General features: G+C 35.9%; 1 non-coding gene and 1 pseudogene across 1 annotated transcript; one reads left to right on the plus strand and one right to left on the minus strand.

The window, feature by feature from the left end:
• Window positions 1–26,592: 26,592 nt before the first annotated feature.
• Window positions 26,593–26,654, plus strand: LOC111764187 (U7 small nuclear RNA). Its single transcript, XR_002796868.1, has one exon. It is a non-coding gene; the product is annotated as a U7 small nuclear RNA (small nuclear RNA).
• Window positions 26,655–44,089: 17,435 nt separating this feature from the next.
• On the minus strand, window positions 44,090–45,105 carry LOC101415538 (eukaryotic peptide chain release factor subunit 1-like; annotated as a pseudogene).
• Window positions 45,106–72,089: the final 26,984 nt, after the last annotated feature.

Here is a 72,089-nt window from a genome sequence, read left to right on the forward strand (position 1 = left end):
TTGAAACCCTTCTGTAATACAAAACCTCTTCAAAAACAAACCCCCAAAATGAATAAAAATAAAATAATACTAAAAAACAAATAAAATACAAAATACAGAATAAATTAAAAAATAAAAATTTTTTCATTGTATCTTTCATCACCATAAGAAAAGTTATCCTTTATGTACAGTGACAATTTCCTCTCTATGTTCCTGCAGTGTCTTTTTTTTTTTTTTTTGCTTTATTTTCAAGGAAGTCTAAGTTACAGAAAAGTCACATAGAAAATAGAGGGAATTGTCCTATATCCCAACACCTCCTCTTCTCCTCTATTGATAACATCTTACTTGAGTATGGTACATTTGTTACAGTTGGTGAACAAATATTGAACAATTGCTATAACCATGATCAATGGTTTACATTATGGATTACATTTTGTACCACACATTTTTATAGGTTTTGACAAAATTTATAAGTGCTTATATTCATCATTGCATGTTAATGTAGAACAATTTCAATGACCAAAAAATGCCCTTTGTTCCATCTATTCTATTCTTCCTTCCCCCTCTCCTTGGAACCTGCTGTAACCACTAAGTTTCAGTTTTTGAAACTGAAGGTTCATAGTTACATGCATTAATTAATTGAGGGTTTGACATATTGATCTGTTTTCTTTTATTAGGTACTGCCAATATTTTTGAGAGATTCATGTTCCTCTACTTGAGAACATAGCAGGACTCCCTAGGATGGGAGTTTAATGAACTGAGATAATGTATTATGATAAGATGAACATTTTCATATTTCACAGAAGCGTGTCCCAGATGCACCCTATTCTGCATATCCTCCCACCTCTGACGCTCTGCACTAGTAACCCTCCCCTGCCCTATTTGCTAGAACATTCTTACCATTGTAGTTTTAATCACAAACCTACAAAGCCCCAGAGTTCATTTGTTCCTTCCTCTGGTCCATGGATAGTCCAACCCAACCCCCTTCTTTCACTCACATTCCAGCACCATCGACCTCCCTCAAATCCCTGCTCCAACATCATCCCCATCTATGCCCAATCACCCGCTTCTACCTTATCATGGGTTTTGCCCATATTGAGCATTGGCCCACCATGCTCTACTCCCTTTCTGTATCCTGCTAACCTATCTTCCAGATTCTAGCTCTGTGAGTGTGCTCATTTGAATGGATAAGCAAATTGTGGTATCTACATACAATGGAATATTACTCAGTTCTAAGAATGAATGCAGTATTAACACATGGGACTACATAGATGAATCTTGAAGACCTTATGTTGAGAGAAGTTAGCCAGTCACTGATGGAAAAATATTACATGATCTCATTTACTCTTGATCATCCTCCTCCCCTTTTCCCTACCATAAGAAGAGTGTGGCTCTGGAACTTTGAAAATCTCATTGTGGTAGGATAAGAGGTGACTTTGATGTGCATCAAGGCAGCAATGCTGATAGTTTCTGTGGTTAGTAAAGAAGAGTGATGAAACATGAGCTTTAGAGAATTGTGACCAAGAAATTGTGGGACAACTCATGACAGTATGATTAAAGATAAATGACATCTTGCCACTAAGTCATCTTTCAAGAACCTTAAATTGAAATCTGGGAAAATGGAGAAGGGTGCTGTAATGGAGTGTGATTTAAGTCTGACAGTCTGGAATGTAAGCTTATGGAAATTGAATTGAATTACGGAAATTTTTCAAAATATGGCTTTCCTTTCACATAGGAAGTTGTGACCTGAAAATGTGATGTGGTAATTGAATAAATTATTAGAGCAAACATTCTGAATATGAGATTAATCTGCAAGCGTCTGGTATATTATGGATGGTGGGTAATTAAGGGAAAGGGAAAGAGACTGGTATAGTTATAGGTAAATTAGTGATAGGAGGGTTAGAGAATGATACATCCATTTCAGAGAATAAATATATTATTCTATGAATCATCACTTTATGTAAAAAATATAGAAGGTGAATTCAAATAAAAATTGTTAATCTATTTCCTTGAGAAAGGGAAAATGCACCACAATACATATCCCTGTCGTAGGTTATACTGAAACGTTCTTAGCCTCATTTGCTCCACCTATGTACCTATATCTTTTCATGGTTTTCCTTTTCAAGTACCATGCATTCAACTGTCATGAACACTAACCTTAAATGTGTCCTTTCTGGTCCCCCTTCCCAAGTTATATTATATTTCCCTAGACCTTTCCTTTCTGGAGAACTTTTTCATAACTTCTCACTTTTGACCTTACTTATTCTCAATTTCACAAAGGTAAAGAAGAAATCAGAGAGTAGCTTCTACTATCTCCCACCACATCTACTTAGTCTCCTATCATCTTTGACCATATGTACTACTTCCTTGCCTGTAACTATGGACATATTGTCCAAAATCAGGCCAATATTTATACTTTGCCTTGAATCCTTTCCCTGTTGCCTACTCAAAGACCACATCTCAGTAATTCCCCTTTCTTCCTTCTGATTTATTAATTTCCCTACTTTGTTATTGCCACCAGCCTACAAAAAGAGCTAAAATTCTTACCAATTAAAAAATAAAAGGTATTTTGATTTGCCTCCCCAATTCCCTCCATTGGAGCCTGCTCCACAACTCTACTTCCCATTAGAGCAAATTCAACAAAATGGTGGTCTGCATTTATAGTAATTAGTCTCATTCTCTTATGGACTTATTCCAATCTCATTTTCTGCTCAATCTGCTAGTTCCACAGAAATTTATGTTGTTAAAGCCATCAATAACTGTCACTTACTGAATATGTAGTTAAATCTCAGTCCTCTTCTTTGATGTCCTTGTAGCACTGGAAACTGTTTAGTCTTTCCTATTCCTTGAAAGGCTATTTGCATTTGGTCTCCAGATTCCCTCCTAACCCACTGGACAGTATTCCTCAATTAAAATTTGCAGGAATTAAAATAAAACCATTTCTGAATTCTCCATATAGCACATCCTTTAACCTTTTGATTAAGTGAAACAATTTTATTATTATTATTGGGATTTAATTGCAAGTGTTTGAACTTAAGTTACCACAGGCTTACTCAACGTTAATGGAAAGTATGTGTATTAAATTTTAGTTTGCATTTGATGAACTTTAAAAGAAGAGGTGGTGTTATTTTTATATCCTGTGTATTTTCTGATGGCTTTTTGAGTATATTGGGTTTAATAATTTTGTAAACTATTCCTTTTGACAGAGATTCATGAAATTAATCTGGTATTTTAAGTGAAAATTGAAAGGTGAACTGTACTAAATATATGACATAGATGCTACTGGTATAATAATAAACAATTAGAATATGGAAAAAATTATCAATTTATATTCTATTAAATTAGAATTCGGGTCATTTATTAGAAAGAAAGTTTGCCAAAATATTAAAGTAGGATAAAAGTTTGGGAGAAACTGCTTAGTTTCAAGAATAAAATACATTTTAAGAGCTATTAAAATGATTTATTGATACGGCAAATCCCTACAACTTTGAAGGGATGCCTGTCCATTAAGCAAGCTTTATATATATGAATATGAGCAGTTATCTAGACATTTGTTTGTGTTATTGCCAAAGAAACCTCAAGAGATGACCAGGACTTCCCTTCTAACTTTATGCTGGTAAAATCAGTAGCCTGAGGAAATAAAGAACAACTCTGATGTGTACTTAATTGCATTATTAATGTCAGCTGAAAATAATATGAACCACTAGCTCAATTTAGGGTGAAAAAGGAATTTATTCCTTGACATAATAAAATGTCTGGAGGTAAGGCAGATTCAAGGTTAGTTAGCTCTGCATTTCAATAACCTCTTCAACAGTCCAGATCTTTTTAACTGAACACTAAAAGTATTAGTTAACTTCATGGTAGCAACATGATCACAGGAGATCCAAATTTTCCCATCTTCACATTCTAATATATGGAGAGGCAGGAGGATTATTTTTTCCCTTTACCAATATTTAAGAATGACAAATAAACTTTCACAGGGTCATTTCAACAGAATTTCACAGGATCTCTCCAACAGTTCTGAGTAGGGAGTCACTGTCAAAGGAAATAGGACCATCATGCCTGACCTAAGCCAATCATTATTTACATGAATCAAATGGAAAGGGTAAAGACCAGAACAAAAATCAGGACTCCATAAACTGAGAAAATTGGGTAGACAGCCCAATGTATAATTGGTAGAAATAAACCCATGTGCCAAAGAAATCAGCCTATATTAAAATAGTAATAATGATAGCAACAGTATCAACAATAAAACCCTTATATATATAAAGCTAAAAATAAATCATTTTAAGGACAACCATTGGAATGTATTTCACATCTTTTAAATTTTTCATGAGTTAAGTGTACCTTTTAGTAATAAAAATTAATATCTATTATTTAAATACATGCTATATTTTCTCAAACATTCTTATTTCTACGGAAATCATAATATGCTGGCCAGAAGGCACTCATGGAGAAGTACAATCACCAGGTGTCTAATTTTGCCTCAATTTTTTATTTATTGAAAACTTATATTCTGTTGATATGAAAATGATTTAAGGGTCTTTCCCTTAATAAATTTACATATACAAAAATTGAAATGGCGTATCAGCTAACAAAATGATCAGGGACATGCAAGGAGTTGAAAACTGCATACAGAGAGAGGTTATACATTTCAATATTTCCTCCAGAAATAAAATGGAATATCACCCTCAACAAAGCTTGAAGACAGAGAATGTCCAAATTTATTTAAAAATAGTTGTCAATGAAATAAAACCAAATCCCAGTTAGTAGTCTAAGGCTTGGATAAGGAGCCAAGCAGTTTGGCCGAGATTAACTGTGATGAAGAAAGAAGATGGAAATTTGAGACAGGCCTAAACTTGACTTAAAAATGACCAACAGAAAGAGTAAATCCATCTTAAGTATGAAAATATTTTGAAAAGGATCCTGTTAAAATAGAGAATAAACTTTTTTTAAAAAGGACTGAAATAGCTATAATTTGAAGTGGTAACCTTGAGAGGAGTAACATTTGATGAAAAGTAAATGCAAAAAGGTAGGAAGAAGTGCTCTTTGGAAATTGGTTTGGAAGGGCAAAAGAGCAAAAGGAGAAAATACATGGTCCTGCAAGCCAAAAGAGAACCAAACAATTGGTGGAACTAACTCCCCTACATCTAACACCAAAAAAAAAAACAAAAAAAATCATTAAAAAATCTGATTGATAGAAAAGGACAACAGTCATTGAACTAGGATTCTTTAAACTATCTCAACACCAAAATAAAATGATAATTAAATCCATACAGAACTATTATTAAAAAATATTAAAAACAAAGAGTAAAACTATGAGAAAGAAGAGAAACCTGCATGACAACACTACAAACTAGATTAAAAATTTGAATAAAACTTTGTAGATATGAAAAACCTTGGATCAGAAATTTCAAAGTAATGCCAGGAATAAATTCAAACATGAAAAAAGATTACATTGATTAAATTCTGGAAAGAGATGGGGAAAAGGGGAAATTATAATGGATATGAAGACTAAGTTACAAGGTGTCCAAGGGAAAATAGACTCAGATAAAAGTTAGCAAAGGGATCTGAAGAAAATCAGGAAAAGAATGAGGAGATTGTAAGTGTGATTAAAAAAAAAAAAAAGAAAAGAAGTCAGAAAAATGTGGTGGGAATAGGAAACATGCAAAGGAAGAATATTGTTTGTAGAACTGATGTCCTAAATAAGACAACAACAAAACATGATCACAGAACGAATATTTAATGATATAACCCAAGAAAATTTTCCAGAAAGTAATTAAAACCTGTATTTACATATTTAAAAGTTATATGAAGTACCTGGGAAACAATTTTGAGTTCAATGATAACATAAAACTGAAATACTAATAAGAGTAAAGAAACTAGACTAGCATCAGAATTTTCCAAAGTATCATAAAAAAAAGATAGCAATGGAGTGACAGTTTTAAATAACTCAAAGAAATAAGATGTAAACCAAGGCTTTCATGTCCAGCCAAGTTATTCCTCAAGTATCAAGGTTATAGAAACACAGATTTTAATATGCAAAACAGTAAATTCTTCACCTGTGAAACTTTCTTTAAAAATCTACTAGGTAAGTGGATGTGGCTTCAGTGATAGAGCTTCTGCCTACCATATGAGAGCACCTGAGTTCAATCCCTGGGACCTCCTGATGAAAAAGAAGAGAAAGCATGCCTGCATGGTGAGCCGGTGCCCACACAAGTGAGTCATGCAGCAAGATGATGACACATCGAAAGAGAGACAAAGGGAGAATCAAGGTAAAGTACAGCATAAATTAGGAACTGAGGTGACACAATTGACAGGGAACATTTCTCCACATCAGGGGTCTCCAGGGTTGAATCTCAAAGAATCCTAGAGGAGAGAAAATGTGAAGAGAAGACAACATAGACAGCAAAATCAGCAGGGTGGGAGGAGGGGAAGGGGGAAACATCAATCAATCCAATCTTTTAAAAAAATCTACTAGAGAAGTTTCATTCTCGTAGAGAAGACTGGAAATCTGTAAAAGGCCTGATGGTGAGAAACATACACACACATGTGCACATAAAAGTTTAAAACAAAGTTGAGAATGAGGGTGAAATAATGTTCAAATGTTATTTGTTAGAAAGAAGAAAGAAAGTTGAGAAAAATGAAATAGAATAATTTCACTGATTACTGTACATGTAATAGGTAGTAAGCAAGGATCACATAAGAAGTTAATAAAACAGATAGTGAAATATAAAATAATGAAACAGTGGACTAAAGGCATTAGAAAATATAAGTTCAACCACCACACCAAGGAAACAAGAGAGTCTACAACTGCAAGCAAGAGAATTCCATCCATCAGCTAAGTGGGATCTAAGCCCCCTCTCAGTTTAGAGGTGGAGTGGGCATCACCGTTTCAGGGTCCTCAGGATGGAGGAATAAAATATGGATTAAAGTGGATTTACTGGTATTCTACTATAGAATTATTATGACTCTAGCAATGGAAGAGATTGTCTCCTTGGTGTGGAGACGGTGACCACAGGACTTGCTGAGGGCAGGGACAGGGAAGAAGAGGTATGATATGGGACATTTTTGAAACTTGGAGTCATCCTGAATGATATTGCAGGGATAGATACAGGACATTATATATATTGCCATAACCCACTGAATGGACTGAGAGAGTGTGTAAACTGCAATATAAACTAAAATCCATGCTGTGTAGCAGTGCTCAAAATATATCCATCAAATGCAGTGAATGTGCCATACTGATGAAAAAGGTTGTTGATGTGGGAGTATTGGGAGGATGTGGGGGTATATGGGAATCTCTTACATTTTTTAATGTATCATTGTGTGTGATCTATGTATCTTTTTTCAAAAGGAAAGATAATAAAACATTTTTTTAAAATAATGATTTAAAAAATAATAAAGAAAAAATATATAGAGAAGTTTAAAGATAACTATTAAAACAAAAAGGAAGTCTTCCTAAATGTGAAAAATAATTATTTAATTAAAGAGTAAAGAATATGCATCTTGTAGAGAAAGAAATATAGCAAACATAATGAGCATAATAATAAAATATTGTGACAGTTAAGACAAATATTCAGTCACATCAATAAATGTGAATGACTTAACTCACTTGCTAAAAGAAAAAGATTTTCAATTTGGCTTGTAAAACAATATTCCACTTTATATTTTTTATAAAAGACATACCTAAAACAAAGTGATTCAGAAAGGATGAGTAGAAAGCCATGGATAAAGAATGCCATGAAAATGGAAACAATAAGATAGCAGAGTGTGACAGTTTGGAGTTCTTTTAGGAATCCCCCAAAGAAAAAAAATCATGTTTTTGAACTAATCCATTCCTGTGGGTATAGGGCCTTTTGATTGACTATGTCAGTGAAGTACAAGCCAGCCTGTATCTATGCCCTCTTGCTGGGTCTGATATAAATGGAGAGAAAGACTGAAAAGGAAGTCACCATTTTTTATTCTACCATGTAAGAGAGTACTCCAGGTTTGCTTACAGCTTCTGAAAGCAGGGAAGAACTGAAAGATTGTGAGAGAAAGTCTGGAAAGAGACAAGCCTTATGCCTGGTTGCCCACAGCTGAGCTCTAAGAGACAGTCGATTCTGGAGGGGAGTGCAGAGACCTCAGTAGAGGTCGTCCACCATCTTGCTTCACCACCTGGCAACTCCCCAGGTTCACCAGCAGCTGATTTTGGTGAGATAGCATCTCTGATGATGCCTTGATTTGGACTTTTCATGGTCTCAGAACTGTAAGCTTTTATCCTAAACAAAATTCTCATTATAAAAACCAGCCCATTTCTGGTACTTTGCATTGGCATCCCTTTGACAAATTAAGACAGAATTGGTACCAGAAGAGTGGGATGCCATGGCTTCAATTACCAAAAATGTTGGAATGGTTTTATAAATGGGTAAGTGGTATTTTGGAGGAATTGTGAGATGACTGATAGAAAAGACCTATATTGCTTTGAAGAGACTGTTAGTAGGAATATGGGGCCTAAAGTTATTTCCAGTGATGCCTTAGGTAGAAGTGATGGCTGTGAATGTAAGGAAAGTGATCCTTGCTTTAAAGTAGCAGAGAACTTGGCAAAATTGATTCCTAATGTTTGATGGGAGTCAGAATATGAAAACGATGTAATTGAACAATTAGCTGATATTTCCAAACTAAATGTGGAAAATGCAACCTGACTTCTCCTTGCAGTTTTTATCAAAATGTGAGAAAAAAGGGATAAGCTGAAAATTAAACTGCTGGACATAAAGAAACCAGATATTGATGATCTGGGAATTTCTAAACTTCCAGAAACCAAGCCCCCAAAGGATAACTCCCCATGTAAGGACTTAAATGACCTTGAAAAATGACAGCCATTTCAGTGCAAGTCAGGATTGGTAATGCAATTATCCAGGAAGGATTTGTGGAAGATCTTACTGTTTGATGGCTTCAATGCTTGTTAACTACACAAAAACCAGACAAACTATTTGTAAGATCTGTATGAATGAAGCCACTGTCATCATGGACTAAAAGGGGCAGGGAGGGTTTGGATGAAATGTAGTTTCACGAAGAAAACTGTGAAGGTGAGGTCTGGACTTGGGATATCTTTTTGGGCAAGAGAGAGACCCCCCCAAGTGTGTGGAAAGGGTGAGTTTGCCCTGGTATTTGAAGTCTTCCAGCCTGTTGCTCAGAGAGTTTGGCCATCCCAGTCTAAAGTGAATGTGGAGCACATTTCCCAAAGATTAGAGAGAATTAGGTTGCCACCCCACTGCTCTGCGGGGGTTAGGTCTGTATGCCAGAGATTAGGGAGAATGTTGTCACCACCCTACTACACTAATGGGTTTGAGACTGTTCCCCAAAATTTGGTTAAAGTGTGGCCATCACCGAAATGTTCTTGGAGGGTGAGTTCTGGAGTTTGAGTGCCACCCAGATGCCTGGTGAGGCTGGAAACAAGATGATGGCCACCAAGAAAACCTTTGGAAGGGATAGGCTCTATGAGGCCCTGAGGAGAAGAAGACATCCTTCTATAGATGACTTCCAGACTGAAATCTAATGGGGTATGCCCTGAGGGTTTTCAGAACTGTTTGGGACCCATGACACCTGTTTTCCTCCCTGCTTCTCCCTATGGTAATGCAAAAGTTTACCTTGTGACTGTCCCTCCTTTATATATTGCAAACGAACAATTTGTTTCTAAGTTTCACGAGTCTTCAGCCAGAGGAGAACTTTGCCCCAAGACAAACTGCATGCTTATAACTGATTTTTATGAACATGTCTTTTTGAGGTTTGGAGTATGGAGTGTGATAGTTTGAAGTTCTTTTATGAATTCCAAAAAGAAAAAGATTATGCTTTTGAACTAATCCATTCCCGTGGAATTTTTTATTAGATTGTTTCAGGCAGGAGTGCTCTGCAGCCCTTTGGCAAGCTAAGAACCAGGGCTAACAATCCTGGTATAAGTCAGTGTAGAATACAAGACAAAAAGCATTAAATTTTGGTGAGAAAGAAGAGCACTTATGCTAAAAATCACAATTCACAAAGATGTAACATGCATATCTAGGCACCAAATAACACAGCATTTATTCTGTGAAACAAACTACTATAGCAGAAGCACACAGATAGTACAAGACTTTAAAACACCACTCTCGGTAAAAGACATGCCAATACCTTCCAGCTAAAGACCATCTGTAGCACAACTGTAATTGACCAAGTTGTGTATAATGCTCATTGCAGTGAAGGAGACTGCACACTGTGGGGAACCATGTCAGTAAGAGGGTGTTAGAAAGGACTTATTATAAGGCTTGAGTTTAATTAGGGATTTGAGGGTGGATTTATAGAAACAAAGGTTCCCTCTGGATTGGGTGCTGTCAGGAAGTGGAATAATTCTATGATGAATTTCTTAATAAATCTTATCTAGGAGGAGGCCAACTAGAGTAAGGTTAAAACTGTAAATGGTAGAGAAGTAGAATCCACTCACATTAACTGCGAGAGGAAAATATTTGCAATTTTGAATTGCATAGTCAATTTAAATAAAATTATGATGTGGTTTTTTTTTTTTTTTTTGACTCACTTCATCACAGACAGAGAGTAGCCTTGTCTGGTGTCATGTTGTTATATCTAGCAGAACACCTTGGCCTGGATGTGAGTGCCAGGCCAGCTACAAAAAAATGTAGGCCTAGTCCCAGAATATCAGAGACTGCTTTTATCTTAGACCAATCAAATGTACAAAACACAAATACAAAGGGAGAAGAACCAAAATCTTAATAAGGAAGGTAGATTCTATGGATATATAACAAACATTACTCTCTGATAAGAGAGAGCACATCTTCCTCTCATGTGCCTATCTAACATTCCCAAATGTACATATATAAAGCCACACTTACATACACATGCATGAACTTCAGTAAATTTCATAAAATAGGAATATTATAAAACAGTATTCTTCAATCACAAGACAATAAAACAAGATGTATTTTACAAGATAATAAGTCAAAATGGGTCTTTGGAAATTTAAAACCTTTCTTTGAAATAACTCCTAGGTGAAAGGAGAGAGAAAATTTTATTCCTGAATTTAAAAATTCTGAATATATTGGATACACTTAAAAATTTCTCAGCATGAAATGCTTTTAATAGTAAAACGAAATAGTGAAAAAAGTTAAGTAGCCAATTTAAAAAACAGTAAATTAATGCAAGCCAAAAGAAAACAAAAGAAGGGAAATAATAGAGAGAAAAGCTGAAATTGGTGAAATAAAGAGTAGAAAAAGTCTAATTATTAAATTAAAATACTGTTTTTTGAAAGAAAAAAGAGCTAACTCTTTTGAGCAAACATAAATACAGGAAGGAGAAATCAGAAACTAATGAAATCGGTTACCTTCAGGAGATGGGTTGAAACAGGTAGAAAGGATACCAATGGCCAAATCTGTAAAGATTAGAGCTAGAAAATAATCATAATAATGGCTAGTAACTCATAGAGTATAATAAAAATCTGTGAGTTCATAGTGATAAATATTTATATGTGAGTAAATTCATAAATGTGAGAAAAGTACACTTTCTTCAAAAGTGTAGCATTCCAATTAATAAATATAGAAGGAAGGATGGAAATGATAAACACTAGAGTAATAACTGTTACATTAATGAATACTCAAACTAATGGGTAAATATATGATACAGAGGATATTAGCATAAACTTAAAGTATCTATAGAAGGTATAAAAACTAACTTTACAGTGGAATAGCCTGGTAGACACCATCTCAGCTTGCCAAAGTTAGCATCATCAGTAAAAACATAGTTATATCAGCTGTCTTCTGATGTGATGCACCAAGTAGGCCACAATATCACTTATTTTTAGGTCTCACCAAAAAGGCAAAACCTGAATTTAATCAAAAGAAAACATCAGAAAACATAAAATGAGGCTCTTCTAGTAATAACTGATCAGTTCTCTTCAAAAGGTCATGTCAAGGCCACGAGTCATAAGCAAAGAAAGAAAAACTGTACCAGATTAGGAAAACTAAGGAGCGATGACATCTAAATGCAATGTGAGATCTTCAACTGGATCCTGGGTCATTAAAAAAAAAAAAAAATTAGTGGGACAAGTGGTGAAATTTAAATAAATTCTGTTGTTTATTTAATGGTATTAAATCAGTAAATAAATAACTGATTTCCTGATTCTGATAATTTACTACAGCTGCATAACATGTTACTCTTTAGGAAAGACAAGTGAAGGGTAAATGGGAACTCTTTGTATTATTTTTTCAGCTTTTGTCTCCATTAGTTTAAAGTGAAAAGTTAAAAATTTAAACAATTTTAATACATTATAGTATGCATTCCAGTAGATTACTATATATAATGAAAATTAGCATATCCATGTGAGAAATTTGGTCAAGAGCTTGACAGAGAAAGATATATGAAGGAAGTTTAAAGTTAATTGATTGAAAAAAATAAAAAAGGGTTCTCCAGCTGACCAAAGGTATTTAATATGCTATTTTGAATATTCCAGTAAAGAAATATATAATATATTCTTTCCCAAAGTTATCTTTTTCTCATGGAAGTATGAGTAATTCTATGGAATTTATGTACATAAATTCTAAGGAATGCACTTAGGTAAACAGTATTGTAAGCAATGGGTAGCCAAGGGGACATTTTTAAACATGGAATGGGTATGAAAAGATAGACCTTTGTAGAAGCTGAAACCAGTCATCTACTCCAATGGGAATATCAGTTTGTGTTCAAACTTTCATCCCATTCCTGGGTTCTAGGCATGTCTGGGTATATATGATGAACTTGTTGGAAAAGCAGTTGCAGAATTTGTCAGCGAAACAGCAACTACATGGCAAACATCACACTCCACCCCCCCTGAAAAAAAACTATTTGTAATGGAATAATTTTCCAGGCAACAGGAGTTTGAGTGGGCAGAGACCCTTAGTGTTAGATGGGAAGAGAGGCAATTAATAGAGTCTCTCTTTGACTGAGTCTATATTTAGATATCAGTGAAAGAAGGGATATTTTGAAGTAAAACCTGAGCAACACACTTCACTAGACTGGATAAAACATAGCGTTCACTAACTCTGCTCTCCCAGCAGACATTCCTGCAAAAGCTTGCAGCTTTGGATCTACATCCTTCACCATTCACAGGTAATGCCAGCTGCAGCCACGCAGCTTTTCCCTTGGTCTTTCTTGTGGAGCAATGGCAAAGATGGCCAGCAAAGCAGCAGTGGTGCCAGCTGGAGGGAACATGATCATGGGCACTTGAGGCATCTACCACCGAGTGTTCTCAAAAGTACATACAGGTTACTAAAGGTAACCTGACTTCTATCCATTTTCTGAAAATGTTTTGAAGATTTTGTATGTACTCTTTTCCCTTTTGTTCTCATAGAATCACAGAGATTGAACATGGCTATTGTCCTATCTGGTAGAGTTTCAATGAATAATAACTGATAATATGCTTTTAAGTGAGATCTGAGAAAACCAGTGAAGCCAGTGATGATATAATGAATATATCATTATTGCAAATGTGTATAAAACTAAACCTCTATAGCTAAAGAAATTTTAAGAAATTGTTAGTGTATATGCTCTCTAACATGTCACCAACACATAGTTACTGTATTCACTCATAGTTCAGTTCTGTGAACACTATATCTCTGTTTGTGTGGGGGCATGTGTAATATGTGGAATAGGGGTTAGAAAAACAGAGTAGGAAGAAAATGACCTCCCTTTAAGTATTCAACTTACCTTTTTAATTTATTTTAGTTATGTTTTATATTTAGTTATTATAGCTATATATTCTCATTATTTGATCCATGCCATTTAGTGGTAGATTTTTTCTACATTTACTTCACTAGAAACTATTTCTGTAACTCCACTGTCACAATTAGAAAGATGCCTGAGTCATAAAATTCTTTTTTTAGTCACTTTGGATGGTTGTATTTGATAACATCCTTCATTGATCCCAATATATTCTAGGGTGCCCTAAATTTTCTTATGTGCTTTTGCTAGTAGTTCTGTATATAATTATTTAGGATACACATATGTTTTCAAACACATGTCTTTTCTTTTCCAGAACAATATAATTTTGGTTGCTCAGCTACAGTGCTTTATAAACTCTCAGATCTAGGGTTTTAATTACTTTTCTTGATATTCATGTTTTATGGAACTCCAGCCCAAACTAAATACTCTATTAATTTTGCCACTGAATAGGAAATGATCCCAGCTATGGAATACTCAGCCCCTTTTCTGGTTTGCTAATGTAGTTTTATTAACATCTTTTCAGGCAATTAAGCTCCCTAACTGGTAATTCTCTTTCCAAATGCATGTTTTCCTTGCCCCTAAGAGCAATTAGACAGCTACCTTTGGACCACAGCTCTGGGCCTCGTCAACCATTTGTACATGGTCTTCTCATCCCCGAGGGAGCTCCCATTCAACTCAAGAGTTCACTGTGCATGGATGAAAAATTTACTCAGTGTCTCAGGGAAGATGAATATGAACAAAGCCCCTGACATGGCTGATAATACCGATTGCTCCAAGAACTTTCAGGTATTTGAAGAGAATAGTGAAAGGAGGAACTGGAATCTACAATATAATTTCATCCAAACCTGAGCCTCACAAAAGAACAGTAGGCATAAAGGCAGCTTTACGCTTAAAAAGAATGCTTTTTTCTTCTTCCTATACATAAATCCCAAAATGCTTTCTTCTGTCCTGATGGTTATGAGCTCTTAGGACATATTTCTGCTCCCATAATATATACCTTACCTAGCCATTCTTTAGACTTAACATATTATAATGATGGTAATAGGAAACATAACATGTTCATGTAAAGATCATAATTCATAAAACTTTCAGATGGGTCATCAGATGGATCATCTTATTTGATATTTAAAACAACTGCATGAATAAATAGGGATTGTATAATTAATACATTGCAGGTCAGGATACTGTTTCAGATAATTTTAATGATTTGCTCATCATGCAAGTGGACATTATCAGGCTACAGGAAAAATGAAACTGGAGTCCAAATCTTGCAACTACAAAACTCATGGCTACTTCTAACATACTGTCCTATATATTCCTCCCATAAAGGTTCTTTCTCTGTATTTTATTCTGATATTGTCCACATTTATTCCATAGTACTCAGACACCCATATGCTGGCACTGTCTGATAACTTCTCAATCACTAAATTTTGTAAATTCTTCACAGCACAACTTCTACTGCCCCTTCAGATCATTATAAAATCACAGGTTATTAATATCAGAAGGCATTTACTTGAGGTCTACTCACAACAAATGCTTTCTTTCCACAAAATCCTGGATGTATATTCTACCTTTCCTTAAACTCTCACTCAAATTTCTGATTCTAGTTATGCTACTTGGCACTATCTAATGCCTATTCTCTTGTTACTCAAAGATAGATTTCATGTTCCTCCTAAAGCCTCTCTTTTCTGGGATAAATAATCTTACCCCTATTAATTGCCCTTCTTAGAGTTTTGAAAATGTTAGGACATTTTGGGATTCAAATGATAAGAAAGTGACCCAAATTTAAAATTTTAAAAGGAATTTATTGTCTTACATAATTGAAAAATCTAGAAATAAGGCCAGCCGTAAGACTGGCTTGACAATGTGGGTTCAAAATCACTCCCAGGTTGATTATAAAATGGCAGCACAAGGAAATGCTGCAGTATTTTGTATCATTTATGTGATATTATAGTAGATACTCAACTCTATGCATTTGTCAAAATCCAGAGAACTATATATTGTAAAGACTTTATTTGACTAATACACATTTTCAATATCAGTCAGGATGTGTGGGTGAACCCAAAATGGAATGCATTTCTTAAACCTACTATACTATGGAAGAAAAACTGTGTATCCATATTATACTAAATAATAGTGAAATAGTATAACACAAAGAACTAGGCGTTATTTTTTCAGATGCAGCAGGATTTTTATGGTGTTGGATACAGAAGATACAAGGAGAAATAAAGGTGTTTTACTGATATTAGTATAACATAATTTTCAAGGAATGATGTATTTGATGGAGGAAAATCATTGCCATTATTGCCTTGGGCTTACTAGGTTCAATATGTACAAATTGAGGTGCTATATTTATATATGATGGAGTAATTAAAATTAATTTTAATATGTTTCAGCAAAAGAAGAAATAACCCTTACTTAAATACCTGGTGCTTCTCTTGATGTGGACTCAATTACTTATATCCAAATCTGAAACCACGTAAATTCCAATATATTATTTTATGTCCAGTGGAAAAATTCCAAAATAGGTAACTAGGTCAACTGGTTGGCTTAGAGGAGAATAAACTAAATAATTTCTCAAGATCCTTACATCCTGATTATTTGATTATACTTAGTGACTGATTTATCCAATTTCCTTCTTAGTGTGTATACATACATATATATTTTTTTCCTCCTGTCAAGGAAAATAAAATGTCAGACACAGGGTAGTATTTATTGGCAAGAGGAGGACAGTATTCTATTCATGAAAACCGTAAACAATCCATGTGAAAATACTACTACGTTGTAGTCAGTTCAAAATGAAAGCTTTTAGTATGCATTAACTCTTTTAAAAATCACTTTATATCTAAGTGTTTGCAGCAGAATGCTGTCATCAAAAGTACATCTCACTTTAAAAGCTTAGAGTGTTTTAAAATATGGCATTTACTCTCTAAAATACTTACCAACTCTTAAGATGATTTACAGATCAAAGCTATTTTTATTTTTGATTCATCTGGCAAGCCATGGAAATCTTTAAGACTCTCTACTTGCAATCACACTTCAAATGACGGTAGCCAGTACACTAATTTCATGATGATGAGGACACTTCAGATTCCTTGAGTATGCAATATCTTTTCTTTTCACTAAGGCAAAGAAACTTTTTTTACATGTAGGATTAGGGAAACATCCACAAAGCTTATTTGACTTGATTTTGTTTTTCTCATCTTCATTTTTTGCTTCATTTCCATTTCTCTTTCTCATGCCTTTGTCTGCCAAAGTAAGTTGCTTGTTGAACATTCTGGTATAGTTTAGTATTATGTTGTCAGTAACTTTTTCCATATGCTTGTTTTGCCTCTATGAGGTCTCTTCCTTTCAACTTTCTTCACTCTCCACTCCCAAATTAAAGAAAAAAAATTCTTAAACTTCCCTTGTTGTGTTTGGCTATGATGTATAAAAATCAGTCATACCCAGCTCTCTCCTGTAAATTTAAAATTTTAATTAGCTTCCTATAAAATTTCCCTCCTGATTCTATTGCTCAGTTAAAACAAGTTTCAACTGCCTCAACTCCCATGAAGTGGGATGTGCAGGAAGACAGTGATTAAAGGATTAAAAGGAAGCCTCTGGAAATTCAACTCTTTTTTGAAAAAAATTAAGTCAGATTTTGCTGTGTTTCCTGGTTGGCTTCATAGTTCATGGCTGGCCGTCAATATTTGATGATTTAAAATGGGGCTTTGGCTCATTCTTTTAAAAAACATTATTAGTAATGTATGCCATATAAATTCCTGCATTTGTGGTAGCACACACTAGAATTAAGGTTGTTGCTCTCCTTTTTTCCATTACTGTATATATATATTTACTTAGAACTTTCTTGGGAATGTTTCTTCTTGGATTGGAAGTTTGCATGGTCTCAGATGCTCAATTATTGTTCATCTGAGTATTTCCAAATCTTGAAAAACAGAATCACAGCTATATGATTATACCAAATACCATTAATTGTACACTTTGGATGAATTGTATGCTTTATTAATATATGCTAATAAAATTGATTTGTTTAAAAAAAACTAACTATTGGAGCATGATAGAGACAAGGATGTTAATCCCTTTTAAATAAAAATAAAATTGAGAGCATCTGTATAATTAAGGCAGAATAAGATATAACTAAAAGATAGTCATTTCCACTTTCCAAATATTTTCACCATTGTCCTATTAGAAGAACAGAGTAGGAAAACGATGTGGTCAGTGTGGTGAACAATCTATTGAGAATATAATTCACCTATTATGTTCTTTCTTTTTTGTCTATTCTGGAAATAAATTCAAAGTCAATGTAAATTTTTTTGGTACATATTTTATTGTAAAACTATTAATTGAATCTTATTAAAGGATGTAAATTTTAATTACACAATCAATTTATTGAACTGTTCAGAATTGGAAACCCTTTAGTGGCTATTCAGTCCACATTTGTAACTTGGGAATGAATCTCAAACCATAATACCTAGCTTCTATTTAAATACTTCCATGGGCATGCAGTGAAGTGGTTAGCTCAGGAGCTAGCTGGCTTCCTCTTTTAAAATATCTTGTTGTATGATTTTTGGATAAGTTTAAAATGGACTTTTTTTTACTTTAATAAGTTTTACCTCCCTGTTAACTCGATTTATTATTGTCCTCTGGAGTCAACAGAATAAGCGGTATCTCTTTTCTTTCATGTTATCCCCATTAAATTCCAAGGCACACACGGTATGTATCTTCTCTGCCTTCTGTTTTCCATTCTTCAGCCATTTCTCACAGGTCTTCATTTCCATATAATTCACTATCTGAGTGGTTCTTTTCTGGATATACTATCTCATAGTTTTTTGAGGTCATTTTTCAAGTGAAATTATGTAAAACCAAATGCAATGCTCAAGATGTATTCTTATAGCAGAAAATAGAGTTGCGTATACCATCTTTTATTTTGGAAGGCTATTCATATTCATGCAACCTAAAATTTTAATCAGAATTTTTAAGATCATCATAACGTTAACTAATATAACATGCACTGATATAATATACACTGATTGAAAACCCTAACTCATCCCCACCACATTCTTCTCATCCTGTATTCTTCCTGTGAAACTTTTAAACTAACTGTAGGATCTTAGATTCATCAACATATTAAATATCACCTAATTAGCTTCTGCTCATTATTCTTGTATGTCTCATATTTTGGTATGAATATAATGCATATTGCTGTCTCTGTGAGTTGTTGATAAAACAAAACAAAACAAAACAGTAACAAACACAATAAAGGACATTATGGGTTTTGTGATGGTTAGGTTCTTGTGTCAATTTGGCCAGGTGATAGTGTCCAGTTGTTTGATCAAGCAACCACTGACCTGATTGTTACTGTGAAGACATTTTGTAGACTTAAATCATCAGTGAGTTGATTGCATCTATGAATAATTACATCTACAATCAACTGAGGAGATTGCCTTTAACAAAGAGAGACATCTCATCTAATCAAGAGGCTTTAAAAGGAGAAGGGATTATTTCAGCAGTCACAAGAGAGAATTTGTCTCTCTCCTTCAGCCAGCCAGTTTCTCCTGGGAATTCAGTGAAAACATTCATCTGCTGTCCCTGCTTGTAGCCTGCCCTATGGAATTTGGACTTGTGTATTCCCACAATTGCATTAGACAATTTTTAAAAATCTCATTATATGTCAGATATCTACTGTTGGTTTTGTTTCCCTAGAGATCCCTGACTAATACAGGTTTGAAAACAGATCCCAGGTCACAGAACCAGAGGCTTCTAAGTTCTTGTACCTCTTTCAAACATCTTATTTGGGATAGGATAGTCACATGAATTACAAATCCACCTAATTTCACACATTTTCTTATGGTGTTCATAAGGACATTATGAGACTTTTAAAATAATTTATTGATTACAGAAGTTTATGTTTGACGTTATATTGGTCTATGAACATAATAACACTTTAAAATAATAATGTATGATCTCAGTCACACAGAAGTATTTCCTAAACTCATATGGACTTTAATTATCACCTTTTTACTTAGAGTTGTTACAAATGAACTTTTGGATATTGTTTTAGACTTTGGCAAGAAGTAGCCTAGGGTTTAGTATAGCAATGTACTACAAACTATAGACCTTCTACCTTCTATCTGCTTCTCTTGCCTCCATAATTTAAAATGGATGTTTTCTCTCTTACTCATTTTCCTGATACTCATGTTCACCATGATCTCTAGAAGACCAAATATTTTAATGCAAAGATGTCAACTCTAATATCTTCAGAGTCCTTGGGTAATCAGTATTATGCTGGAGCTGGCTGATTCTGGGTCATGAAAGAATATTGTTAAATATGGAACTTTCAAGCTGGTTGCTATATACAGTTACAGTAGATAATTAAATATACAGAATTAAATATCTTAAAATAAGCTATATTAATAGCAAACCTCATTTTTCCATCCCTTTTATCTGTCAGGTGGGAATACTGCATAAAGGTGTGCTACTATACAACACTTCCTAACTCTATATTCACTGATTGAATCTATAGCTAGAATGAAATTAGCCGTACTGGGAATATGTAAATTGGCAAACTATAAAACCAGGAAGTACCACAACAAATTTCTCTTCAGAAAGCCAGTTGTTAAGCTTTTACTAGCCCAACATTGGGTTCAATATGTATAAAAATTGAATCTAGAACTCATTGAGAGTCTTAAAATTGTATGTCTCATTCAAGTCTGCTCATTTATCATACTTTGGCTGTCATATTTTCATGATCATTCTAGCTTTTCTTAAAAGGAAAGAAAAAATATAAATGCATGTTGAATGAGCTTGTGTTTTTCCTACTTCTATCATTATTATAATAACTGCTTTCAAATCTGCCTACAGGATCCAAGAGAATCAACTGATGTACTTGGGATAAGAGTTTAGGAGGAAATTTATTATATATTATATGATCAGCATGGCATTTGAACTCACTGGGAAAAGGGTAGAAGATAAGAATTTTGGGATAATTTTATATTTATTTGTGTATTAGTCAGGATTTCTCCAGATATATATGTGTGTTTATGTATATATATGTGTATATATATATACATTTGCTTATAGCAATATATATATATTTCATATATATATATATATATGATTTGCTATAAGCAGTTGACCTATGTTACTGTGGAGATAGCAAGTCTGAATTCTGCAGGGCAGGCCACAAGGTGGGAACTCCAATAAAGATGATGCTGAAGTCCTTACTCCAAATTCCCCAGGGGAAGCTGGTCAACTGGAACTCCAGTAAGAGCCAATGCTGAAGTTAAGGCAGAATTTCTTCTTCTGATCTCTGAAATCCTCAGTTCTAGTTTTAAGATTTCTAACCAATTGAATGAGGGGATTCCCCACATGCTGAGGGCAATATCCTTCATTGAGGTAATCAACTGTAGATGCAATCAACTGATTATAGATGCAAAGCTCATCTATGAAATCCCTTCACAGTAATAAACAGGGTGCTTGAACAAACAACTGGATACTCTAACTTAGCAATGGTGACCTGAAATTAGCCATCAAAATATGGGAAAAATAAAGTTAGATTCCAAATTCACAAAAATTTTGAGTGGTCTACATTTTCCTCTACTTATAAGCTGTCAAACTAGCCTATGACAGTTATATGGATGTTAGTCAAAGACATGAGAATTTTAGGTTGGAGATGAAGGACATTTATTATTCATCACAATATCAGTGCAAACCTTCATAAGTTGTCCACCACTTTTCCGAAGCCCAATTCCAAAGGGTTTTTATAAAAAGGGTCATAGGTGTCCACTTGGTCTTGGGACCTGACTTGCCTGCCCTAAGGGAAACTTAGCCCACAGTATACAGCTATCTGCATGCCCCAGGACTTGGTAAACCTCCTCACAGGGAAACAATCTAGAGATGATATCAAAGACTTAATTTTATCCAAGCCATACAATTCCTTCTTACAATAACATCACAAGACCCCATTTATGTAACTCTGTTATGAAATGTTTTTTTTCTGAGATATTATATATTGCCCCTCATTTTTCCTCCTCTTTGCAGAGTGTTATCTTCATTCTCTGGACCGTTGTCACCAGAGAATATCTCTTTTGTCCGTAAGTCCCAATAAATAAAGCTTATGCCTGACGCTTTAACAAGTACATTCTTTGGTCTTTCTGTTGAGCTGACCTGTGACCTTTAAGATCTGGGTTGGAACAGCTGGTGAGCACCAGCCAGGAGACTGAAGGACCACTGGAAAAAGTAGGCTTTTGCTCAGTGGAAGGCGAATTCATGGGGGATATCCCATGTTAGCCTATAACATCCATGTGGGGAACAGTGGTTGCCCCCCAGACCAAGTGGGGACTTCCAAGAGAGTACAGGGACACCCTAAAACTACAGCACTTATATTGGCAGTACTACATCAAGAGGCAGAGCAGTTGCACTTAAACAAGAAAAAGTCAGACTGCCAGATATCAGTGGCTATAACATGGCCCATTAGGAATCTTGCAGGTGGCTACTGAGGCAGAACAAGTGGCAAAGGCCCCTGTGCACTGCTTAGAAAAAGAGTTAAAGTTAGAAACGAACATGTGCCTGGCACAGGTAGAGATGAAAAATTCTTTAACTTTTAACTTGCACCAAGTTAATGAGCAATTAGAAACCCTGGTTTATAGATAAGCTTGGGTTACTGGCTGCAGGCTGCCTCAAGTCTAGGTCCAGAGGATATTAATGACCTCTGGGTAGGACCCTAAGGCATGGGACCGTAAAGCATGGGATTCCTCTTCAGATAAGGAAAAAGAGGAAAAAAAGGAAAAAGGGCTCGATGTGACAAAATAGGGAAATATAGGCTGGGGAATTAAAAATCATAGTTTGTCCTGTAGTACACAAATTTAAACCATTTAATGGCCTTAAAATGAGGGTAATTAATTAAATTACCAAATATCAGTGAGTAAAGAAAAAGCCCTTAAAAGCTAAGGAAAGATCTTTTCTAAATTATGATTAAAACAAATTGAAGAATTATAACATTCCAAAACCTAGCAGTCAGTATGCTTTTAAGGTTATTCACAATTTTAAAATTTTATTTAAAAAAAAGAAAAATATTTATTGCAGAAACAATAATTGTTCCAATTTTATATGACTTGGGTGTAATCTCGCTAGGTTTATAGGATACTAATAAACTAGCATTATATGTATTAAATCTTTAAGATGATGAAAATTGTGAGTTAGTGTTCAATGAAGTATAGATCTACCCTCAAGTGAAATGTCTAATTTTCACAAACAGAATATAGAATATAAGATAAGACTTAAATGAATGAAAGTAAATTTCATTGGCTGCTAATTGTAATATGCTTATTTAAAGGTAAAAGTAACTTATGTTTATAGGAGGTTTGCAAAAGTATTATCTAAACTGAAATATTTAAGTAGCTAATTCCATGAAGCCATTATTAAATAGAAATCTGAAATAATATTAATAACAAAAAGTAACCACCCCTAAACCATAAAAGTATCTACCTAATCTCTGGACATGCTCCTGAAGTGGATGGAAAGAACATTGGTGTTTTGGACTCCTGTGGCAACTGACAATGGCTTGATAACATTGCCTCTAGAGTGGCTCTGTTTCTTAGTGCCAAAGGGTGCTATGCACCAGGCCAGTGGAAAGCTAGAGCCTCCGCTGGACCAACAGTGCTGCAGCGTGCTGACTGTGCAAAGAACATACCAAGTGGGAGCAATAGTTACCAGAGTAATGTTAGTAGAACTTAAGCAAACACAATTGGGTTATGGTCTGCTCCCATGAAGGGACAACATGTATGGTATTGCAAACCTGAAGCTTAGATCTATTAACTGCAGCGGAAGAGGAACTTATGCATTAGTTAGTATTAAACAACTTACAGATATGTATAAATTATCTAGAAGTATTCATAGTAATAAATTGATAAACATACTTCTGGGAGAAAATTTTGGGTTGGTGTTTGTTAGTCAAGGAGGACTTTTTCTTTATCTGTAGGGCATATTTTCATTTAATTTGTATTTTTATGTATTACCTGAGTAAGGAAAATTAGTGAAGCATTTAAAAGAAAATCAATTACTTTATAGCAATTTTACATATTATCATAGAGATTATATATAAATATGTTCACTTATTTTGTTTTATGACTTCAACATTGAATTTGATCGATACATAGGGTCAATTCAGGATTTTAAAGAATAGAATTCTTTGTACTCTCAAATTTGGATTGTGGGGGCCCAGCTTTGAGGCAGCCATTGTTTAAACCCACACTGGACAAAGGTGGCAGCAGCCATTGTTTCAACTTGCTCTGGATAAGGGTGGCAGCAGTGGAGGTTTAAGAATGCTGTTCTTCCTCAGAGTTGAGGGGACAATTAGTTGAAAGGTTATACTTGGTGGTGACCAATCTAGCCAATAACTCAAATGGAGAGGCAGCATGCAGGATACTGGAGGCCTGGTTTGACTGTACAAGAGAATTTGACAATACTGAAGTCTGTCTCTTTTAACTTTTATATATTTTCTAAATACTTCCAATGCAGTTTATAACAGATTAAATTAGCTTAACTACTTTTCATACTTTACTTTCATACTTTACTTTTTGCTTTTATACCCTTACCATGATTACATTAATTAACAGTCATTTTATTTTAATAGTACAGGAAAAAACTACTTTATTTAATATATGAAAACCTAAGATTCCTACATAATTAAGATTATTTTTCCTACCACCACTTTAATATGCAGATTTGGATGCTTCTTTATAGCAATTTTACATATTATCATAGAGAGGCCTGTCTCCTGGGAAACAGAGGGGACAACCAAATTCATGTAAACAGGTGAACTCCAAAACAAGTAGCAAGAAAAAGCCCAAACCCAGAAAGACAGGAAAAACCCTGCATACTACATTAGCCTTGGGCAGATACACTGCATGATTTCAATCTTCTTAAATTTATTGAGAGCTGTTTTGTGACCCAGCCTATGGTCTGTCCTGCGGAAAGATCCATGAACACTTGAGAAGAATATTTAACCAAATGGGGTGCAATCTTCTGTATATATCTGTCAGGTCCAAGCTCATTTATCATATTGTTCAGGGTCTCTGTTTCCTTACTGATATTCTGTCTAGTTGTTCTATCTATTGAGGTCAGTGGTGTGCTGAAATCTCCAACTATTATGTAGAGATGTCTGTTTCTCCTTTCAGTTTTGCCAGAGTTTACCTCATGTATTTTGGGGCACCCTGGTTAGGTTCTTGGTTATTTATGACTGTTACTCCTTCCTGGTATATTGTCCCTTTATTAATATATAATGCTCTGCATTTCTTATTATGTTTTTGCATTTAAAATATGTTTTGTCTGACATCTCTGTAGCTACCCCTGCTGTCTTTTGGTAAGTATTTGCATGAAATATCTTTTTCCCACCTCTCACTTTCAGTCTATTTTATCCATCTGTCAGCCTATATCTTTTGATTGGGGAGATTAATTCATTAACATTCAATGTTATTATTGTAAAGGCATTACTTCAACCATTTTATACTTTGGCTTTCATATTTCATATTTTATTTTTGTCCATCTTTATACCCTTTTGGTTACCCTACCTGATAATCTTCACTTCTATGCTCTCCTCCAAGTGTCTCTCTCTTCTCTTTTCTTTACTGGCTGCAGAATTCCCTTCAGAGTTTTCTGCAGAACTGTATTCTTGTTTACCAATTTCTTAGTTTCTGTTTTTCTATGAATATTTTAAACTCACCATCATATTTGAAGGGCAGTTTTGTTGGTAAAGAATTATTGGCTGACAATTTTTATCTTTCAGTACCTTAATTATATCATACTACTGCCTTCCCACCTCTATGCTAGTTTCTGAAGAAAATCTGCACCAAGTCTTGGATGTCCCTTATCTGTGATATTTCACTTTTCCTATGCTGCTTTCTGAAAATTCTCTTTAGTTTTGGTATTTGGCATTCTGAAAATAATGTGTTTTAGGGTAGGTCTATTTGGATTTATTCTAAATGGAGTAGGCTGTGCTTCCCAGACACATATATTCATGTCTTTCATGAGAATTGAGAAATTTTCAGCCATTAATTCCTCATATACTTTTTGCCATTTCTTCCTTCTCTTCTTCTTCTGGAACTCCTATAATACATATGTTGATATGCTTCATTCTATCATTTAACTTCCTGAACCACTGCTCATTTTTTATCCATTCTTTGATCTTTGCTCTTCTCTCTTTACAATTTGAGCTGTTCTGTCTTCTACATCATGGTTTTTTTCTTTGCTGATTTCATATCCACTGTTGTGTGCCTCTAGTATATTTTTAATCTCTGCTATTTTTCTATCCAAAGTTTCAAAATTTTCTCTGTGCTCACCCAGTGTCTTCTTAATATTTTTTATTTCTTTAACCATGTGGTCCTTCAACTCTTGATTTAGAGATTTGTATGAACTTCATTGATAATTTGTTTCAAGTCCTGTGTCTCATCTGGAGCTTTGATTTTTTTCCTTTGCCTGAGTCATAATTTCCTTTTTCTCAGTATGGCTTGTAATTTTTGCTGATGTCTAGGCATCTGATTATGTTGCTGAGTTTACTCCGATGTTCAGCTTCTCATGGGATTTTTTTAACCAGTTGAGAACTCTTTCTTTTGCCCCTCTCTCTTCTGGGTGGTACAGAGACTATCTCTGCCAGTTCTCTAGCTATTTATTTTCTGGGAAAAAAAGTGATCCCTCTGACTTTCTAATCCTTCATCTCCTAGCCAGTTGATTTTTGACAAGGTTGCCAAATCCACTCAACTGGGATTGACTAGTCTCTTCAACAAATGGTTTAGGGAGAATTGAATATCCATACGCAAAAGAATGAAAGAGAAACCCTATCTCACACCTGACAAAAAAAAATAACTCAAAATGGATCAAAGACCTAAATAAAAGTGTTAGAGCTCTTTTAGGATTTGTCTAGCATGATTTCTGGCTCTAGCCAGAAGATGCCTCCCACCCCAAAAAAGATCTAACTGTAAGAACCAGGATTGTAAAACTCCTAAAAGAAAATGTAGGTAAGGATCTTCAAGATCTTGTGGTAACCAATTGTTTCTTAGATTTTACACACAAAGCATAAGCAATGAAAAAAAAAATAGATAAATGGGACCTCCTCAAAATGCAAAACTGTTGTGCATCAATGGACTTTATAATAATGTGAAAACACAACCTACTCAATGGTTGAAAATTTTTAGAAACTACTTATCTGATAAGTGTTTAATATCCAGAATACAGAAATCCTTCAATTCAATAATAAAGAATTAAAAAAATAGTCAAAAGACTTGAATAGACTTTTTCCCAAAGAGGAAATATAGACGTTTAAAAAGTACATAGATGTTTAAAAAGTACAACATCACTATTATGGAAATGAAAATCAAAACGACAATGATATATCATTTTACACCTCTCAGAATGCAAAATTGAAAAAAAAACTAACAGAAAACTAAATGTGTTGAAGATTATGTGGAGAATAAAAACACTCATTGCTGGTGACAATCTAAAATGGTGCAACCACTGTGGAAGGTAGCTTGGCAGCTCTTCAGAAAGCTATTTTTATAGAATTACCTTATGATCTGTCAATCCTGCTACTAGGTATAAACCCAGAAGACCTGAAAACAGGGATTGGAACAAATATTTGTAAACTGATGTTCGTAGCAGCATTATTCACAATTGCCAAAGGGTGGAAGCCACCCAAGTGTCCATCAACCAATGAATGGATAAACAAAATATAGTTTATACATATGATGGACTATTATCCACTCATAAAAAGGAATGATGTACTGATACATGCAGCAGCATGGATGACTCTTGAAGACATAATGTTGAGTGAAATAAGTCAGGCACAAAAGAGAAAACTCTAAACCTCACTGATTTGAAACAAGTACAATTAGCAAACCCACAGAGTCAGAATGTAGAAAATAGGTTACCTGTGGACAGGGTAGGTATAGGGAATGGAAAATTCAAGCTTAAAATTAAAGGGTTCCTGTATGGAATGGTGGAAATGTTTTGGTAATGGATGATGGTGACAGTAACATAATATTGTGAATGTAATTAACAGCACTGAAATGCATATCTAAATGTGATTAAAGGGTGAAATGTTAAATTTTATATATGATAAGAGAAAAAAAAATTTTTTTAAATCCATGGATCTACGATATGCAAACAATGAAACCTTAGTTAAACCATCAACTTGTATTACTATTCATGCAAGGTGTTAATAAATCGGTGGTATATGAGAACTATGTATTTTCTTATTATTGTTCTGTAAATGCATAAATTTTCTAATAAAAAATGTATTGAGTTTAACATCTCCACCAAAAAGTGCATAAAACTTAAGTGCTCAATTTAGTGATTTTTTTTTTTTGCATGTATATTCACCAATGGAACTATCACCCACTTCAAGATACAGAACATGACATAAAGTTAATTTATGGTCAGTTATATATGATCTTTATCTTCCTGTTATTTAACAAAAAAGGGAAAGAAAAGGATGACGGAGATGAACAAAGGCATAAATATCACACCAATTTTATTGACTCTTAAGAGATATGTGCCAATTACTTCTAGATTGTGAAATAGCAAAATGATAAATAGTGGGACAGTTTGAAATTATTTTATGAATCCAAAAAGAGAAAGATTATATTTTTAAACTATTCCTGTGGGTGTGGTACCCTTTGATTGCATTAAATTCAGTTTAGGGAATCTTTGATTAGATTACTTGATAAGATCACTTTAGGACTTTTGTTTGGACTATGTCAGTGGGGGTGTGATTCATGTTGAGTCTCTGCCCTCTTACTGGGTCTGATAAAAATGGAGGCACAGAAAGAGACAGAAAAATAAAATGAAACCACCATTGTTGACCGTGCTGTTTGAGAGAGGAATAGAAGATCACTTAAGCCTGAAGCCCCCAAGGAGCTGAGCCCTCAGAGCAGCTCAAGTAAATAGAAGCCTCAAAAGGCTCAAAGAGCTGAGGTCCAGGGAGAGATGAGCCATATGTCCAATAGCTTGCAACTGAACTTTGGAATACAGAACAGCTAAGACTGATAGAGGAGGCCTGGAAAGAGACAAGCCCAGTGTCTGGTTGCCCTCAGCTGAGCTCAAACCTCAGTAGAGATTGGTGGCCGTCTTGATTCAAAACTTGGCAGCTGAATTTGATGAGAAAGCACTTCTTGTGGTGCCTTGATTTGGCCTTTTCACAACCTTGGAACCATAAGCTCTTACCCCAAATAAATGCCCTTTATAAAAGCCAATCCCTTTCTGGTACTTTGCATCGGCAGTCCTTTGGCAAATTAAAACAAGTAGCATATTTATTTTTGAAAAAAAAAGTTATTTAATTATTTCATCTTCAAAGACTTCCTTGATTTTATTAGCACTTTTGAAATTCATATAATGTAAAAATATACAGGGTGATGATAATTCTGGAATTTCTCCTTTACCTTTAATGAGACTATTTCATTCCCATCAGGATAACTTGAATCAACAGGATGAAAAGATCAACAAAATTTTTGCCTTCACAACAACTGGATGGCATTATTTAATTTATTTGCCATAGAAGTCATAATTGTGCTTTCTTTTAGGTTATAATTATTCTAGAGTTAATAACTTCATAAGTTATAGTAAATATTTTGATGTTTAAAGAAAGTGGAACTAGAAACAAATGTCTTGTATTTTTGAATAGACAAAACCTTTATATGAAGCACACTGGGCCTTGGGAAACGTAATTTTTACATTCTATTCTCAATCTTATTGTTGATTTGTTTATTAGACTGATAAAACAGTAATGCAATGTCTCTCAGAAGCTGGAAAATAATGGCTCATTTAGCTTGTGTTATTCCTGATGAAAACCTGACAGAGCTTAAATGTGAAACTCGGTTTTTGCTCTTCTTTCTAATATAAAAAAATAAAGCCAATGAAAAAGTAAAGAGACTAATATGTGGAGCCATGTGTCCACTACCTAGGTTGGTGACAACTGAATATTTGGCAATATTTTCTTTTAATAAGGAATAAACAATTACGTTCATGGTTGAAATCACCATTGTGCTTCTCCCTATTCAACTCTTCATCCTGTTCAGTGGGAAACATCATCTTTAATTTGGCATTTATCTTCCCCCATATGTTCCATACTTGCACATCTGTATATTTCATGAAGAATTTATCTACTTAATATATATATGTTCTATTATAGTCTTTCTCTATATATATGTATATATACAATGCTTTGTAAATTGTATAGCCCCACATAAATGATATCACACTTCATGCATTCTTTTAAAACTTACTTTTTTTCTTTTAACACAACATTCCCTTTGAAATTTAACCAAGTTGAAAAAAGCAGCTGTTAGCCTTGACTCATCTTTGGTGAATTAAAAAAATCATTACATATAAAGTGGAAGCTCTTTATATTCCCACCCTACAAGTAACATCCCCTTCTGTTCCTCCTGGAGACAAAACCTATCATAAATATGGGGATGGTCAGCCAAACCTTTTGCACTTCTACTACATAAAAATGTATTTATAAATTAGTTGGATTTTTTGTGTTCTTGCATGTTGTTATTACATGTATTTTACCTTTTTCATTCCATTTCATGTACCTTAGTTCTATATGTGTTGGGGCATATAGATTTAGTATATTATATTTAAACTGGAACTTAACTTTTCTTTTGCTATTACAAATTCTGTAGTATTAAGCAAACTTTTGAACACTTCACTGGACACATGTCAGATCTGAAGTCTATGTTATATTGACAGGAAGTGGAATTGCTGTGTGTTATGGTTAGTGCATTTTAAAAGTATTTTGAAAATTACGCTCCTTTTTTGTTGGTAACAATTCCCTTTCTCATGAGCGGAGATTAAGCGTACCCATTTCTCTACATCACATCTAATATCTCTGTCAAATATTTAGAATTTTGCCAACATAATGAGTAAGGAATAGCATCTCATTATTATTTAAATTTTCTCTTACTGTCTGTCCATTGAAATTGACATGTTTTCTTACATTTAATTAGAGAAGCACTAGAACTTAGAATGATATAGAGTAAAGGACTTTAAAAGTGAGGATTTGACCATACACATTTGTAGAAGCTGATACAACAATCAAATTAGTTGTTTCTTCTTTATCTGAGGCTGTGCCTAAGTCCCAGGACAGGTGGTCAACAAGAAAAGTTGAATGCAAAGTGATGGAAAGAAGAATTTTGCCTCTGACTGGAACCCACATTGATCTCTTCATAAGCTATGGATGAGCTGCGGAAGAGATCTGTATTCTGGCCACAAAACCACTTTAACATCTATCCTAGGATTTGAAGAAGTTAAAGGAAGAAATTGCAGGAGGACTAGAGCAGTGATTCTGGCTGCTACCCACAAAAAAGTGAACTAGCACTTCCATATCACATAATGCATCCGCAGCCACAGGACCTCCATCACTTTCAGATAGGGCTTCTGCTTCCTTCTGCCTTCCAAACCTTATGCACATTTCATTTTTAGCCAAACACAAAGAGAGGGAAGGGAATTCTAGAAAAAATACTTCAGCTTAGTCAAGTGGACAACTTGCAAAATTACCAAATTGGGCATTTTTGTGTATTCTTTTGTGAATTCTGTGGGAAAAAAACCTGTGGGTACCTTTTGCCAATTTATCTGTAGGTTGTTCATCTTTTCTATTTAATTTATTAGTTGTATATAATTCTGGACAATTCTGTGTTTGCTATATACATGACAAACATTCTCCTACCCTGTTGTTTATCATTTTAGCTTTGTTTTATTGTATCTTTTGCTATATGGAAATAAATAACTTTAATAATCTTAAACTTATTGCATTTTATTTTATTGTTTTTGTAACCTGCTTTAGAAATTGCACTCTTCCTCCAAATTGTAAAGATAGTCTACCATATTTTCTCCTAATTAAGATTTGTATTTTCACACTTTGATCTTTAATACATTTGTAATTAATTTTTTAAAAGATTTATTTATTTATTTCTCCCCCCACCCTCCATTGTCTGCTCTCTGTGTCCATTCTCTGTGTGTTCTTCTGAGTCTGCTTTTATTTTCATTAGGCAGCTCCAGGAACAGATCCTTGGACCTTCTGAAGTGGAAGAGAGGTGTTCAATCTCTTGTGCCACCCCATCTCCCTGTTCTTTTGTGTCTTTTATTGTCTTTCCTCTGTGTCTCTTTTTGTTGCATTATCTTGCTACATCAGCTCTCCACATGGGCCAGCACTCCTGCATGGGGCAGCACTCCTGCACAGGGTAGCACTCCTTGCATGGGGCAGCTCTCCATGTGGGCCAGCTTGCCACATGGGCCAGCTTGCCTTCACCAGGAGGCCTTGGGTATCAAACCTGGACCTCCTATATGGCAGCCCAATTGCTTGAGCCATATCCATTTCCTCGTAATTCATTTTTGTGTCTGGTATGAGATAAAGATCTACTTTTCCTTTTACTCTTGAATAACTAACAGCCTCAGTGAAAAATAAATCCAACATAGTCTCACTGATTTGAAGTGTTACCTTAGAAAAACCAATGAAACAAATAAAATAAATAAAACATTACCTGCGTCATACATAAAAATTTCAAACATGTATAATTCTGTTTCTGAGCTCTATATTAGTCCAATTACATATCTATTCTTATTAAACATCCATGTTGTTTTAATTACAAGAATTTGATAATAATTTTGATATATGATAAAGCAGTATACCCATTTTTTAAAAAATTTTCCCTCTAGTTGTCAGTATTAAATTTAAAATCAGGTTGTGACGTTTCAGGCAGGGATGGGGTATGCAGAAACTGCTGATATCTAGACTGAGCTCTCTTTGAGTTTTAGTTAAATTGAATGAAAATTGCCCTCTTTATTATGGTAAATTTTCTATTACACACACACATGGTATTCCTATTCATTTGTTTAATTTTCTTTTGTTTCTTTCAATAAAACTTTATGCATCAATTGCATATATATATATTTTTTACAATGGACTTGAACAGTTTTTCAAAGATTTATTCCTTGGTACCTTATTTTATTCATGCTGTGGTAAATAATACCATTTTAAAATTCCATTTTCTAGTTGTTGCTGGGAATATTCAGTTGATTTTTATATTGAGTTTATATTAAGCAACATTGCTTTATAATTCTAACAAACTTATGTAGTTTCTTTTGGATTTTCTACATGGTTGCGCATACTGTCTACAAATATTGACAATTTTGTTTTGCCTTTTGCAATTTTTTATACATTTATTTGCCTTTTTGTCATTTATTTGCTTCTATGTGTAGGAATTCCAGTAAGGACAAATAGAAGGAATAATAGTAGGAGTTCCTTTGTAGTTTGTTGTCATAAAGGGAATGCTTTCAATGTATCACCTTTAAATATATTGATTGCTGTAGGACTTTTGAATTTATCCTTTATAAAGGATTGACTTCTTCTAATGTGAATTTTTATTTCATGCATTTTGAAACTCACCCATACTCATTTAGTTTTCTTATGTCTTCTGATGAATTATTGACTATTTTATCATTATGAAATAGCCTGCATCCATGGTAATATTCCTTATCTTGAGGTCTGTTTGGTATATATAACCACTCTGGCTTTCTTAGGTTTACAGTTTGAATAGTTTATCTTATCTTTATCCATCCTTCTACTTTCAATCTATCTGTGATTTAATATTGAAAGTGTGGCACTTGTAGACAGCATAGAGTTGGGCCTTGCTTTTTAACTCACTCTGACAATCTGCTTTTCAGTTGAAGTACTTAGGCCATTTATATTTAATGTAATTACTGATTTTATTGACACAGGCCTATCCTTTTACGTTTTATTTATTTTCTATTTGTCCTTTCTACTTTTTCCCCCATTGATCCTAATTTCCTACCTTATGTGAATTAAATATTTTTAGAATTGCACTTCACTTTCTCTATTTTAAATCTATCTTTTTGCATTTATATTTAGGTGTTTTTTCTAGAAATTATAAAATGTGTCCTTGAGCTATTACTGTTTAAATTACTGTTAAATTAAATTAGGATTTTTAATTTACTACATCATGTAAAATGTAAGAAACCTGTATTGGCATAATTCCATTTAAGTGCTATCCCCTCCCTTGTAGTACTGTTGCTGTATATATGTATACATATGTTACAAACTCAATAGTACAGCATTATAATTTTTCTTCAGATTCATCTGTTTTAAAAATTAAGCAAAGGGAAAATATGTTGCTGCCAGCCCTCTAAAACATGTATGCATTATGTTTGTACATATTTTCCTTTTTCTCTTTTTCCTTCCTACAGATTTGAGTTTCTATCTGATGTCATATCCATTCTGCCTGATGCACTTTCTTCAGTTTATGTTATAGTACAGGTGCTGGAAATGCACTTTTTCAGTATTTGCTTTTCTGGAAAGATCTTTATTTCTTTTATGAAGTTTATTTGTGCTGTATTTAGTGTGCTTATTTTCTCTTTTGTTTTCAAGATTATCTCTTTAGCTTTGCTCTTCAGAAGTTCAGATATATTAAGATGTGGTTTTTCTTGATTTTCCTGATTGGGGTTCAGTGGGCATATATATTCCAAAATTTGATATTTTTCAACAGATTTGAAAATTTTCAGTGATTATTCTTTTAAAATAGTAAATTTTAAAGGAGATTTAGGTATGCAGAAAAACTGCACAGAAAGTGCAGAGTTCCATATAACCACACACACACACACACACACACAGAGTTTCCCTTGTTATTAACATCTAGTATTATTGTGGTGCATTTTTTGTTATTGATGCCCCAACATTGATATATTTTTAATAGCTAAAGCCAATAGTTTATATTAGGGTACACTATTTGCATATGGAGTTCTATAGGCTTTGACAAATCCATGATATTAAAAATACTTTTTTCTGCTTTATTCTCTTTCTCCTTTCCTTATGGGACTCCAAATACACACAGGAACTGATTGATGTCGTCATAAAGGTGACTGAGGTTTGTTCTTTTAAAAAAACCTTTTCTGTCTTTCCTATAGATCAGGTAACTTCTATTGATTTACCTTGAAATTCAAAACTATCTTTATGATATCTAGTCATTTGTATTGCTTGCACAGTAGTATTCTCGCTTTCATTTTCCCCATGGAAACTATGCAGTAATAAATGTGTGTTATAGTAAGCTGATAAATCTGTGGTAATTTGTTATGCAGCAGTAGATAACTCATGTAGTTTTTTAATATAATATCTGCCGCTGCTTTTGTTTTTACTTCTGCTTAAATGGCATGTTTCATTTCTCTACAATTACCACAAGAGCACATAAGTCCAATGATTCCATCCCAAAGTAGTTTCTAAAAGGCTAAGATTACAGGAACACTTGTCTTAGTAAATTATGCTGAAGGCTCCCAACCAATGAACAAAAATGCGTTTACAAAGCAAATGGAAGGACGTACTGCAAATGGAAGGACCAAATCTCCAAGAGTCAGTTGATTTTGCAAATGCAATTTGTATCTTTGAAAGTGACTGTCTGAAGGGGGAAAGCTAGTGTGAAAGAATGAAGTTGAAATTCACTCCTATTAACTAACATTTTAAACATTAAACAGAGAGCAGGAGAGAAATGGTCCCACCATTTCACTACATACATTTTTTGTGTGTGCAGTCTAAACTGAGAATGCCACATAAAAGGTTCTCTGTGAAATGCAGCAATATGATTTTTCTCAAATCAAAATAAGAAACAAAGCAATATAATCAGACTTCTATTAAGTTTAGAAGGTTTACAGCAGCTAAAATATTTTTGCTTCTGTGCATGAAGATTGAAAAATCTTTTTGTCTCCATAAAACACAAAAGAAACCAATTTCACCATTAAGTGAAAGTAAAACTGGGCTTCTGTTTTAAAATTAGTCCCAAATGGAATTTAGGAATTTAGTTGTAGCCTGCTGTGCTGATATTATGACAGACCAGTATAGGGTTGGGTGTAGTTTTGTTTTGGTTTTCTTTTCACTATCCAATGCACATGGATTAAGTTCTGGAAATGTTCCATTGCAAGGCAGGGATCATTATGAATTCCACCAGTGGGTATGCTCCTTGGGTTGGATATTGTGAGGTGAGGCACAATTTGCCAGACCCATATTAACTACCTACTAGTCACAAAGGTTAAAAATGTCACCATCTCTTCCTTGGTATTCCATTCCCTGGACATCTATTTGGTACCACAAGATATCTCCAGTTCCATGAAATCCTTTCCAAATGTGGATACTTATGACTTATCTATGCTAATTTCCAATGCAGTTCTGAATTTCTCTATGGTTTTAGCAAACCATTCCAGCAGGAGCATGTTTCAATCAGCTCATGTTTCTGTCCTGTCTCTTTGTCTGTGAAATGAGATTTATCCTTCCCTTGTTTCAGAGTTAGAGAATCTTCTCTTCTGTGCCTTGGCAATGAAAAGTATATCCCATAGATTTTCATAGACTATTAGATCTCTGCAGGGCCCATTTCCAAAGCCTTTACTGAATCATACTTGCCTGTTTCTTGACCAACTCAATAGCTAGGTTGAATTCATTTTATGCTTATATTTTTTATTTTTTAAAAAGATACTTGGATTACACAAAATGTTACACACAAAAATATAAGGGATTCCCATATGTTCCACTCCCCACACCTTGCACATTCCCCATATTAACAATTTTTTTCATTAGTGTGGTATATTCATTGCAATTGATGATCATATTTGTAGCACTGCCACTAAGCATTGATTATAGTTTACATTGTAGTTTACATTCTCTCCCATCTATTCTGTAGGTTATGACAGGATATATATTGGCTTGTATCTGTCATTGAAATGATATTCAGGACAAATTCAAGTTCCAAAAATGCCCCCATATTATACCCCTTTTTCCCACCCCCTGCCTTCATCACCTCCAGTGCCCACTGTCTTCACATCAATGATATAATTTCTTCCATTACTAGAATCCCAATAAGTTTATAGTAGAATACCAGTAAGTCCACTCTAGTCCATATTTTATTCCCCAATCCTGAGGATTCTGCAATGGTGATGCCCACTCTAACTCTAATTGATAGGGGGGGTCTCTATTTTACATGGCTGATGGATAGGACTCTCTTGCTTGCTGTTATAGACTCCCTCAGTTCCTTGGTATGGTGATTGTCCATCCTCACATCCTTGTTAGTTGTCCTGGGTGAATCCAAAGAAGTGGAGAGTAGGTGTTGCAACTCTGCTAAGGCTCAGGGCCCAGCTGGCACATGGGCAGCCTCAAGATTCAAGTCTCTTGGCTGTACACCTCCCAACACCAGCACCAACTATAGGTTCAAAAAGAAGGGACAGAAGAGGCACATTAGAGAAGTCACAACTGAGTCCAACTCTGCCACACTGGGGAGCACAAACTCCAAAGTAGGGCCCACTGGCAAGGCACCAGACTCCAGAGCTATCTGCCATACCAGAGCCTTCAGGATCCCCACTATTTGGCATAGCATCTACTTTGGCAGTTTATGAGATACTGCTGAGACCTGCATAAGCATTACCTATGGGATGACCTCCCAACTCACTTTGAAGTTTCTTAGCCATATAAACTCATATGTCTTTACCTTTTCCCCCTTTCATTCAAGGTCTTTTTCCAGTTTCATTGTTAGTTGGTGCTTGGTAGTGATCCCTCTGTGAGAGGGAGGCTCATCCCCGGGAATCATGTTCCATGCTGGGTGGAAGGTAAGGCTGAGTTTGGCTTAGAGAGAGGCCACATTTGAGCAACAAGGAGGTGCTCTGGAGGTAACTTCTAGGCACCCTATGACACTAGGCTAATTTGCAATTTCAAGAGCAAAGCCTCATAGGCATAATGGGCAATATCAAGGGCTCATTAATGGACCATCCTTCTTCATTAGTCATTGCCGTGCACTTCAGGGATTGTTGCTGTTCCATTACAGAATGTGGCAGAGCTCTTCAGGATGGAAATTCAATATTCTTTCAGTTATTGCATGACTTTCCACCCACTGTGACAATGCCCAATGAACATTTGAACACATCTGTATATCTTTTATGTATGCCCAGGTGAACTTCCTCCCATGTATTCCCCATCACTGACACCCCACAACAAATATCATCCCCTGCCAGAGATGTAACCCTTCTGTGGCCCAAAACTTCTTCAAAAATGAAGCCAAGAATATCCTCAAATAGAAATAATAGGAAAGTGAAATAAAAATAATAGGTTTAAATATAAGAAATAAAGTATATAATAATTTAGATAAAATAAAATACAATTTAAAAATTGGAATAAAAATATAATGAAAAATGTTAAAAATATTTTTTGATGTTTTATATTTCATCACTGTAAGATCATTGTCCTGTATGTACAGTAATATTTTATTTCATTTATTCCCCCAGTGTCTTACTTTTTTTCATTTTGTCTTCAAAGAAGTGTTTGGTCACAGTAAAGTCACATACAGAATATAGGGGATTCCCATAGCCCCATCATCCTCCCCTTTTTCCCCCTTTCTGTATCAATAAACTTTTTATATGTTGATGGTACATTTGTTACAACTGATGTACAAATATTGAAACAGTCACTAACCATGGTCAATGATTTACATTATGGTCTGCACTCTAGACCATACATTTTTAGAAATTTTTGATGAAATTAACCGTGGCATGTACCCAAAATTTCAGTGTTCATTCAAACAGAACACTTCCATTACCCCTTAAAAATCCCCTCTCCATCTACTCTATTCCTCCCTCCCCTTCCCCTCAGGGCCCATGGCGACCACCAGGCTTCATTCCTTGAAGCGTAAGATTCACAGTTACTTGTATCAATACTGAGGGCTTGACACACTGGTCTCTTCTCCCCTATTAGGAACTGCCCATGCTCTTGAGGGACACCCACCCCTCTGCTTGAGAACATATTAGGCCTCTCCAGGATGGGAGTCCAGTTCCTTCCCTCTCATTATGTGGGTCTTCACTGACTGGTACAATACACTGTGACAAAATAATCACTCGCACATTCTCTAGAAGACTGCCCCAGGTGCACCCTGTCACGAATGCTGCCCCTTCCAACACCCTAAGCCAGTAACCTCTCCTTGTCTTATTCTCAGAGGAGCTTTCCTACCATTATAGCTTCAACCAAATGCCCACTAATCCCCAGTACTCACCTGCTCCCTCCCTCCTCCAACCCTACACCAGTTCCAACTTATATCACTCAACCCAATAGAATCACTACACCCCTGTCATATCCCTTCACTGCACAACTACTCACTTAACAACTTATCATAGATTTCACCCATATAGACATTGGCTCACAACCTTCTTCTCCCTTTCTATTTCCTATAAACCTTTCTTCCTCTAGCTCTTTGAGTCAGCTCAATTTGCTTAGTTCATATCAGAGAGTTCAAGTAATATTTGGCCTTCAATGCCTGGTTTGCTTCACTCAACATAAGGTCCTCAAGATTCATCCATGTTATCCTGTGTGTTAGTACTGTATTCCTTCTTACAGTTAAGTAATATTGCATTGTGTGTATATACCACATTTTGTTTATCCATTCATCTGTTAATGGGCATTTGGATTGATTCCAACTTTTGACAATAGTGAATAATGCTGCTCTGAACATTGGTGTGCATATATCAGTTCTTGTCCTTGCTTTTAATTCTTGTGGGTATATACCCAACAGTGGAATTGCTGCTTGCCAGATCATATGGCATATCTATAGTTAGTTTTTTGAGGAACCACCAAACTGTTCTCCACAATGGCTGAAATATTCTACATTCCCACTAGCAGTGGGTGAGTGCTTCCATACCTCCACATCCTCTCCAACATGTGTAGTCCTCTGTTTTTTTTAATGACTGCCAGTGTAATGGGTGTAAAATGATATCTCATTGTAGTTTTGATTTGCATTTCCCTAATAGCTAGTGTTGAGCACCTTTTCATGTGCTTCTTAACAATTTGTATTTCTTCCTTCGAGAAGTGTCTGTTCAAATCACTTGTCCATTTTTAAAATGGGTTGTTAGTCTTTTTATTTTGAAGAGATTGGATTTCATTATATGCAGGATATTAGACTTCTATCAGATATATGGTTACCAAATATTTTCTCTGACTGAGTGGACTGTCTTTTCACTTTCTTGACAAACTCCCTTCAAGTGCAATTTTTTAAAAATTTTGAGGTGGTCCCATTTATCTATTTTTTTTTCTTTAGCTGCTCATGCTCTGGTTGTGAAGTTCATGAAACCATTTCCTATTATAAGGTCCTGTAGATGCTTCCCTACACTTTCTTCCTAGGTCTTTATGGTCTTAGTTCTTATAGTTAGATCTTTGATCCATCGTGGACTGATTTTTGTATAAAGTGTGAGATGGTAATCCTCTCTTATTCTTTTGCATATGGATATCCAGTTCTCCAAGCACTATTTGTTGAAGAAGCCATTCTCTCACTATTGAGTGGATTTGGTGGCCTTGTTGAATATCAGATGACTGAATATGTGAGGATCTATATCAGAACTCTCAGCCTGGTTCCATTGGTCAGTAAATATATCTTGTGCCAATACCATGCAGTTTTGACCACTGTAGCTTTGGAGCACATTTTAAAGTAAGGTGGTGTGATTCCTCTGATTTTATTTTTCTTTTTTAATATGTCTTTGACTATTTGGGACCTCTTGCCCTTCCAAATAAATTTCATAGTTAGTTTTTCCAATTCAGTAAAAATGCTGTATTGAATTTTATTGGTATTCCATTAAATCTGTAGATCCTTTTGGGTAGGATAGACATCTTAATGATGCTTAGTCTTCCCATCCATGATCAGGGAATAGTCTTCCATTTATTTAAGTCTTCTTTGATTTCCTTTAACAGTGCTGTGTGGTTTTCTGTGTATACATCATTTACATCCATAGTTAAATTTATTCCTAGGTATTTGATTCTTTTAGTTGCTATTGTAAATGCAACTTTTTTCTTGATATCATCCTCAAATTGCTCATTATTGGTGTACAGAAATGCTACTCATTTTTGTGCATTGATTTTATAACCTGAGACTTTACTGAACTCATTTTGTAGCTCTTGGAGCTTTGCTATAGATTTCTCAGGGCTTTGTACATATAGGATCATGTCATGTGAAAATAGTGAAATTTTGACTTCTTCCTTCCAATTTGGATGTCTTTTATATCCTTTTCTTGCCTAAGTGCTCAAGGAACATCTAACACAACATTAAATAGGAACTCTGGTAGTGGGCATCCTTGTCTTTTTCTCAATCTTATAAGGAAAGCTTCTAGGATTTCACCATTTTATATGTTAGCTATGGGTTTTTCATATATACCCTTGATCACGCTGAGGAAGTTTCCTTCTATTCCTATCTTTTGCAGGGTTTTTATCAGGAAAGGGTGCTGTAATTTGTTGAATGCTTTTTATGCATATAAAGATATGATCATGTAAATATTTTTTCTTTTAATCTATTTATGTGGAGTATTACATTGACTGGTTTTATTTTGAACCATCCTTGCATGCGAAGGATAAACCCAGTTGGCCATGGTGTATAATTCATTTGATGTGTCATTGAATATGATTAACAAGTTTTTTGTTGAGGATTTTAGCATCTAGGCTTATTAGAGAGAATGGTCTGTAATTTTCCTTTCTTGTGGCATCTTTTTTGTCTTTGGTATTAGGGTAATGTTGACATCATAGAATGATTAGGCAATCTTCCTCATATTTCTATTTTTTGGAAGAGTTTAAGAAGGAATGTTGTTAGTTCTTTCCAGAATGTTTGGTAGAATTCACCTGTGAAGCCATCTAGTCCTGAGCTCTTCTTAGCTGAAATGTTTTTGATAGTTAATTCAATTTCATTACTTTGGTCTGTTGAGATCATTGATTTCTTCTTTCATCAGTGTAAGCTCCTTGTGTGTTTCTAGGAATTCATCCATTTCCTCTAAATTATGTATCTTATGATACATATAATTTATGTGTCTTATGATACTCTTTTTTTGTTCTGTGGGTCAGTGGTGATATCTCCTTCCTCAATTCTTATTTTGTATATTTGCATTTTCTCTATTTTTTTCTTATTTAGTCTAGCTAAGGGTTTGCCAATGTTATTGATCTACTAAAAAACAGCTTTTAGTTTAGTTTATTTTTTCTAGTGCTTTTTTATTTTCAATTTCATTTAGTTCTGCTCTAATCTTTGTTATTTCCTTCTTTCAACTTCCTTTAAGACTAGTTTGTTGTTCTTTTTCTAATTCTTCTAGGTGTCCAGTTAGTTCTTCAATTTTAGCTCTTTCTTCCTTTTTTAATATGAGTTTATGGCTATGAAGTTACCCCTCAGTACAGTTTTTACTGCAACCCATAGGTTTTGATTTGTTGTGTTGTGATTTTCATTTGTTTCAAGGTAGTTGCTAATTTCTTTTATAATTAACTCCTTGATACACTGTTTGTCAAAGAATATGTTGTTTAACTTCCATATTTTTGTGCTTAATCTGATTCTCTGGCCCTTACTGATTTCCAGCTTCATCCTGTTGTGGTCACTGAAATTACTTTTTGTAATTTCAATCTTCCTGAATTCATTGAGAGTCATTCTATGACTTAGCATGTGTTCTATCTTGGAGAATGATCCATAAGCACTTGACAAGAAAATATATCCTGCTGTATTTGGGTGTAGTGGTCTGTACATGTCTATTAGAACTAGATCCTCAAATGTATTATTCAAAGTGCTTGTTTCTTTATTGATTCTCTGTCAAGATGTACTGTCTAATAGTGTTAGTGGTGTGTTAAAGACCTCCAAAATAATTGTAAAGACATCTGTTTCACCAGTGTTTACCTCATATATTTTGAGGCCCCTGGTTAGGTGCATAAATTATGATTGTTCTTTCTTATTGAAAGATTACACCTTTTACTAATATACAATGTCCGTCTTTGTCTCTTAAAATGGCTTTGCATTTAAAGTATATATTTTCTGATATTAGTATAGCTAATATCAGAAAATAGAGGAGGTAGAATGAAAAACAAGAAAAACTGAAGGCTAAATAAAGAGGTGGGATGTAAGAACAAAAACACAAAGCAGAAGATAGGAAGATGAAGGAAGAAAAGAAATTGTGTAGGTAGACAAAATTGGCATAAAAAATTAAAAGGGGAAAGAAAGGAAGGGGAAAGAGCATACAAGAAAAAAGACAGCAGCATCTAATTTTTTTAAAAATGAAGGAGTGGAAGAAAGGGGAAAAATAACAACAACAACAACAACAAAAAACAGTCAAGCAAGCAAACTTAGGAAAACTTAGGAAAAACAGTCTTCCCACTTAGGTCCCTGAGGAGCTTCTCAGGCTGCCAGTGCTCATTAATCAATTACCCAGCAGCCTCCCCTCTGCAGGGTTTGAATCAGGTTTTAGTGAGTAAACTAGTTACATTAAAAAAAACCAAACCTTTTTAAAGAAAAATAGGAGACCCAAGAAAAGTTAATACAAAATTACTGTCTATGTGTTCCCTGTCCTAAAGTATCATCTGGGTATTTGATAGCCAGGCAGAGCACTACTCTAAGGAAAAGCTGGAATCAAGCCAGAGACCTTATATATTCAAATTGGAGACTCCTCCACTGAGCTAAACTTTCTCATTGAGTCTGTTACCTAGAGAGCTACCCAGTCACTTTCCCTAGGGCAGGTTTGACTCTTTGCTGTTGGGTAGATTCCTGCTGATTCGGAGCCTGTCTGTCCCTGCCCCCTTTCTATTCTTATTATTTTCTTTCCCAGGGATGGAAGCGATAGCCTGTGTGATTGGATATGCCCCTCACCTCTCCTGGTCAGGTTGAGTTCCCTTCTGAATTTCAATTGAGATCCTGGTATCTGAACCCACCCCAGAAAAATGACTCTCACTCCTCTTCCAGACTCCCCTTTCTCTCAGGGGACCCTAAATAGACCTTTGAAAGATTATTAAGCTCTTCCTACTGCATGCCTCCCTTAGGGAAGTTGAAATTTTGATAGTTTTCAGCACTGGATCAATCAATTGCCTGATTTTTGACCTCTCCCAGCACAAGTTCCTCTTTTCCAAGTTTAGACAAATCAAGTTACCTAAGCAGATTTGCCTCTCACCTCTTCCCAAGGCCACTTCTTGCCAACTGGTATGTTCCCTAAAGTTCAAAGCAGGTCCAGGTAACCAAACCCACAGAAAGGAAAACCCCTCTCCATCCTTCTCCAGAACTCTCTCAATCCCAGAGAATTCTCCCTCTTGCTCAGTGGCTGGTGTGTGTCTGGGGTTTCACAGTGGCTTTTTGCCTTGAGTGTGGTGCTTAGCTGCCTGCTGTTTCCAGCCACCAAGGTTAAAATCTCATAGTTTTCCCTTTGACTTTTTATCTCTTTTTCCTGTTCCCTCCAGATAGATGCCCCAAAACCTTCAGCTCTGTGGGTTCCCAAAAGAGCTTAGTAAGGCAGGATCTTGCCCCTTCTCAGCCATTTTTATTTCTGTGAGAGAGGTGGTGAGTGCCCACTTAAACATCTTGCCTCAGAACTCCCTGAATTCATTTTCACCACCAAAGATGAAATCAATTAATTTTAAAACTTTTGATTGCAACCTCTGATGAAACATAACAGGTTGACTTAGTTCAGTTTTATATTCAGCCGATCCAGCTTAAATGAGACCAGGCAAATTCACTTTGTCCCCAGAACTAACAGCTACACAACTAATTTCCAAACATAGTTATGTTGTTTTTCCATTCTTAAGCAGGCAAAACTCAGGGCAGTTGACCTTTTTCTACTGTGTTTTTTTGGAAGAGCCACAGTGAATTTTTGCACAACTTCTCTTGTGTTTCCTTGGAGAGTGCCAAAAACTGCACCACTACCATCTATTACATTGAAGCCATACTTAGTATCATATGGAAGTAGTACTGTAGTGCCTCTCTATGGAATTTGTTGTCACACAAATACAATGACATATTAATTGGTTTGAAAGGCTCAAAGTCAATATTGACTTAATTTTCCTTTCCTTCTCTTAAAATTGTCCCACAGTAAGCAACCAGACTACATTGAAGTACCTTATTATAAAGTTTGAATCTTTGTTGTACAGATGTAATGGCTCCCAAGACTAAAAGGTGGCTTACTAGTGACTTAATGTTAGATGCAGTTCTAAACTCAGCTGCTAACACTTTTGCAACTCCTGAAATCTGGTCTTTGGGAGAAATGATGAACAAAATCATGCTTGTGCCATTGTTTCAAGTGGGTGGAGGACTTCCCTTCTCCTGTCAACCATACAGAGTCTCCTCCCTGAGTCAGGAGCTAATACACCAAGGTCCAGAGCAGGAGATGGCTAATGCCTGGTTCTTCTCAGCCAGCCATGCAGCACAGGGATGGCCATCCTGAAGTCCAGGATCCAGGAGGACATGGCAGGGAGCAGAATGGGGATGGGGTTAGAGAAGGCAAGCAGATGGGGCTCTCACCCACAGGCCATCTCAAGCTCTTGATGAGCTTCTTGATCTTCCAGGTCTCCATGTTCCTGTCAGCAGCACTGGGATCATCCCCCATCTTCTCACCACCTCCTGTCACTGCTTTTTAAATGAGCGGTGCTAGTTTATTTCATTTATTGTATATATCTGTTTTTTCTATTATTGTAATTTGTTGTTTTTATTTGATTCTATTTCTATGTTCATGTTTCCTCTCTTCTTGAATTTATAATTTTCATAATTATCCTTTCTATTGTTAACTGTTTCAGAGGATTACATTCCATTTATATTCCATTTCAGTGGTTATTCTTAAAATGTTAAGGTTCATTGGACATAAATTTTTAAGTTAATTAGAATCTGTATTGCTATCCAAGTTATAATAAAATTTTTTTAAAAAGATTTATTTTATTTTTTAATTATTCCCCCTCCCACCCCGCACTCACTGTCAGCTCTCTGTGTCCATTTGCTGTGCATTCTTCTGTGTCTGCTTGTCTTCTCTTATCATCTTCTCTTTAGGAGGCACTGGGAACCAATCCGGGAACCTTCTGATGTGGGACAGAGGCATTCAATCACTTGAGCCAGTTCAGCTACCCGGTTTGTTGTGTCATTCATTGTCTTTTCCTCTGTCTCTCTCTCTCTCTCTTTTTTTTTATCCCCCCTTTGCAGTTTTTTTGCTTGCTGTCTGCTCTCTGTGTCCATTCGCTACACGTTCTTCTGTGTTTTTTTCGCTTGTCTTCCTTTTTGTTGCATCACTTTGCTGAGTCGGCTCTCCATTGTGCTTGCAGGCCGGCAGTACTCTGCAGTGTGCAGGCGAGCCTACCTTAATGAGGAGGCCCTGGGACATGAACCCATATAATAGATGGTAGTCCAATTGCCTAAGCCACATTTGCTTCCTGTAAAGCTTTTTGTAACATTTAAAGCCAAGGTCTGTCTTCCTATTTTACATTCTTTTTTGTTGTCTAGTATGATATCTCTTTATTATTTAGTCATTACTATTATTTTATACAGTCTTTTAAAAAGACATTTCCTATCTTTACCATTTTCTTCATTCATTTTTTTTTAAAGATTTACTTATTTATTTCTCTCCCCTCCCCCTTCCCCAGTTGTCTGTTTTCTGTGTGTTTGCTGCATGTTCTTCTTTGTCCGCTTCTATTATTGTCAGCGGCATGGGAATCTGTGTTTCTTTTTGTTGCGTCATCTTGTTGCATCAGCTCTCCGTGTGTACGGAGTCATTCCTGGATAGGCTGAACTTTCTTTAGCACTGGGCAGCTCTCCTTACGGGGCATGCTCCTTGCGCATGGGGCTCCCCTACGTGGGGGACACCCCTGCGTGGCACGGCACCCCTTGCGCGCATCAGCACTGCACATAGGCCAGCTCCACACGGGTCAAGGAGGCCCGGGGTTTGAACTGCGGACCTCCCATGTGGTAGAAGGACGCCCTAACCACTGGGCCAAGTCCGCTTCCCTTCATTCATTTTTAATCTCACTCCTCCCTCATGAACTTAATTCCTTTTTTCTATATTTTACATACTTTTATAAGGTTATAAGTCCAGTTCATCTGATAGTCTCAATAATTGTTTCCATAGAATACCTGCATTTTAACATGACTGGTGATTGATCATTTACTGTAGTAGAGTTTTATTTATATAAGCTTTCCTTATTTTGTCAATAAATTTTTATATGTGCAAGTCAAAGTTTTAGCAGATTTATTCCTAGTCTATTAGTTTCCACCCTTTTCTGTCCTCCCTGTGGCTTTTTCTTCAAAAAGACTCCAGTGATGTGAATTAAGGCCTATCCTGACTCAATTGGACCACACTTTGACTAAAAATAATATCTTCTAAAGGTCCTATTTACAATGGATTCAAACCAACAGGACTAGATTAAGATTACAAACATGTTTTTTCTTGGGTGCATAATGCAATCTACAACACTTAGGTAATTTAAATCCTTTGTTGCCATTGTACATGATGTCTATAGCTGATAACACTGTCAGTGCTCTCCCCATATCCCTTCATCAGTCACCGTTTCTGCACACTACCCTGTCTTGTAACTGCTGCATCTGAGCCTGTCTGAAGGCTTTCTCTAGTCTCTGGAGCTTGTTCTGTTCAAGAATTAAAGGCAGACTGGATGCTCTGGGAAGTTGGTCTCCCAGCCCAAAGCACCCTTCAGACAACTTATGGCAATTGATGGATATACCCATGGTCATTAGCTCTTTGGGTGCAGATATAACTCTAATATATGTTCTATACTTTTCCTACGATTCCCCATTGGACTCCATTTATCCACTGTGGTGACTTGCTCCGTGTATTCATTTTCTCTTGCTTCTGTATCAAATTACCATAAATGTAAAAGAACACTTATTTATTATCTTCCAGCTCTCTACTTCTGAAGCCTGACCACGATCTTACTGTGCTAAAATCAATAGGGCTGTATTCTTTCTGGAGGTTCCAGGGGAATTCCTTTCCTTGACTTTTCACTTTCTAGAACCTGTCCACATTCCTTGGCTCAGAGTGTGTTCTGCCATTTGAGTGCTTCACACATTGGATCACTCTGACCCCCACTCTCTTTCTCTGATTCTGACTTCCTCTTTCACTTGTAAAGACCTGTGATTACGTTAAGCCCACCCAGATAATATAGGAAAATTTCTCAATTTTAAGTTCAGTTGATTAGCAACATTAAATCTATCTGAAATCTTAATTTCCCTTTTCTATATACTTGAACATATTCACAAATCTGAGTTATAGGTTTTGGACATGTTTAGGAACAATTGTTTGCCTACCACACTCAGTAATTTGCCTTTATTGGTTATCTTCTTTTCTCTCTCGTTTCAGTTTTCCACACCCCTACCAGTACATCCTGGGATGAACTTTGCTCAGCATCTTTTTGAAAAAATCTTTATGTTTTCAATTTCTTTGTGATTAGTAAATAGTATTATATTTGACTTTGTATGGTGATCATGTATCAGCCATTTTTCTGATTTCTCATATTTGGTTTATAAATTGTTTCAGTTTCTATATTTTTACTCATATTACCATAAATAATTACTGCATAATTTATGTGTATTTGACTGCTTATTATATTTTATGAACTGTTTTAATATATTTATTTTGGTTTTTATTTCCTTTTTTAAAAATTTATAGTGAAGTTATAGATTTATAGACCAATCTAGTCATGCATAAAATACAGGATTCACATATGCCACTCCATTATTAACACCTTGGATTGGTGTGGAACATTTCTTATTGATTGAATAAAGCACATTTTATAATTGTACTATTAACTATAGCCCATGTTTTACCTCAGGGTTTAGTTGTGCAGGTCCATGGATTTTTATTTTAATTTTTATTCTGGTAACATATATAAAACCTAAAATTTCCCCTTTTAACCCCATTCAAATATGTAATTCTGCTGTTAATTACTTTCACAATTTTGTGCTACCATCACCACCATCAATTAACAAAATATTTCTTTGTCACAAATAGAAACTTTGAGTTTGTTTACTCTAATTGTTTCAAATCAGTGAGATCATACAATATTTGTACTTTTGTGTCTGGCTTATTTCACTCAGCATGATGTCTTTGAGGTTCATCCATGTTGTCACATGAATCAGAACTTCATTCCTTTTTACATCTGAATAATATTATCTAGTTTAAATATATTTATTTTTACAGTTTCATCTGATAAAATTATGAACTGAAGCTCTTGATCATCTAATCCTGCTGGTGTTATGTCTGCTGAATTTTGCTTCTAGTGTTGTATAATTTTGGAATTGTGAGCTTCTTTTCAGCATTTCTTTAGCTGTATTTCACAGTTGTGGAAGCAGAAGTCTGAAATCGAGTTGGCAGGGTCATGCACACTCTGAAGTCTTTAGGGAAGAATCTTTCCTTAACTCTTCTATCTTCTCTCATGTTAGAAGAACACCAGTCATATGGACTTTATTACCCACCCAAATGCAGTAAGAACTATTCTTAACTTTATTAAACCTTATTTCCAAATAAGGTTACAAGCAAATATGTCAGAAGTTGACATTTGAACATATCTTTGAACGTGACTTGGGCACAAGTCAACCCAGAACACCATTCCAAACAAATAAGATAAATATTTAATACCTATTATATGCCAGGATAGATCCATAATTAAACATTTTCTCCATCCCATACTCTATTGTTTTAGAGTAAATTTGCCTAGATGTGTGTGTAGGGGGGAGGTGGGTAGAAGCAGGACAATACTGATAAATTGAAAAATTGCATATTGCTTGCTTTTTTTGGGTAGGGGCTTCTTTTTTACTGGATTGGTTATATGAGAAGTTTGTATGATAAATTCAGAAAAGAAGACTTGAAAAGATTAAAGTACTATAAATATTCACTTACCAGCCTGAAATGTTCATTAAGAAATTTACTTAAAAATTGTGTATTGTGCAATTTATAGGGCAAATGTCAGTAAAATAATTATAGTATTAGGAAGCCAGTTTAAATTATTTGTGGCTCTAGGCACTAAAAAGTTGAAGATTCAATTAGCATTTGAAGAGTGAAAGTGCCAATGTTTATATTAATATAAACCTTTTAATACATTATTAATGAATGTGATAATAAAATAATAACATATTTATTGAGTATTAAGAAGTTCACAGAGTGCCTCCATAGAAGCATTTTATTTGACCCGCAGAAATTTCCTAAAGCAGGTATTATTATACTCATTTTACATATAGGCAAAGTAAGCCCTCCTTACTTATTAGTTATTAGTCACTTTCTTTCTAATATTTAGAGGTGGGATTTGATTTCAGGTTTTTTAACACTAAATTCAGTGTTACTGTAATCACACCTCTATGTTCAAGATACCAGAAATAATTTATAACAAACTCAAATTGTTTTTCACACTCTGAGTTTTAATGAGTAACTCCTCTGATTAAGTTGAAAAGTTTTTGGAATCTGATTAAAAAAAAAGCCACCTCAAACAACAACAAAGTTGTTATCCACATTTTTGTTGAACTCATTTTCCTTTTGGTGGGAATTATGTAATTATAATTGCAGCTTTTTAAGGATCCTGATGTGCTAACTGTTGGGTCTCTGGGCACCAGATTTATCATGTAGCAAATAATAAAATGATATTCTCCTTTAATTACTTAATAAAGACAAATTATGTAACATGATCTCAAATAAACCTTGTCACAGTGCAGATTTTCCTTGTTAAAATCTAACAATAACAAATTATTGGATAGAACTTGAGGATTTCTATTTTTGGTATATTTCTATCTAGTTGAATATAGCACAATTTTAGCATCTGAGATTTTATTAAGAAAGTATGTGTGAGTTAAGACTTGGTTAAGCGCCATAATTGTCCTGTGTTTCTTTCCACAATTTTCTTCCATTGATAAAGGATATACATATATCTCATTTATATCCTTTTACAATAATGTTATGGTCTAAGGAAGAGATTGTAGATGATTGTATAATTTTCTGTCAATAATGTTTTTGTTTTTTGCTTTGATTTTGTATATTTTGCTGTTACTTTGTGAGTTCCTGTCACATGGGGAATCTGAGCTTACACTATTATACTTTGGATATACTTTACAAATTGTAGTTAAAGATATAAATGTTTATTGGCAAAATAAATTATTGTGTAATAGTTACTTAGCATATTGTTTAAATACACATATTTTCCTTGATAATATCCATATGTTTATAACTGACAGTATCTTTGAAAAACATTTATGTCTGGATCAAGCTATAAGTATGTGCTTGGCTTATTCATATTCATTTATGTGAATTGTTCATTACAGATCATTGAACTCTATGATTCTAGCATTTATATTTTTATTATAAAGGAATACTAAAAATAGAGTTAATTTCATGGGTTCAATATCATTTTGTATAGTGTTTCAAAATCAAAGATTGCTTAGAAACATAGGAGGTTTATAATTTTTTTAATGTAATGCTTTAAGGATGCTTATATATGTTACCATCAATAAGCTTTATGAGATTGTGTACCATATTGGATCTAGAGTTTTTGTCTGCTTGTTTGTTATTTGTTTGGCTTGAAATCCAAATTTTCCCTCCTGTGTTCTGATATGTATTATCTTAATTTATGAGACCCCATATTTTTTCACTAAAGTTATTTATTTGGTCTTTCAATTTGCTTTGATTGAAGTGAATTTCTTAAAATACGTAAAATGTGTAATGAAAATTTGGTGACCCAGAAAATAAATATTAATAAAAATTGGTTAATATCCAATATTCAATTTAGGAAATTACTGAATTTGAACCTGACTTATTGACTATGAAAATTAAAATTAGTTGAAAAATAAGCACAATCTTTTATCAAAACTGGCATACATAATAATCCAGTTTTATGTTTATATTATTTTAATTTAATGAAATAGTGGAATCACATCATGTTAAATATAAAGCAACTTAAACAGATTCCACTTACTAACAATATAAATATACAAGCACTTATAAACTTGTTACAATGATATTAAAACTCTTTACAGTGATAATAAGGGGTTAGAAACCCCAATAAAAATAAATCAAGCAAGCAAATAAATTCTTTCCTAACCACTGCCAAAAATCTCAGTTTGAACTTTTTTCCCAAAGATAACTGTGACTTTAATCTTGGTTGGAAATAATGTTACCACAAACACACATACAGGATCTGTCACTACAATCATAGGTAAGAATAGGGCAACAGAGAGTCAAGAAAAATTTCTTCCCTAGCAGTTCATTTTTCCCCATGACATAATTTACAAAAGGTTTTCTCAGGTCAGTATTCCCTCAAGGACAAGATCATCTGAAAACCCTCAGCATTTTCTCACAACAAAAATATCTGGCAGGGCTTGTTGGCATGATTTAAGATTTAAAGTTATCAAATTTATGAAGCCAATGCAGAAAACACTATCATGAACTCAGCAAACAGTGATAAACAGTTATCTCCTGATGCTTCCTGTCACAGCTGATGGATTCCTGCTGATGGAGTCCATTTCTTTTACCAGTGGTATAACACTTTTATATAGCAAAGCCTCAGAGCACAGTAAAGGGTTTGGAACCCTATGGATGTTGAATACTTTTTCCCACTGAGCATCTGTCCTTGAGACTGTCGTGCATGTGTTGTTAACTTTGCTCTGTGGCATATCCTCAGGCATGCAGAGAGGCATGGAATATGGCTTCAGAGTCTATAAACTGTTATGATTTTGTGGGGCTAAACCCGGCCATATCATCTAGCCTGTGTGAAACTGAGCAGTTAAAATTTCCAAAGGAAATGCAAACAAAGTTTTCATCAAAAGGTACTGCACAGCAGCACACTAACTTATGAGAAACAAAATCAAAGGAAGAAGCCAAATTAAGAATAAAGAAATTCAGGATTTAAAAATTATTAAAATACCACTGCTACATATACTAAATTATCCCGTCCCTCTCTTCTTCATCCGGCCAATATCCTTCTCACCACAATTCCTCTCATTTATCTTTCTCTTTCCTTATTTTCTCTGCTTCTCCTTTGTCAGTTTAGAGCAGGGGTTTCTTAACCAGGGGTCAATGAGCTTCAACAGAAATTCAAAAAAAAAAAAAAACCACTATTATTCTTGTGGGGACGTGTTGGTGTGGGTGTGATATATTTATTAAATAATACACAGTATAGTGTGGGGTCTATAGTTTTCATCTGATGGCAAAGGGGTCCGTGGGACAAAAAAAGTTAAGAATCCTTGGTTTAGAGGAATACTAGAGTAAGTATGTTTCTAGTAAAAAAATGGAACAGACCCTCTTTTCTAAATTTTACATTACATTTAGTGATTCCAAAGTGCTGACTGTTAATCAAGTAAAGTGACATGACAAAAAATAATAGCTAGAGACATTTGGACTTTCCATGAAATGGTTGCAATAATTCTTGAATTAGGTGTTGCTTAGGAGATAGGCAGAATATTCTAAACACAGTTGGAGTAGAAATATGATTATAGATATTCACAAGTGTCAAATATTAGTTGAGTGCCTGCCATGCATCAAACACTATTTTCTGTGATTTATGAGTATAAATGGAATAAGACAGAAATGACACTTTGTTTTTTTCAGATATTACATTCTGGAGGGAGATGGCAGAAAATATACAACTAAATCAATGATTGAAATATTTGAGGTAGTGAAAAATGCTCAAAATACATTAAATATGAATGATTGATACCGACTGACTAGTGGTTTTGTGCATATAGCTATTTTACAATGAATGTTCAGTGTACGATAATCTGAAATGGTGATTTACTAGCTTATGGACTGCACAGATCAAAGGTAGAAGCATGAAGACAATTGGGGGCTAATGCAAAAATCCAGGAGCAACATATTGGTGGCTTATACGAGGATGGTGGTTAGAAGTGGTCAGATTCTTAATATATTCTGAAGGTAGGGTAAGAAAAATTACTGATAGATTGGATGTTGTGTTTAAGAAAAAGAAGAATTAAGAACAATGTAAAATATTCACTGAGAGAAGAATTTCAGGAGGAACAGGTATAGAAAGAAAATTAGGGGCGGCGGACTTGGCCCAGTGGTTAGGGCGTCCATCTATCACATGGGAGGTCCACGGTTCAAACCCTGGGCCTCCTTGACCCATGTGGAGCTGGCCCATGCGCAGTGCTGATGCCTGCAAGGAGTGCCCTTCCATGCAGGTGTGTCCCCTGCGTAAGGGGAGCCCCACGTGCAAGGAGTGCGCCCTGTAAGGAGAGCCACCCAGCGCAAAAGAAAGTGCAGCCTGCCCAGGAATGGTGCCGCACACACGGAGAGGTGACACAAGATGATGCAACAAAAAGAAACACAGATTCCCGTGCTGCTGACAGCAACAGAAGCAGACAAAGAAGACACAGCAGATAGACACAGAGAACAGACAACCAGGGTGGGAGGGAGGGGAGAGAAATAAATAAAATAAATACATCTAAAAAAAAAAATAGATTTGGGAATGTGTTAATTTTGATATACAAATTAGACATGTAAGTACAGCATTGGATATAAAAGTTTGGAGTTCTAGGGTAAAATTTATAGTTTGGTGGTTGTTGGAAGAAAAAGTGGGTCAAATTAAATAGATACTTTTAACATACGAGAAATACACAAGAAAATGGCAGAGGTGCCAGAGATTAAGGATCAAAAAGTACATTTGTTCATTCAAAAAATAAATACAATTAAAGACACTGTAATTTAAAGATGCTAAGATAACATAAAAATCTCCTCCTTGTGAGATCTTTGTAATTTTTAAAGTTCAAACACAATTGTGCTTTATGGTAGAAATCTTTGAAACAAGAAAGAATTAAAAGTTAAATAAGAGTAAAAAAGTAAATCAACATGATTCATTAAATATTTATACAACGTGGTCCTAGGAACACAATATGTACTTTTCCAAGGGTGGTTGCTTCCTTTTAAATATTGCACAATAGAAAATTCTTGTTAATTCTCAAAGTAAAAAAAATGCTGAAGGGAATAATACAGTTGAGAGGTAAAAATTAATAATGCTGGAGAGAGTGGAAGGGTTGCTGGAGCAGCAAACTCAGTACAAAAGAGGGGATGTGAAGAAGTATTTTAAACATGAGGTTGGACCATAATAACAAAGGTAAAGAAAGACTATTTGGGAAAAGATTCTTGTAATTGGACAGATGTGTTCATGAGAACTTAATGAAGATGATTTTCAATTGCCTTTGTTATTCTCTGTGAAATAGTAAGTAAAGTTATTGCTTGAGTCAGCTGTGGAAAATGACTGTGATGATTCTAGGGGAGAGAAAAAAATTGAGATAGATTTCTATGTAATTGCAAAGCCTGGGTGAGTATATTGAGAGTCTACATTTAAAGCCTACATGAGATAAGCAGTTACAAATTTAATTACTGTGAAGTAAATTTGAATGTTTATATAATCTTCATGTAAAATTAGAAAAGGAGCAAAATTGGCATTGCTTGGAGGTGATATGTTTATCTAATTGTAAATCCCAATAGATTCACCACACACAAAAAATTATTTTAACTTGTCAAAGACTCAAGACAGATTGCAAGATGTAGGTTTAACTTAGAGAAGTCAACCACATTCTTTAAACCACCAAGAAAATACACATAAAACAAAATATATATTTATATGTACATATATATATATGTATATATTGAGGAGGTGACATAAATGCCCATTCCCCCTCTTCCTTCCTGTTGATTAGAACTGAGGGAAGGTATGGACTGAACTTGCCAGCAGCCTGGTCCTGGATGATAAGAGCAAGGCTGTGGGAGAATGTTTTGAGAATTGCTTGCAGGAATATTTTTTTTCTGTAGCATTTCTGTAGCTGTTCTAAGCACTGTTTCTTTCCTCCTCTGCTGTAATGGCTTTATAAGCCCTAACCCCCTGAGGATGGTGCGGTATCTCCTGACCAGCCACCAAAGGGTCATGTATGTATTAAAAGCATATCTACTCCTGCTGGTCTCCTGTGTGGTTTCTTTGGAATATTGAAACATTCAGTCAACCTTCCTGGACTTTACCTCTTACTTTACAATGTATATATATTATTTACAATAACAACAAAAATATGAAATCTAGGAGTTGCAGTTTGATATGGTTATGAATTCCAAAAACAGATATTTGATTGTAATCTGATCTGTACCTGGGCATGATTGAGTTATGATTAGGGCTTTGATTAGGCTACATCATTAGGGTGTTGAGTCCCCACCCACCAAGGGGTGGAGACTCACAGATTAAAGGCATGGCAAAGGACAGAGTTGGGGTTTTGATGTTGGAATTTTGATGTTGGAATTTAATGCTGAAGTCTTAAGCTGGAGCCTTGGGAAGTAAGCTCAAAGAGGAGAGAGAAGCCAGCCCCAGGAAGAGAGGAAATCTGAGCTCAGGAAAAAGCAAACCCTGGGAAGAAAGAAACCTTGAACCCAGAGAGAAGCAAGCCCCTGGAAGGGAGGAACCTAAGAAGCCTGAACCTTCACAGACATCAGCAGCCATCTTGGTCCAACATGTGAAAATAGACTTTGGTGAGGGAAGTAACTTATGCTTTATGGCCTGTGCATCTGTAACCTCCTACCCCAAATAAATACCCCTTATAAAAATCAGGCAATTCCTGGTATTTTACATCAGCACCCCTTTGGCTGACTTAAACAGAATTTGGTACCAGGAGTGGGGTAGTGCTTTTGCAATTACCAAAATGATGCAATGTTTTTATAAATGGGTAAGGGGTATTTTTTGGAGGATTGTGAGATGCTTGGAAGAAAAGACCTACAGAGCTTTGAAGAGACTGTTGATAGCAGTATAGATGCTAAAGAGACTTTTTATGATGCCTTAGAAGTAAATAATGAAACTATTATTGGAAACTGGAGGAAAGGTGATCTGTGTTTTAAAATTGCAGAGAACTTAACAAGATTAACTCCTGGTGTTTTATGGAAGGCAGAATTTGAAAATGGCAAGCCTGGGAATTTAGATGAAGAAATTTCCCAAGTAAACCCAGAGAATGTGACTTGGCTTCTGCTTGCAGCTAATAGCAAAATATTAGATGAGAAAGATATACTGAGACTGAACTGTTGGGCACAAAAAAAACAGAAACTGATTCTGGAAATTCCAAGACTCTAGAAATCAAGCTCCCAGATGAAAGTGCCCCAGTTGAGGTCTTAACTAAACTTGGAACTTGTAAATCAGGATTGAAGATGCAGTTATGTTGGAAATACTTGTGGAAAGTCTTACTGCCTGATGGCTTGGACCCCTGTTTCCTGCATGCTAAACCAACAAACTTTTTGAGAGAGGCTGTATGAACAAAACCACTGTCTGCCTGGAATAAAAGGAACACAGAAAGGAGAGATTGAAGTAGAAACAGCTTTAAGAGGAAAACCATGGAAGCTGGGATCTGGAATTAGGACATCATCTTGGGCGAAGAGAGGACCCCCTCTCGTGTACAGAGATGGTGAATTTGCACCAGCAGTTGAAGAGGGTGGGTGTTCCCACCTGATGTTTTGGGAGAGTTTTGCTGCCCTAGGGTACAGAGAGGGTGGAGAACATTCCCCAAGGATTGGGGTGGTTAAAGTCAGAACCCCACAGGTCTGAAAGGGGTGCACTTGTCCCCCAAAGGTTAGGGAAGCCCAGGTAGTCAACTCTTTGCTCTGAGAGGGTTGAGCATGTATGACAAATGTTAGGGGGAATGTTATCTTCACATCACCATACTAGGGGGCTTTAAGACTCTAACCCAGGGAGGCGGACTTGGCCCAGTGGTTAGGGCATCTGTCTACCACATGGGAGGTCCGCAGTTCAAACCCAGGGCCTCCTTGACCCATGTGGAGCTGGCCCATGTGCAGTGCTGATGGGCGCAGGGAGTGCCCTGCCACAGCAGGGGTGTCCCCGCATAGGGGAGCCCCACGCACAAGGAGTGTGCCTGTAGGGAGAGCTGCCCAGTGCTAAAGAGAGTGCAGCCTGCCCAGGATTGGCGCCGCCCACACTTCCTGTGCCAATGAAGACAACAGAAGCGGACAAAAGAAACAAGATGCAGCAAATAGACACAGAGAACAGAAAACCGGCAGGGGGGGGGGGGCAGAATTAAATAAAATAAAATAAATCTTAAAAAAAAAAAAAAAGACTCTAACCCAAAGATTGGATGAGGTGTGGCAGTCACCCCAGCACTCTTGGAGGGAGAGGTCTGGAGCTTGGTTGACACCCAGATGCCTGATGAGAGTGGAACCAAGAAAATGGCCACTGGGGAAGCATGTGGAAAGGGTGGGTCTCCATAAGGCCCCAAGGAGAAGAAACCATCATCTTAAGAATGACTCTCACGCTGAAATCAAATGGAGGATTCCCTGCAGGTTTACTGAACCGAAGAGGACTCATGACTCATGTTTCCCTCCCAATTTCTCCTTATTGAATTGAAAACGTTTATCCTTTCTTTGTCTGCCCTTTGTATATTGGAAACAGATAAATTGTTTTATAATTTTCAGGGTCTATAGCAGACAGAACTTTGCCCCAAGACAAATTGTATTTCTTTAAAATGATTGTGATATGATTTAGTACTTGCATTGTTATTAATTTAAGTTTTTTTTTCAAATATTGTAATGTATTTTTGGAATTCAGAGGGTGAAGTGTAGCAGTTTGATATAGTATGAATTCCAAAAATAGATATTGGACTATGTTTGTAATCTGGTCTGTACCTGGACATGATTGAGTTATGATTAGGGCTTTGATTGTACCATGTCATTAGGGCATGTCCCTAGTGGGTAGGGATTCATAGATAAAAGGCATTGCAAAGGACAGAGTTGGAGGGTTTTTGATGTTGGAGTTTTGATGCTGGAATTTAATGCTGAAGCTTTAACTTGGAGTCCCAAGAAGTAAGTTTGCAGGGGAAACAGAAGCAATGCCTAGGAAGAGAAGAACCTTGAGCCTAGGAAGAAGGAGAAGCAAGCCCTGGGAAGAGAGGTAGCCTGAAACCAGAGAGGCAGGACCCTGGAAGAGAGGAACCCAGAAAGCCTGAACCACCACAGATGTTGGCAGCCATCTTGCTCCAACATGTGAAAATACTTTGGTGAGGGAAATAACTTATGCATTATGGCTTGGCATCTATAAGCTCCTACCCCAAATAGATATTCTTTTATAAAAACCAACCAATTTCTGGTATTTTGCATCAGCACCTCTTTGGCTGACTAATACATAGGGATTATGCTAAACGATACACAAGGAATTTATAGAAAAATTTAAGTCTATAAAAAGGCTATGAAAAAATAACAAAAATTGAGAGAGATAAGCTTTTGGTAAGTGAGCTAGAAATTTGAACTAACCTCCAGCAGAGTACAACTAGAAAAGCTAGGTAAAGCATTAAAAAAATCTGTTGGTATGCATCAAAATGCCAACAACACAATAAAAAGTCATTGGAAAAATATCCAGGAAAAAAAGGAATCCAGAAAGGTAAACCAGATCTAGTGTTTTCTTTGTAGAAGAGGTACCTGAGAGTCTGAGAAGTTAAGTTTTGATAGACTCATGAGGCTAGGAAGGCAAAGAATGGAGTTTAGGGCCTCAGGGAGAGAATCCTGGTTACCTCACACAAATTTGGTGACACTGGCGGTTTATACCTTATGAATATGATGAAGTGGAAATACATTAGGGGCCATGAAGACTGAAGCACAGCTTCAAGCTATCTCAGATTTGATTGAATTAATAATCACTCATTGATAATGCCTCTACCACCCTGTAAAAAGCATTTGTAAATTTCTTTGGAGAAAGATAGCATCATCCTACATTTCAGGTTAACTTTAGATAATTTAGAATATTTACTCATGTTTTGTCTAGGAAACAATAAATAATGCCATATATAACACTGAGAATTTATAGCACAGAATTAGATACTATTTATTAAAACCAAAAGATAAATGGACATTCTAGAACTGAAAAATTATAAAAACCATTATTAATACCCAGTGAATAGGGTTTACCAGCAAATTTGGTGTGGAAGTGGAAAGCATGTAGAATTGGAAAATACTATAGAAGAAATATCCATTCTTTTTGCCTGGAAAAACAAAAGATTGTAAAATATGGAACATAATAAGTATTAAGGGAGAGTGAAAAAGGCTAATATAGGCAATGGATGTCCCAGAAGTAAATGAACTATAGAGTGGAGCAGAAGCAAAATTTTAAAAGAATTTTATCTAATTTATCTTAATTTTGTATATGGTATGAGATAGGATCATCCTTTATTCTTTTGCCACTGATATTCAATTTTCCAAGCAACATTTGTTAAAAAGAGTATTTTTCATCATTGAATATGTTTGGCACCAATGGCAAAAATCAATTAACATCGATGAAAGGGTTTATCTCCAAATCTCAGTTCTATTCCATTGGCTTATATGTCTCTACTTGTGCCAGTACCGTGCTATTTTGATTACTGTATCTTTGTAATACATGTTAAGATCAAGTAGTGTGAAACCTTTAACTTCATTCTTCTTTTTCAGGATGGTTTTGGCTGCTCAGGGACACTACTTTTCCATGTAAATTTGATGATGAGCTTAACCATTTCTACCAAGAAGGCTGTTGGAATTTAGATTGGAATTATATTGAATTTGTAAATTGATTTGAGTAAAATTGACATATTAACCATACTTAATCTTCTAATCTATGAACACAGGATACCCTCTTATTTATTTACGTCTTCTATGATATCTTTTAGCAATGTTTTATAGTTTTCTCTGTACAAATCCTTTATATCCTTGGTTAGATTTATAGCTAGATACTTGATCCTTTTTAGTTGCTGTTGTAAAGGTGTGCTTTTTTTTTTCTTCTTGATTCCTTCTTCAAATTGTTAATTCCCAGTGTATGGAAACACCTCTAATTTTTATTTGTTGATTTTATACCCTGTCACTTTGCTCAACATGTTTATTACTCTAGTAGCTTTGTTGTGGATTTTTTAGGATTTTCTATGTATAGTGTCATGTCATCTGAAAATAGGGAAATTTGTACTGCTTCCTTTCCAATTTGGATGCCTTTTATTTCTTTTACTTGCCTAATTGCTCTGGCTAGAAGTTATGGTACCATTTTAGCAGTGTGACAATGCTTGAATCCTTGTGTGTCCTTGTCCTGTTCTTGATCTTAAGGGACATGCTTTCAGTCTTTCATCATCGAGTTTATTAGCTATGGGTTTTTCAACTATCCCACTTATCATGTTGAAGAAGTTTCCTTCTATGCCTAGTTTTCTGAGTGTTTTTATCAGAGGGGATCTAGGTTTTTTTCAAATGTATTTTCTGCATTAATTGAGATGATCATGCATGTTTATTTTTCCTTTCATTTTATTTATATAGTATATCACAATAACTGATTTTCTTATGTTTACCACTTTCTGATTTAATTATTCACATCTTTTTCTTTGACAGTCAAGCCAATTGTCAACTTTATTGTTGTTTTCAAAGGACCAAATTTTGATTTCACTGATTTTTTAAATTGCTTTTCTGTTCTCTATTTCATTTACCTCTTCTCTAGTCTTTGTGATTTACTTAATTCTCAATTGGTGATTAATTGCTTTTCTTTTTCTAGTTTCTCCAGGTGTGATGTTAGGCTATGCTGATTTGAGATTTTTCTTCCTTTTTAATTTAAACATTTAGAGCTATGAAGTTCCCTCTTAGTACTGCCTTTCCTGCTTCAATAAGTTTTGTTATGCTGCCTTTTCATTTTCATTCACCTCAAAATATTTACTAATTTTCCCTGTGATATGTCCTTTCACCCATTGGTTGTATAAGAGTACATTGTTGACTTTCCAATTACTTGTGACTTTTCCAGTTCTTCCGTTGCTATTGAATTTTTTTCGTTTCATTCCATTGTGGTTGGAGAAGGTATATTTGTATGATTTATATAATTTTACATTTTAACATCTCATTTTGTAATTTAATAGTTTATCCTAGAGGATGAGTTGTGTGCATTACAGATGAATTCATGTTTTCCCATTTGTGGGTGAATTGTTCTATATATGTCTGAAAGGTCTAATTGTTTTATAGTATCTTTCAGTTCTTCTATTTCCTTATTGATTTTCTGTCAGGATTTTCTATTCATTATTAAAACTGGTTTATTGAAGTCTTTTTAATATAAAACCATTTATTTCTCCCTTCAAATTTGTCAATATTTTGGAAGGCATTATTTCAAAATACAAATTAAACATTTACAGAAATTGTCTTTAGGTTGGGCAATAAAGCAAGTGTCAAGAAATCTCCAAAATTAAATCATATAAAGTATATTCTCTACCATGGCAGAATTAAGCTAGGCATAAGTAACTAAAAAACAACCAAGTGTTTGATAATTGAGTAATACACTACTAAATATTCATAGTGTTGATGTTTAGGAGAGCCATTACCTTTCCTCAGTAGGTATAGTATTTTGATTGGGAAGGATACTAATAATATTTTACTTTATATTATTGTTAATCAGGTTTATTCATTGAGGTGTACTCATGTTATGTGCACTTTTCTGTATGTTTGTGACATTTCAATAAAATAATAAGTAAAAGAGTGTGAGGATAAAACAGGAAGAAGCAAATAGATCAATGGAACATAATATAGGGTTCTTGCATTGAGTAATATGTTTATAAGAAACTTATATATGTGAAAAAGAGCATCACAAATCAACTGCCAAAAATGGGAAACATGGCTTATTACATAAAGAAACTATAAATAAAGTTAGATCCTTACTTCAGAGCACATACAAAGGTAGATTTCTAAGGCTTAAATGTGAAAAGTAATAAAATAAAATACATAAGTGTATGTGTTGTTTGTATACACTCAGAATAACATCCATACATATGGGAGAATGTCTGTAAAAATGGATCAGGAAAAGACTTTGTAATACATGCCTTTTTCTAATCATAAAGCAAAAGAAAACTGTTGGTCTTGACCACATTAAGTTTGTTCATTGAAAGGTAACCATTGAGCAAGTGGCTATATGGCTTTTTGTGGGAACACAGTTCAGGCACACCAGACATTCTCAACAAATGACCACTTTATTATTTACACAGTACAAAGGGTCCAAAAGAGCAAAGGAAGGAGTACCACCATGGCCAGTCTGTGGGGGTAGCCAACTGTTCTGTTCAGAGTCACTAGATGGCAACTCCAAATACCATGCTTTGTGTCAGAGATGAAGGATCATGTTCCGTGTATTAGACTTTTTATATACCCCATGGGGAGGGGCCCTGCCATTGAGGGAAAAGCATAACCTGTATCCAGCAAACTGTGCAGAGTTCACCCTGGCAATCCACTGGGGATGCTTATTCCAAGTTTTGGGTTTAAGATATGGTCTGACTGTTCCAATTTTGGGTAGCTTGCTTTTCTAGGTTGAGACCTCATGTTTTTCCTGTGACTGTGAAGTGGAAACATATCAAAACATCTAAACACAAATAGGAAAAAGGGGAAAGAAGAGGGTAAATGAGAGCTGGGAGATAGCTGCTAAACATGCCTTCCCCAGCATGCACCCACCTCAGCCTTTTGACCAGGTCCAGCTTACTCTTCTGCATTAGTTTTCACACCATAATCCCAACCTACCACTTTGGACGTGAAGACGTAAATGTGAGGGTCCTATCAGCTCATGGCTCTCAACAATATCGACAGGAAAGTTTGGGAAAACCAATCCAGAGACTGCAGTACATTACCAGGACTTATGCATACCGTTACTCCAAGAAGGGTGATCATGCATTTCTGGAGCATCCATGAACCCCTACTCCTTGGAAGCCAGCTGAAGAGGTCCTACATAGAATATGTTTGTACACTTTGCAACTTCCCATTGGATTTTAGTCACCACCTATTCCACCTCCCCTGAGGTATTAACCCATGTACTGCAGGTGGTGTTAGCAAGAACTGATACCTCTTTTTGGGCTAAGAGAAAGTCAGTCTCAGATTGGTTATGAATTTTTAAGGGAACAGTCAGAAATCCAAAGGTGCTTTGTTCCATCAGCCTCCAGTGACTTGTTCAGGGAGTGACTCAGCTGATAAAAATTGTTTTATCCACAAAGGAGCATAAACCCTGGAGGGGGATAACCCACCAATAGGGTGTCATTGGTCATCTCAAGGATGTTAGTTGGAAAGGTGTCAGAGCCATTTGCTAGTGTCATTATACTGGTAATTTTGCCCAGATTGTGGAGAAGAAGAGTTCACAGTCAATGGCTATGCCATTATCTTTGTTACAAGGTATAAATGAAAGACTTCCTGATGTTAGTACAAATGTGAAGCAGGAGAAATAACTTCCTAAGTGGCAATTCATACTCTGCAAAGGGAGGAGGGAGCAAATGGTCAAATGGCAGATCCAACCTTTGGTCAAGTCTGATGACCCAGGTCAAATGGAAGAAGGAGTCCCTTCCAGGTTTACACTGGGCCAAACCTATAGAAAACAAGAGTGGAGCAGTAACTAGTCTTGATAAGGTGGTCATGCAACCACTTCCTGTGGAAGACACTTTTCTCAGCCTATTTGCAGTAATTTATCTCTTTCCACTAAAGCCACCTAGTCCGGCTGACCTTTGCCTTGAGCAATGACCTCACCCCTTTCTCATTGATAGGTGTGCCTTACCCATATCTTCCAACCCACTTCCACTCCTTCCTAATAGATGTGAGTGCAACCACAGTGTAGCTATCCCCCTTTAACTTCAAGCATGGGTGTGTCAAGCCCCTCAGGTCCAACCCAGGGGATTATCTCCCCATACCTGTTAATCATTCCTAGGCCCACTTCATCTGATGTCTCATCCTGATGGCCCTAACCTCCTACCAACCTGGGAATTATGTGGAAGGTGTAAATAGGTAAAAAGAAGATGACACCCTGAGTGTGGCTGAAAAAGAGCCCCAAGTGGTATGTCCTTGTTCTCCCTTTCAGGACCAGTTCTTATATCAACAGGTATAAGGTTTGATGCACAGCAAAGCCAGGGCTCCTTCCCCCCACCTTGTTCCCTACCTAAGCTAGAAAGCAGGAAAGGCCATGTTTCCCTTCCAAGGAACTGTTGCAGTCAGCTTCCAGAGGGCTCAAGTAAGTTGGATAGCATATCCAGTAAGAAAGTTGTCAGGGTGTAGAATCTGAAGCTTTTATTTTAGGCAGTCATAAAGATGTCCAGCATCCTGTGGGACTGGATGATGAGGAAGGTCCATCTAATTCTGTGAGTCTGGACCCATCATTGAGTGGATTTTGCAATAAGATGGGATCATTGCTCAGAGATGTTGTCTGGGTACTTAAAGGGGAGGTAAAGCTGCTTTTCTAAGATATCCCATGTATGAATCTCATCTCCATGATGAACTAGAAAGGCAAGGCCATAGCCTGAATAGGTGTCTTCCATGAGCGTAGTGTAGATGGTGGGAAAGTTCAGATAGAATCCACTTGCCATCTGGATTGTAATTGATTATCTCTCATATTGGTAAATGGCAGATTGGGTTTCCTTTAAAAAGAGACTTTACACTCTGTATTCCTGGGCCCTTGATTACATGGTATTGAAGTTTCCATGTCCAGACTGGTGGTGGGTCCACCCAACAGTGGAAGCAGCCATGGGAAATTCAACTGTTTCATTGAGGATAAGTTCATTGTCCTCATTCTCCAAGCAGAGCTTATACTCTGCCTCTCTTCCAGGAGAATCTTTGGCCATGTTGGGGGCAAAAAGCAGCTCGGCACATCCTTTATTGGTTAGGTCATTCTAATGATGTTCACTGTGATATGGGTCCCTGCCATGTGCATTAACATGAGTAACACAGATGGTGCCTCCCCACAATGCCAATTAATTCCAGAGGTCCCTTTTCCACACTGTGGGAATCTTTAATTTTCCAATCATATTCCCTCCATGAACCTGACCAGACTGCTAAGCCTTTGGTCCATGAATCAGCAAACATGAGTCAGGTACATAGGGGTGTCAAGTGTTCCCAATTGGGTACTTTTTTTGGTGCCAGAGGTGGTATGTAGTCCTGCAAGGGAAACAGAGACTGCTGCCCAGTGGATGTTGAATGGCTTCAGTATTACTGATTGATCCAGGAATCAGTGCTGGTGGGGCATCCTTGATGCCAATCCAAGGAGGGAAGAACCGTCATCTGGTTTTGCAATAGGACCATTGTTTAAGAGGAACTTCACCACTCATTCATGCAAGATGTCACTTCCTGGTGGTCCAACATTATACTTAATATTCCACTTTCATTTGATGATACTCTGTTGTGGGCACTGCCTAGGTGAGCATTCTGATTACCCAAGACCCAGGACATATTGGGGATTTCTGACATTAGAAGGACCTGAGACCTCTAGGTAATCCTTTCCATTTCCATGAAGGTACAAGAATATGCCAGAAATTGCCACTGGAAGGGCAGCACTTGCTATGTCTGGGAACATTTTGGTCTAAAAACCAGGGGTTTACAAATTCGTTTTGGTCCCTCCCCCTGCAAGAGTGTCCATTTGGCATATGTCCAGGTGACAGAAAATAGTAGCTCTAGCAGAATTCCAGGTTCTAAAGACCCAAGAGGCAAGGCAACTGAAACAGTTGCTTTTATCTCTTGCAGGGCCTGCTCCTCTTCTGTTCCCCAATGGAAAGTAGTGGGTTGAAGAAAAAGATATTTACCAGGTCAATGACCTTATACTAAACACTGGTGAAGGCCATAATGACTTGTATGAGAATCACAGTATCTGGCACCACAGGCACCAAAGTGCCAATATTCTAGTTAGCTGCCACACTCCCCTCACCTTTTTCACTGATTACACTGGGCCATTATAGGCAAAGATAGTGGAGAAAAGGGCACTTTTAGGTAGGTCTTTTAAGAGTTCAATAATGTCATTTTCCCCACAAGGCATGCAGTGTAGATGCTATTGCACAATGTAGTGGGGGATGGAAGCACTGGGTGTGCACAGCCCATCCCACACCCAAACCATGATGGCCAAAATGTACTAGAATGGGGCAATATATCCCTGTAACTGTCACTAGAATGTGCAGTGGTGAAGGATATCAGTCCCTATAATGTATTTCTCATTGGGAAACACAAACACAGAGGTGGCCAATGAACCAAAGGAACCAACACACAGGGTAGCAATAAACTTTCCATTCCTGTACCCTTGTGGAATGCCAGAAACCTCCCAACACTATATTTGTGGACCCAACCCATCTAAGAAAGATGGTGACATGGATGCCATAAAGATTTTTCATTGCCTCCAAATTACACATGCACTAGAGTGTTTGGTCTTTCATTCACAGAGGATGGCTGGGGTCTTGGTCCCAGCCCTAGGTCATTTTCAATTTAGTCAAGTCTAAGTAAAGAGATCCTTCCTGGGGACCAAGTCCCTCAGTTGGTGCCAAAGGGAGGTGGAAGATTTTCAAGATCCTTCTCTAATGCCGCTTTTTGGGAATTGTGGGGAGGGAGGTCAGACAGGGGCAGATTGCCTCTGCTGAGCCTGTGGTTCTCTTTCTAGTTTATATTTTTTCTAAAGTTCTCCACTGGAGATCCTGTCTATAGTATTTTTTGGAACCCCTGCTCTAATAGTCACAAGAACATAGCTTGGGAAGTGGGGGACCCTGAAAGGAAGGGGTAGCCAGTGACCTATCTTATGTGTTTCAGGATTTGCTGAGTTAGCAGGCAGGTGACTCCCCTGTGGTCTGCCTTCTCCATCAGTTACCACTATGTCCACCCACATAATATGGGAGCCCTTACTCCAATGTGGGAGGGTAAAATAATCCAGCTTAATCATGTTTCCCAGAGAAACCCTTGGGATAAGGAGGAGAATTAGCTTATTACACTATTCAAGGGAATAAAATCATCAATGTACTGTCATTAAATGGGAATCTGGTGAGGGGCTAAATCCCTCCGGGTTTGGTGGTAGAATATCCACTTTGCCAACACCTAGTTGTCACAGCATGACCATGGCTGCTGCTTTGTTACAACAAGGTTAAACTGGCTTTGTGGAGAGGTCACCCAGGGTGGGGTATGTTCATCTGACACCTTGAAGCATCCAGTCAAACAGAGACTGCATAGTAGAAGTGGCTACACCTTCAGCTGCTCATTCCCCATCCCCACCTTCTCCTCCCTTAATTTCAACTGACAAAAGTTTATTGAAGGACAAAGGTGGATGTGAGGCAGCCAAGACTATATTCATTGTGGCGATTTCACTGTCAAGTTGGGCCATGTTTTTGTTTTCACCTCTGGGTCCACATCTATAGTTCTAATTGTCTCCTGAGTAATGATCAGGACTTGAATAGACATTTCACCAGAGAAGATGTACAAATGGCTAACACACATATGAAAAGATGCTCACCATCCTAAGTCATTAGGGAAATGCAAATCAAGGCCACACTGAGATGCTACTTCATACCCCTAGAAAGGCTATACTAGTAATAATAATAATAATAAAGGAAAATAACAATTATTGGAGAGGATGTGGAGAAATAAGAACACTTATACACTGCTGATGAGAATGTAACATGATACAGCTGCTGTGGAAAATAGTCTGTCAGTTCTTCAAAAAGTTAAACATAAAATTACCATATGACCATAATTCCACTTCTAGTTATGTGCTCCCCCAAATTTAAACCAGGTACTCAAATGCATGTACATATTATGCTCATAACAGCACTATTTACAATAGCCTAAAGATGGAAACAACTCAAACATTGATTAACAGATAAATGGATAAACAAATTGTAGTATATACAATTTACTATTCAGACATAAAAAAGGAAAAAAAAGACTGGTGCAAACTATAACATGGATGAACTTTGAAAACATTATGGTAAGTGAAAGAAGGCAGTCAAAATGGTCACAGATTGTATGATTCCATTCTAATGAATTTGTATGAAATATCCTGAATATGTAAATACATAAAAAGAAAGAAAATTGATGAGTTGCTAGGGGCTCTAGTGATTGGAGAAAGGGCAGTAATTTCTTAATAGAAACAGGTTTTCTTTGGGGTGATAAAAATGTTTGGAACTAGATAGAAGTGATGGTTTCACAACATTGTGAATATACTAAATGCCACTGAATTGTTTGGTCACTTGAAAATTGTTAATTTTATGTGAATTTCACCATAATAAAAATAATACTATAAGCCATTACAATGGGTTCGCACCAACAGGAATGGATTGAATGTAAGAATATGTTTTTCTGGGGGAAAATTCAGCTTTAAACCACAAAGGGATCTTGGAAAGACTGCTCCTTGAAGAGATAAGTTATGATTAATTCAATTATTAGCAGCTAGGATCCAAAAAAAATCATGTATCTGCAAAAGGAAAAATTGCATTGAGATAAATTACATGCTGCCATTTTTACATTGTGGAATGTCAGGCATTTATTTTTGGATGATTTCCTTTATCCCACTTTTTTTCTTTTTTATAGATGCAAAAGTGAAATTGAGCTGGGTAAATAGTGAAAATCCTTGGTTTGAGTTCCTTGCCAGAATGAATTTTTAAAGTCATGTAAAAAATTCTATTGAAATATGAACTTTAAAATGAGAAATATACTGCGACTGAATACTAGATTATTAAAAACTTACTGTACATTTGTTCCACTTGCAGAGTTCTTAACACTAATTTCTTTTAACAATTATATCATAGGAGTTTAACAGGGTATATTAAAGAGGGAATGTCTTCTCAAAATTTTCTTTTACAAATTGTTCATTGCTAAACAAAAAAGCAAGTTATGTGAATGCTCTTTTAGAAGCAACAGTTTTAACCTCAACAATATCAGATCCTGTTTTCCCCTCTGTGAAATTCTTCTATAAAGATTGGTATTCTGAGCCTGTTTGTATTATAATGCCATCTGTGTAAATGTAGGGTGTGACACTGTATAAGCAAATGAAGGATTAAAATGCTCTTAAACATATAAGCTGCACAAAAGTAAGCTCACAGGCACAATTGCCATCTGTTTCTGGGCTAAATTAATGAGAGAACTTGTTCAATTGCATATCGCCTCAATGTGAAAATAATAAAACCAAGATTTCTGTGAGTTAAGAAACATGGCCTTTTAGCCTCCCTTTCCCAAACTCTAGTTTCATTTATTGAAAAACAAGGAAAACAAATAGACATTTGGCCACCCACATGGTTGTGTAAATTGGAAAAAAAGTGAAAATAATGTGTGACAGAATGCCTGAAGGTTTCCCTCAGTCCTTTACACATGGACTTAATAGCTTTGGCAAATTCTCCCTCTCTCCCATATGAACTTTATAGACCATTTTCAAATTAAGTGTGCTCTCTTTTCTTTCATGTTTTATTAACTAGTGGCTGAAGAAAAGCTTGGGAAGTGATTTGGGAACAAATGTATCATCAAGTAGGGTTTTTGCTGCTTTCATTAATTCACTGGAAATACACAGATAATGTAAGATGCTAAAAATTTCTGAGGCACTTCTTGGTGTGTATGATGATAACAATGATGATATTGATGATGTGTGTTTGTGCATATGCAGAGCACACTTGCTATCTAAATTTAAATCCTCTCTTAAGTTGGAAATATTTAAATTTTATTTGATGCATGCACTGTATTAGGGCCATTTAATATTTTGTTGAGCTACACAAAAGAGTTATATGATGTGTAAATTAATGACTTGAGGTGATAAAAGTCACCTGATTGCATTAATGATGGAGAATGACATAATTCTAATGCCACTTGAAACATTTTCAGGTGAGAACTTTATCCTTTAAAATTGTAAAGGATGAGATGTTGACTTTCGACTTATATTCTATTCTTACACCTTCCTTTGCTTCAAGTATTTTTGTTCCATGATTCCCATTCTTCTAGACTTGTTTCCTGTCCATAAGCTAACCTATGGCAAATGATTTCCCATGCATCAAAACACTTTTACATCACTTTCTTATATTTGTCAATCAACTATTTCAGAAGTCAACAAACTTTTTTTTGTGTGTGAAGAGCCAGATAGTATTTTAAGCTTTTTGGGCAAGATGATGTTTTGTGCAACTACTTAATTATGCTTTGCAGTGTAAAAAAAGTCACAGATAATACATGAAAGAGTGAGCATAGCTGTGTTCCAATAAAACTTTATTGACAAAACTGGCAGCTATTAGGATTTGGCCCTTGGGCTGTAGTTTGCTGATCCTTGATTAAATATGAAACCATAAAAATATAAATGTGTTCATATGATCACGGGGTATTGTTCAGTGGGTGGAGACTCATACAATAACTGAGAAAATACTGAATTCCCATCCTGGAGAGCTCTGCCATGTTCTGTAATGGAGCAGCAACAGTCCCGCAAGTGCAGGGCCAATGACTTGTGAAAGAGGATAATCCATTGATGGGTCCTTGATATTGATGACTATGCTTGTGAGCCTTTGCTCTTGAAACTGAAATTTAGCCTAGTGCTGTGGGTTGCCTGAGAGTTGCCTCCAGAGTGCCTTCTTAGTGCTCCAATGTAGTATTTCTCTAAGCCAAACTCAGCATATAAATGCATGACCTTTACCCCTAGAATGTGACATGACTCCTGGGGATGAGCCTCCCTGGCATCAAGGATTACTACCAAGCAACAACTAGCAATGCAACTGGAAAAAGACCTTGAATAAAAGGGGGAAAAGGTAAAGACATATGAGTTTATATGGCTAAGAGACTTCAGAGTGAGTTGGGAAGTCAACCCAGAGGTAAGACTTATGCACATCTCAGAAGGATCACATAGATTGCCACAGTAGATACTACCCCAAATAGTGGGATTCCTGAAGGCTCTGGCATCACCCAGCTCTTATGATTATGGCAGATAGCTCAAGAGTTTGGTGTCTTGCCAGTGGGCCCTACTTTGGAGTTTGTGCTCCCAAATGTGACAGAGTTGAACTCAGTTGTGAATTCTCTAAAATTGTTCTTCTGTATCTTCTATTTGAACTTATAGTTGGTGTTGGAATTGGTAGGTGTACATCCAAGAGACTTCAATCTTCGTGCTGTCCATGTGCCAACTGGACCCTGAGTTGTAACACCTACTCTCTAGTTCATTGAACTCACCCAGGATATAACAAGGAGATGAGGATTGACAACCACCATACTGAAGAAATGATAGAGCCTACAACTGCAAGCAAGAGAGCCCATCCATCAGCTATATGGGATCAAAGCCCTTCCTCAACCAGAGGTAGAGTGGACATCACCATATCAGAATCCTCAGGATTTGGGAATAAACTATGGACTAGAGTGGACTTACTAGTATTCTACTATAAACTTATTGTGATTCTAGCAATGGAAGAAATATGGGGGCTCTTTTGGGTCTTGGGAATTGTCCTGAATGACACTGCAACAACAGATATAAGCCATTTTATATCTTCCCATAACATGCAGAATTGTTTGGTAGAGAATGTAAACTACAATGTGAACGATGGTCCATGCTCAGTAGCAATGTCCCAGTATGCATTTATCATTTGCAATGAATGTGCCACACTAATGAAGCATATTGTTTATGTGGGAGGGGGTGAGAGGTGTGAGGAGTCGGGCATATGGGAATCCCTATATTTTCTGTGTAACATTTATGTAATCTAAGTATCTTTTAAAAATTAAAAAAATATATTATTTAAAAATAACTAAATAAAAAGCAAGGCACACACACACAGAAGAATTAGTAGAAGGACTGAATAACACAGGTCTTGCACTCATAAACTCCACAAAGGATGCTTTTTTCCTTCCATATAACGTAATGGTGAAGA

Source organism: Dasypus novemcinctus, chromosome 1 (genome assembly GCF_030445035.2).
Source record: "Dasypus novemcinctus isolate mDasNov1 chromosome 1, mDasNov1.1.hap2, whole genome shotgun sequence".
NCBI classification, from domain to species: domain Eukaryota; kingdom Metazoa; phylum Chordata; class Mammalia; order Cingulata; family Dasypodidae; genus Dasypus; species Dasypus novemcinctus.